Below are 72,089 nucleotides of genomic sequence, written 5' to 3' on the forward strand. Positions count from 1 at the left end.
AAGGAGGTAAATCCTCCCCACGATCCACGAGTTGCGCCTGCTACTGTCGGTGATGGCCCCAGTTATGACTTTGGCCCTGAGAGCGCCGTGAAACTGCTGCTGCTTAGTCGCGTGGTTGGCCACGCCCCCACTAATTCATTATTTAATATGAACGTTAGTCCAACATTCCTGCAAAAGTGCAACGAACCACAAAAAACATCTTTAAACTATTAAAGGGACCTCTGCCATTTGACATGAGCTCGACAGGTTTTAGCTGGAAAATTTTCAGATTCTGGCTTTTAGCAGCTTCGGGGCATAAGAAATCTCGAAAAATTTGTGTTTTTTTCTATCATGAGAAATTCGAGTTTTTAGTGAAACTACAAATTAAATAACCCCCTAAGTCATGCTGCATAACTTCTTTCTTGAACTGCTAAAGTTCATGACCAAAGTGTCAGGGGGCCTATCAGCTCCCAGTGGCAGTAGTCAGGACCAAGGCGGAAGCCTTAGGGGTTAAAGTCCAAGTTTGTGGTACAAATAGGATCAGGCATTATCGTGGTCAATATCCAGGAAGAAGTCCAAAGGAAGGCAGATAGGAAGCAAGGTCAAAAGTCCAGGAATCAATACAGCAAGAATTATCAAGCACACAGGAATGTTGGACACGGCACCACCGGAGATAGGATCACCATCTGTGGCTCCTGACACAAAGTGTCTATACTCAGGGACATGTTTAAGATTTTATGTTATACCATGCAGCAGAGAGTGATCTCAGGATCCTGAGTACACATACCTTGACAAACCATAGGTTCTTTTCCAACATAACAGAAGAAAATATTACCTCTCTGAGTATTCGAGCCAATGAAAATAATGGGCAGTGGAACAATTCAGTTTCCCTTCCTTTTTTTTCTTTCCCTGAGCAAAGGATTAAAATTTTTGCTTCAATATTTTTTATTGCAAATATTTTCAGTTCACATCTTAGAATGTCATTTCTGTTTTTACAATTGCAAATCCGTATACTGTTACATATCTCCAATAAACATAATATATATTACAATTGTCATACTCATTATTTCTTTACATGAGTCTTATAAGATGCAGATGTGTCACAATCAAAATCATATTATGTAGGGAATAGGGGGTGGGGGGGTGCAACTGTGCATAACAATGCAATATTAAAGGCAAGGGGGAAAAAATGGGGTGGGAGGTATAATCCTTCCATTTACTGCATGTAATATTACTTATATATACTCAATATAATATTAATACAACACAATAAGTATTATTTCACGTTATTATTGAAAAAGCCTTCTAATATGATAAAGTAGTCCAGTCAAATCTATTGGGATAGTGATATTGTATCCATGGGTCCCAAACCTTTGTGAACTGGTCCTGTTTATCTAATGCTATGCTAGTCAATTTTTCCATGATAAATACGTTGTCTATTCTATTTTTGACTTCTGGAAAGGCCAAGTGTGGGGTTAACCAGGCTTTTGCGATAGTCTGTTTAGTTGCAGTAAAGAAATGTGTGATTAATTTATGTTGTGCCTTATCTATTTTTTTATTTAGCCAGATCTCGATCGGTGAAGCCCATCGGGGGGCCCCATACACGGCCAATAAGCTGCCGACACGGTCTGTCGGCAGCTTTTATCGGCCCGTTTATGGCCACCTTTAGTCCATTTACTTTTTCTGTTTTTTCCTTTTTCCGTTTAGAGCATATTTTTATGATAATGCCTCTAATGTATGTTTTATGTGCTTCCCAAAGTATCGATTCACAAATATCTGGGGTATTATTGAGTTGAAAATAAGAGATTAGTTCCTCTTCGATTTGGGAGTGAACTTGGAAGTTTGTAAGAATGGCTTCATTTAACCTCCATATTGGAGCCTGCCTGGGGAGATCAAAATCATTTAAAATAATCTTAACAGGATTATGATCTGACCAAGTACACATAGGAATTCATGCAGAGATTATCTTCAGTAATAATGGGAGACTAAGTAGCACATAATCTTTTCTAGAATAAGTCTTATTTGGATTTGAGTAGAAAGTATAATCATTTTTAAAGGGATTGCGCTCCCTCCATGCATCAGCAAGTCCCATATCCATTAATTTAGTTTGTATTACCTTCGATATGGATTCAGTATATTTTTTATGTGGGTTTACAACAGGGTCATAGCTATCTTTGTTTGCATTTAAAGTTGCATTTAAGTCGCCTCCAATTATAATTTGCCCTTTATTATGTTTAGACAGTGATGTAAAAAATCTATTGTAAAATTTATGCTGGTTATCATTTGGACTGTATACCGATGCCAAGGTGTAGAGCCCCTCCCCTATATTACATACAATAATTACAAAGTGACCTTGTGGGTCAGGTACACATTTCAGCAATTTAAAAGGCACATTTTTGTTGAGGAAAATTCCCATTCCTTCTATTTTTTTTCCGCTGTAGCCAAAAGAACATGTAGAAACTGTATATGAAAATAATTTGGGATCAAAGTTCTTGAAAAATGTGTTTCCTGTAAAAAAAAGTATTTGTATTCCAATAGATTTATAGTAACAAAAGACCATAGATCGTTTCTGAGGGCTATTAAAGCCCTTAACTTTGTGTGTCAAAAAAGTTGCCATCTTTAAACTGTGAAAAAAAGATTCTTCAAAAAAATTATACCTTCCATGAATTCATAGTAGACTCAAAGTACATATGGGATCCTCAGCCCATAAGATTTTCATGCAGCAATTTGAAGGAAAAAAAATAAAAACAAAAAAAGAAACAGTAATACTAAACAAAAAAAGAAAAAGAAAAATCATAAGTGCTCAGCTGGGGGTTAAAGGACCAGTAACATCAAATTTTTTTTTTCAAAAATTCGTTAGTACATAACGAAAAAATAACACCAACACAAATTAAAATTTAAAATAGCAAAGCCTTTATTAAGAAATAACTTACAGAATCTCCACTTCCTGTCCTCTTCAGAAACGGCGAAAAGGCGACCATCCTTCCTGCAGCGCTCGATTTGTCCTCCCTGGCTAGCTCCAATATTCTACAGACAGTGTGTGAAGTGAGGTGAAGAGAGTTGAAGCTGCGGATCAAGACCCTGCGGGACCGACACATGAAGACCTTTCTGCTGTACGAGTGCAAGAAAACCAACTGGTGCAGGCAGCCAAAGATGCAGACAGTTTCCTGGGAGCAAGCGGTTCTCCCTCCACAGGCAGCGGAGCGCTGAGGTGTCACCCGGCTGACTGAGAAGAGAACCTGGCAGACCGACTTCAGGAAAAACTCAGGTTCCGGTTGAGAGAAGCAGTCCTGATTCCGGATCTCTGTCCCCATGCCCTCCCGGTTGCACACAGTTGATCCCAGTATGGGACGACGAATGGGACGACAGTAGCTCCACTGCGGCCGAGGAACCAGCTGGTCCGACGTGTGGCAGATACTCGGGCGGTTACCATGACTACGAAGGCTCCGGCAGCAGCAGATTCCGCTTATCCACCCGCTCCGACCTGCCGCCCGGCCCTTACTCCACCTCCGTCTCCATCGCCTCCTCACAAGCCCCGGGCAAAGGCTCCGCCACGGTCAGCCGCAACCTCAACCGCTTCTCGGCCTTCGTGAAGAGCGGCGGGGAGGCTTTCATACTGGGGGAGGAGGCGGGGTTCGTGCGTGACGGGGACAAGCTGTGTCTGGTGCAGGGGCCGGACGGGCCTGAGTGGCAGGAGAATCCCTACCCGTTCCGCTGTAACCGTACCGACTCCTCCCCAGGTTCACCGCCGCTACAAACACTTCGACTGGCTCTACGCGCGTCTCCTCTACAAGTTCCCCGTCGTCAGGTCGGAGCGGGTGGATAAGCGGAATCTGCTGCTGCCGGAGCCTTCATAGTCATGGTAACCGCCCGAGTATCTGCCACACGTCGGACCAGCTGGTTCCTCGGCCGCAGTGGAGCTACTGTCGTCCCATTCGTCGTCCCATACTGGGATCAACTGTGTGCAACCGGGAGGGCATGGGGACAGAGATCCGGAATCAGGACTGCTTCTCTCAACCGGAACCTGAGTTTTTCCTGAAGTCGCTCTGCCAGGTTCTCTTCTCAGTCAGCCGGGTGACACCTCAGCGCTCCGCTGCCTGTGGAGGGAGAACCGCTTGCTCCCAGGAAACTGTCTGCATCTTTGGCTGCCTGCACCAGTTGGTTTTCTTGCACTCGTACAGCAGAAAGGTCTTCATGTGTCGGTCCCGCAGGGTCTTGATCCGCAGCTTCAACTCTCTTCACTTCACACACTGTCAGTAGAATATTGGAGCTAGCCAGGGAGGACAAATCGAGCGCTGCAGGAAGGATGGTCGCCTTTTTCGCCATTTCTGAAGAGGACAGGAAGTGGAGATTCTGTAAGTTATTTCTTAATAAAGGCTTTGCTATTTTAAATTTTAATTTGTGTTGGTGTTATTTTTTCGTTATGTACTAACGAATTTTTGAAAAAAAAAATTTGATGTTACTGGTCCTTTAAACTGTTGTACCCATTTTGGGTATACATAGTCAAAACAGTAATTTCCAGAATATGGCTATATTTTCATTAAAGCCAAATAAATAACAAATGCCACATTTTTAGGATTATTTGCTGATAGCATCAACACCGAAGTCATGGTGTATTTAAGCAAAAAGGGGGGGGGGGCGTCCTCCAGTCTGAGGAATTTTCTCATATTGAACTATGTTCCATTTAGTTTAGTGTAACAAGCTCCCAACAAGTGTATTAACATATGTATATAAAACGATTTTATCATTTGTTGCTGTGTTCTCATGAGGGTCTCAATGGTGATTTTTCCCATAAGGTGTTCACCGGGCTTCTTGGAGATGCATGAGTCGAAGTGGCTGGAGATTGCAAGCTATTAGTTGTACCTTTATCCAAAGCTATCCTCAAAGTGTGAAGTAATGCTTGTTCCTCCTCCACGATTTAATCATATGCTGCTTGTTGTTGTAGCTAAATAAAAGTTTAAATGGAAAGCCCCACCTATACAGAATTTTATGTTGTCTTAGTGACTGCGTGATAGGGCCTGATGCTCTCCTCCTCTGTATTGTGATGCTTGCTAAATTTGAGAAAACTTGAAAAGTGTTTGAATTATAGCTCAAGTCTATAGCTCCCTGTACTGCCCCCATAACTGCTTCTTTTGTGGCGTAGTAATGAAATCTGAGTATAACATCTCGAGCTCTTCCACAGTGCCCTATGAACTCTAGACGGGCTAGAGACCCAGGCCAGAGACAGAACCAGGTTAGCCAACAGTTTAGGTATTTCCGTATGCAAATCCTTAACGTCTTCAGATAGGGACCTATTTTTGGAGTCTTCCAAGCGCTCCATAGTCTCCTCATGTTGTGCTATAAGGCATGTGATTGAAGCATCCTGTTCATTTATACGTATAATATAACAGTCTCGTCTAATTTATTTTCAACATCATCAGTGTGACGCCCCAAATCGCAGATTTTGCATGTTAGTTGCAATGTAATAGTGACTGACATTTCTGTCAGCTCTTTATGCAGTAAAGATTTAAACTTTTGCAGTAGAGATGTGTCACTAATGTACGGTGAGTCATATGTTTTATCCGAATGCATGCTAACCGGACTGTCTGGTGGCCCGCTATCTGACTGCGCAGAAGATATGGGACTTGCCTCCGCCATCTTGGATGCCTCCGTTGCTGAACTTTGAGAATCAAAAAAGTCGGTTAGCGGTTTCTGTAGTGTTTTCTTCTTTGCTTTCACTGTTCTAGTCATGTCTCTTTAGTTCCTGTAATAAGTTGAGCCCAAGACAGGTACATATATGAGAGCTTTTAGTGCTTTTTCCTCGGCGTCTGCTCACGGACGCATCATGTGACGTCCCCCTCAAAGGATGAAAATCAAAGACAGATGCCATATGAACACAAATGTCCCTCTATACCTAATTCATTGGAGGCAACAGTGCAATTGCTACTGGTGCCTGCTACAAGAGTGATTAGAGTGGTATTATACTGCCCTAATGTAAGATTACCTTCTTCACTATTTCTTCTAGAGTAAGAGGTTATGCTAAGTAAGGCATGCTAAAGGCAGAAAATATCCAACAATTAGAAATATAAAGAGCTAACTGCCATAATATGCATAGTAACAAGAGCATTATCATGTGGATTGTCTAATTTAGCATACAACTCTCTTGTGATAACTTTAGCTGGAGAATGGTGCCATGACTTCTGGGTACTTTTGATGGTGCAGCATTAGTTGGTTCCTGAAAGAAATTAGTGAGAAGCGCAACAGGTAAAATAATGAAGTTAATTAAGAAGAAGCAATGCCAGATAATCTTTGGTGCCCATAAGCCTAGCCCAATGATCCTGGTAGACACAATGATCCTGGTAGTTTTTACCCGACAGGGACCTACTGCCTTCGCACTGGAACCTAAGGTCCCTGGGACTTAGGTGGTGCAGGACCTTAGCATGTCCTCATTACCCAACACTTATGAAACAGGTGCTGGAATCCCATCAGGCTACCCCTGAACTTTCACTACAGTCTCCGTGGTTGGCAAGACTTAGGGGCAGATTTATCAAGGGTCAAAGTGAATTCGAGGGAATTTTCGAAGTAAAAAAATTCGAAATTCAAAGTAATTTTTTGGATACTTCGACCATCGAATAGGATACTTTGACTTCGACTTCAAACTCGATTCAAAGTAAAATCATTCGAATATTCGACCATTCGATAATCGAAGTACTGTCTCTTTAAAAAAACTTTGACTTCAATATTTTGTCAAATTAAACCTGCCAAAGTGCTATGTTAGCCTATGGGGATCTTCTATAGCATTTTTCTAAGTTTTTGGAAGTCAAAGTAAAATCGTTCGATCGATCTCTGACTTTACTTCGACCTCAGGATACCCAGATTTGTTGAAAAAAACTTTGACTTCGATATTCGAATTATTTCAATTCGATGGTCGAATTTCGAAGTATTTTTATCTTTGAAATTCGACCCTTGATAAATCTGCCCCTTGATGTGGTCCTTCCCAACACAGCTGGAGGACATTGGCAATGTGCCATTAGATATGGACTCAATTATCTGTAGCAAGAGCATTAGTTTTTGTGGCATCTGGTGAAGCCGGCATGGAAAAGTAAACTCAAGAATGCAATTTGATCAGTTCATTGTGTAATTGAAATGATATATTGAGGGGGGCGTAGCTGGCCACGAGCGGGAACGGATGTGCTTCCAGGAGCTCCGTGTACTGCAGCATACTTAGCTGTCTTGAACGCGCTCGATGCGATCTGGGCTGTCGGTACTGTTTACCGGATATTTCCTGCAGTCAGTGGACTTCGTGTCGGTGCTGTCTGAGGGATGTAAAGGGAGACATGGCTCATTTTGTTGTTGGGGCATCTGGGACTCGCTGCGCACTACGTTGCTGGGTGCCATCTTGTCCATTTGCGCTGAAGGTACTTGCTCTTCATAGTAGCACAGTCGCTGCATATTGTTACTGCGCATCTTGCTGGGTGCCTGTACTTTGTCTGAAACTTGTCTTTGCTGCACTATACACGTAGAGGCATTGCCTAGGCCCTAAGTGCGCACCATAAACGAGCGCTTCCTGCTAGGCCCTGCAGATTACACACTGTTCTCTTTTACCTGTCAGAGACTATACCCCTGGACTGCCATTACATCCCTTGCCTATACGATTGCTTAGTACTATTAATACGGTACACGGAGTTTCCTATTGCTGTCCATCAATGCATATACCTGCTGCCTTTTAAGATCATACTCCGTTACCCCCCCCACATTGTTCCCTGTTATCTATCCCAACTATCCATAAATTGTCTATGGATATTAATGACTGCAACTATATTTTGAATGGATAACAAGCGCACCTCGACTACAATGTGCCTCTTTTAAGGCCACGGGTGTACTCCTTGGAACCATAATAACGCCATACACTGTGGCATTGCTTTATTGATCTGGACTGTTGGTTATAATTCCTCTCCTGGATTATTCTTCTTGATCCACTTTACTGTACGATGGGGAAATTAGGGAAAGCTGCTCCTCCTCACCAGGAAAAACAAAAAGAAAAGAAATCCCATAATCTGTATGTTTATTTGGCTAAAGAATCTGGCTGTGCGGTCAGTTGGTCGGACCATCTACTAAACCGCACTCAAGAGATGTCGCATTAATCGAACAGTTTAAAATAATGTTACGTACAGAGTTGGATGTGACTACTAAAAAGATAACAGCCTCCTTATCAAAGGAAATAAAGGAAATTAGTAAGAGAACGGACACATTGGAGACCAGAATGGATGATACAACCACAGTATTGGAAGGCCATGAGACGGATATTGACACACTCCGATTTCAATTACAAGAGTTACAAGACAAACTTGAGGATATGGAAAATCGGTCCCGCCGGGGAAACATCAGAATCAGGGGATTACCTGAATCTTACAAAAATCTAAAAAATGACATGATGGAATTTTTTAGCAATCTGGTTCCACAACTCCCCACCTCCAAACTGGAAATCGATAGGATTCACAGAGCATTGGGAAGGCCGCCGCAAGAAGGGAACCCCAGGGATGTTATCCTCAAACTTCACTATTACACTACCAAAGAAGCTATTATGCATGCAGCGAGACAATCTCCCCAACTGGAACACCAGGGCCATCCTCTTCAACTTTTTGCGGACATTGCTCCAGCTACGATAGCCAAAAGGAGGTCTTTTAAACCCATCAAAGCGGTCTTACAGCAGCATAATATCAAATATAGATGGGCTTTCCCCTTTGGTCTCTATTTTTTGCATCGTGGAAAACAATACTCAGTTACAGCTCTGGAGGAAGCGACTGAACTGTTACACCAACTTCAACTCAAACTGCAACCTCCTACCAACTCTTCTCCACAAGGAGCAGGTTGATTGTACTTCTGCTGTATGATATTCTTACCAAATGTTCTGGACAGATGTCAATGCTCATATCCAATGCTCGATAACTAACCGATTTTATTTCTTGCATGTATCTTTTTTCCTTCAATGCTATTCCAGTGTTGAAAAGCTTTCAGGCTATGTTTCTGATAGGCTCCAAGGATCAACCTGTTATTCCATTCCTACCAGGGTTACACTTTGAGACGTTGCATGAAGGTGACGTATGGAATTCAAAACATTTTATGTACTTTGAATTTATTTCTCTGTTTGTTTATGTTTTCAGTTAAGAATTTAGTCTACTTGCAGCTGAGCTTTCTCCACCTACAGAACAGTTTTACTCCTAATGCTATTCAATTAGAACCCCAATCATCCAGCACTAGCCGTATACTTAGGTTATTAAAAACTATATGGTGTTATGGCTAACTTAAAAATTATCACTCATAATGTACAGGGTTTCAACTCTCCGCACAAACGGACAAAAGCTTTTAAGTATTATCGTTCTATTCACTCTGATATTGTGTTCTTGCAGGAGACGCATTTTTCCTTAGAATCTAAACCCTCGTTTTTATCTTGTTACTTCCCAACTTACTTCTTAGCCTCGGGTCCTGAGAAAAAGAATGGTGTGGCAATTTGCTTCGCTAAAGGTGTACACTTTAACCTTCAGACCATAAACAGGGATCCGAATGGTCGGTATCTTTTATTAGTTGGAGAAATTCAAGATGTTACACTTACGCTTCTTAATTACTATGCACCAAATACGGGTCAGGACACTTTTTTTGCAATGCTGGGTAAAGTAATACAAGCACATCAAATGGGTCTATTGATACTGGCGGGTGATACCAATATTTGTCTTAATGCAAAGCGTGATAAAACTTGCTCAGCATATTGCATCTGACTCTAGCCAAACCAAGAAAATATTGGATATACTCCAAAGATTATCTGTAATAGATGCCTGGAGGGAAAGATGGCCTTTAACTAAGGATTTTACATACTTCTCTAACCCACATAAAACGTATTCTCGTATAGATCATATTTTTTTGTCCCAAACGTTATTGCCGAATTTGGTTGCTGCAAAAATTTTGCCAATACCATGGTCAGACCACTCCCTGGTCTCGATAGATCTAAGATCATTACTATGTAGGCTTTCCCAGGGTAGGTGGAGATTGAATAACACACTCCTAACGACTCCCCAATTGTACTCGCAAGTTGAAGATGCTATAAAACAATACTTTGATCTCAATCATGGCACAGTTGCCTCACCGATAACATTATGGGAAGCTCACAAATCCGTGATAAGGGGGGAATTAATAGGTTTGGCGGTTGCCCGCAAAAAGCAGAAAAAAGCAAAAATACAAGAATTACAAAACAGATTATTAAATCTGGAAATGCAGAATAAGGCAAATTACTCCCCCAGACTGCAGACTTCTATAATTGATACTAAAAGGGAACTAGACCTACAATATACGCTTGATGTAGATAATGTTTCCCAATGGCAAATTAATAGGCGCTATTGTAAAGGAAATAAGCCAGACACTCCCTTAGCCCGTACTTTGAATTCAATCATGTCCCCGAATATACCCTTACATAAAATACGTAATAAAAATGGAACGATTACAGGTAACCCGGAAAAAAATTTGCAGGAATTTAAGGAGTTTTACTCTACAATATATCGAGCTCCAACCAAATTCAATAAAACCCAAGCGGATAATTTATTTGCGAATTTACAGCTCCCTATCCTAGCTCCAGAGCAGAAACAAATAATGGATAACAATATTACAACTGAGGAAACCCTGTTAGCCATTAACCTGCTTCCTAATTCTAAAACACCTGGACCAGATGGTTATTCTATATTATTTTATAAAAAGTTTGCCTCACTACTCTCTCCCTATCTCACTTCCATGTTTAACAAACTACTGCAAGGAAATAAAATGCATTCAGATTCTATATTAGCCCAGATTGCCCTGATACCGAAACCCAACAAAGACCTTTTAGACTGTGGCAATTATCGTCCCATTTCCATACTGAATAATGATGTAAAAATTTTAGGCAAAATACTGGCCACTCGTTTGAATTCCTTTTTGGCTACTTTAATACACCAAGACCAGGTAGGTTTTGTCCCCAACAGAGACGGTGGGGAAAATATAAGGAGGTTATTACAACTAATATATACTCTTAACTCTGCCAAAACCCCAGCGCTTTTACTCTCATTAGACATACAGAAAGCTTTTGATTCGGTTACCTGAGCTTATCTGTATTATATATTGAATAAGTGGAATTTTGGGGATAAATTTATTCTGTTGATCCAAGCGTTATACAACACTCCACAAGCTTTTTTAAAATGGGGCCCCTTTGTCTCTGACACTATTATGTTGCATAGAGGGATGAGACAAGTTTGTCCCCTCTCGCCGTTACTCTTCATATTAGCAATTGAACCCCTTGCAGCACTAATACGACAACATCCGGACATAACTGGAGTGTTGATAGGTCAGCAGACTCACAAACAAATGCAATTTACAGATGATATGTTATTGGTGATTACGAAGCGACTCACATCATTGCCCCATCTATTTACTATTCTACACGCTTTTGGAGCTATCTCGGGACTGAACATAAATCCAACAAAATCTGAAGCCCTGGCTCTCAGTATTAGTCAGGCACATAAAAAACTAATTCACCTCAATTTTGACCTGCAATGGAAAGATAAATATTTGATTTACCTAGGGATTAAGATAACACCGAACCTTGAAGATCTATATCAGGCCAACTACCCTCTTCTTTGGAAGGAAATAGACAAAATGATATTAACTTGGTCACATTTATATATATCATGGTTGGGGAGTGTAATGGAATCTACCTCGGCTTCTCAAGATGGCGTCCAAGATGGCGACCGCCTACCTCACCACATGGCTCTTGCTGGACACAGGTCTATGACCTCACCTCCCTCCCATTCCGGGATTGGTTGTCGGCGACGGAACGGACGCCGGCGTCAGAATCGGGCGCCGGCGTCAAGGCGTCAGCGTGGGGACGCTGGCGTCTGCGTCTGACGCAAGCGCGTCAAAAATTGGCGCCAACCCTGGGACTACTTAAACTCACTTCCCCTTCCACTCCTTGCCCAACTATAGGTTCCTGTTACTGAGTTCCTGGGTGTTATTTACTATATTGATTACTTGTGTACCGATTCCTGCCTGTCTTACGATTCCGCTTGTCTTCTGCCTGGTCTGACCTTTTTGCCTGTATTCTGACGATTCTTTGGATTAAACCCTCTTGTACCTCGAACCTGGTCTGGTCTCCTCTTTGGTCTACACTATTACTGTGCCTTCGGGCCCGTTACAGTATAGTTGGGCCATGGACCCTTCGGAGGAGACTCCAGCTCCACCTGATGTCGGTGGCGCCATCCGCGGTTTGGCTTCCCGCATGCAGTCATACGAAGCTCAGCAGTCGCACTTCGGTCAGGCTCTAGAAGCTATCCTGGACAAGCTGTCGGCATTATCACCTGTGGCCCCGGTCCCTGTGGCCGTTCCTGCAAGCCCACTCCAACCATCGGAGCCTCGCATTCCTGCGCCTCCCCTCTACAGTGGCGACCCTGATGCATGCAGAGGTTTCGTCAACCAGTGCGAGATCCAGTTCGCCCTGCTGCCAGGTCAGTTTGCATCCGAACAGGCTAAAGTGGGGTACATCATTGCTCGCCTGCAGGGGAAGGCTTTGGAGTGGGCATCACCTTTGTGGGAGAAGAGGGACCCTTTGATTGACGACGCCAGGGCCTTCATCCGTGAACTACGGGTCGTTTTCGATGCCCCTGGTCGAGCTATGTCATCCTCGGCTCGCTTGTTCCAGATCCAGCAAGGCACTCGCTCTGTTCCTGAGTACGCAATCGAGTTCCGCACACTAGTGGCGGAGACCACCTGGAACAATGATGGATACCATGCCGCCTTCTACAACGGCCTAGCCATGCGTATCAAAAACGACCTGGTCTCCCGGGAAATTCCTTCTCGGTGGGAGGATCTGGTGGCGCTGGCCGTAAAGGTTGACACCCGACAGAGGGAATTTCAAGTCGAGCTCAACAGAGAGCGTTCGAAGAAGTATCCCCGGTTCCAATCCACACTGGCTCCCCGCTTCCAGAGACCCCTACTCTTCAACCCAGCTACTGCTTCTCCCTCTCCTACTCCTGCGGCTTCTGCTTCCTCTGCTCCATCTTCTGAGGAACCCATGCAGATAGGACGGGCTCGTCTCTCTGAACAGGAGAAGCTACGGAGAAGGGCTGCTGGTCTATGCCTGTATTGTGGGGGTAAATCGCACTTCGCCCATGAGTGTCCGGTGAAGCCGGGAAACGCCAGCACCTAGGTAGGTTTGGGGAGACCTATCTGGGTGGTGTTTGTTATCCTCCCCAACCTTCTATTCAACGCTTTCTTCTTCCGGCACAGATCCAATTCGGTTCCCAGAAGATCCCAGTGCAAGCGTTCCTGGACTCTGGTGCTGCTGGAAATTTTATGGACAGAGGATTTGCTGTTCGTCATGCGGTCCCCCTACAACCCTTGGCTTCTCCTCTGCGAGTATTGGCTATTGATGACCGCCCTCTGTCTTCGGCCATTATCTCTCAAACCACCGCTGAACTTTCTCTAAGAGTGGGCACCATGCATCTGGAGAGATTGGCCTTTCTACTCATTGACTGCCCTTCAACTCCACTCGTTCTCGGGCTTCCCTGGCTGTGCACTCATAACCCAGTCATTGACTGGTCATCCATGCAAATCTCCCGCTGGAGTTCCTATTGCCTTCAGAACTGTTTGCCTGCCGTACCTCTTATCAAAGTGTCTTCTGTGTCTTCCAATTTTTCCCTTCCATCTGCCTATCAAGATTTTACCGATGTCTTCAATAAGGGCTCTGCAGAGACTCTTCCTCCTCACCGACCCTATGACTGTCCGATCGAACTTCTTCCTGGTTCCATGCCTCCCCGGGGTCGCACCTATCCTCTCTCCCCCTCTGAGACGGCCGCCATGAAGACCTACATTCAGGAGAATCTCCAAAGAGGCTTCATTCGCCCTTCTTCTTCTCCTGCTGGTGCCGGATTTTTCTTTGTTGAAAAAAAGACGGAGGTCTGAGACCATGCATCGATTATAGGGGGTTAAACAAGATCACCATTAAAAACCGCTACCCTCTCCCCCTAATCTCCGAACTCTTCGATCAGCTAAGAGGGGCCAAGATCTTCACCAAGCTGGATCTTCGGGGTGCCTATAACCTCATTAGAATTCGTAAAGGGGATGAATGGAAGACCGCCTTCAATACCCGAGACGGGCATTACGAATACCTAGTCATGCCCTTTGGACTCTGTAACGCCCCAGCGGTCTTCCAGGAGTTCGTTAATGATATATTCAGAGACTTGTTGGGACAAAGCGTTGTCGTCTATCTGGATGACATTCTTATCTTTTCCAAAGATCTCCACGAGCATCGCTCCCAAGTGAAGGAAGTTCTTCTTCGCCTAAGAAAAAATAGTCTCTTCGCCAAATTTGAAAAGTGCTCCTTTGAAGTATCCTCCATCCCTTTTCTCGGGTACATCATCTCCCAGCAGGGTTTCAAGATGGATCCAGCCAAGGTCTCGGCAATTCTTGATTGGCCCCTCCCCACAAGTGTTAAGGCTATCCAGAGGTTTATTGGCTTTGCCAATTACTACAGACAATTTATTAAAGGTTTTTCTTCCAAGATCTCCCCCATCCTGGCCCTTATCCGCAAGGGGGGTAAACCACAGCACTGGCCTCCTCCAGCCTTGGACGCCTTTGAATCCTTGAAATCTGCCTTTTCTTCTGCACCTATTCTCAGACACCCCGAGCTTCTTCTTCCTTTTTTCCTCGAAGTCGACGCCTCAGATGTGGGAGCTGGAGCTGTCTTATCACAGAGATCATCCTCGGATGGGAAGTTACACCCCTGTGCATTCTTCTCTAAGAAATTTTCTTCCCCCGAGCAGAACTACGATGTGGGGAATCGTGAGTTATTGGCAGTGAAGCTCGCCCTGGAGGAGTGGAGACATTTATTGGAAGGATCCTCCATCCCCGTGACCATCTTTACAGACCATAAAAACCTTGAATTTATCCAATCCCTCAAACGCCTGAATCCCCGACAAGCCAGATGGTCATTGTTCTTTTCCCGTTTTAACTTCATTATCACTTTTCGTCCTGGCTCTAGAAATAGAAAAGCTGATGCCTTGTCAAGAAGTTTTGTTCCTGAAGTTCCCTGTTCCGAAGATCCTGAACCCATTGTACCTCCCTCCAAGATCGTCGCTGCTCTATTTCCCTCCTTGGCTTCACAGATCCTTTCTGCTCAAATTTCGGCTCCTGACAATATTCCTCCTGGGGTTGCATTTGTTCCTCCTGATTGTCGTCAGTCTCTTCTTTCTCAGGCTCACAGTTCTAAACAGGCCGGCCATCCCGGAGTGGAAAAAACTACCGAACTCCTTTCTCGACTGGTGTGGTGGCCATCCATGAGAAAGGACGTCAAAAACTTCATTTCTTCTTGTACCATCTGTGCCACTTCCAAATCTGGACATTCTCCCCCCAAAGGACTTCTTCTTCCTTTACCCATTCCATCTCGTCCCTGGACTCATCTTGCCATGGATTTTATTGTGGATCTGCCCGTTTCCTCCGGTCACACTGTCATATGGGTTGTCGTTGACAGGTTCAGCAAGATGGCTCATTTCATTCCCCTCCATAAACTCCCCTCTGCTCCTGAACTTTCCAAGCTGTTCATCCAACACATTTTTCGTCTCCATGGCTTTCCTGCCGAGATCGTCTCTGACCGAGGTTCACAATTCGTCTCTAGATTCTGGAGATCCCTGTGCAAAGCTCTCAACATTTCCTTGCAATTTTCTTCTGCTTATCACCCACAGTCGAATGGAGCCGTTGAAAGAGTGAACCAGGCATTAGAACAGTTTCTTCGCTGCCATGTCTCCCTGTGCCAGGACGATTGGTCGGATCTCCTTCCCTGGGCTGAGTTTGCCCATAACAACGCCTTCCATTCTTCCTCACATCAATCCCCTTTTTTCTGTGTATACGGTCAGAATCCATTGGCATTCCCTCAGGATCTTCTCCTCACCAATGTCCCTGCCGCCAACGATCAGGCTGCCCACATGATGGCTATTTGGGCTGCTGTTTCTTCCAATCTGCTGAAGAGCTCCCAGGTCCAGAAGAGGTCTGCTGACAAGAAGAGGATTTCCGCTCCACCCTATGCTCCTGGGGACAAAGTTTGGCTTTCCACCCGTAACATCCGCCTGAAGATTCCGACCCCCAAGCTTGGTCCCAGATTCATCGGTCCCTTTCCTGTCCTTGAAGTCATCAATCCGGTGGCGGTTCGTCTTCAACTCCCTCCTGAGATGCGGATCCCAAATGCTTTCCATGTTTCTCTTCTCAAACCTGCTGTATCTTCTTCCTCTTCTTCCTCTCCCCCAGCTCCAGTCCTGCTTGATGGTCACCAGGAATTCGAGGTGAAGAAGATTTTGGACTCTCGTCTTTCCAGGGGCACTCTTCAATATCTCATCGAATGGAAGGGGTTCGGTCCCGAGGAGTGCTCCTGGGTCAGGAGCTCAGATGTCCATGCGCCCATCTTGGTTCGTAGATTCCATAAATTATTCCCTCTCTCCCCTAGTCTTGGTGGTCCTGAGGCCCCCCCTAAGGAGGGGGGTACTGTAATGGAATCTACCTCGGCTTCTCAAGATGGCGTCCAAGATGGCGACCGCCTACCTCACCACATGGCTCTTGCTGGACACAGGTCTATGACCTCACCTCCCTCCCATTCCGGGATTGGTTGTCGGCGACGGAACGGACGCCGGCGTCAGAATCGGGCGCCGGCGTCAAGGCGTCAGCGTGGGGACGCTGGCGTCTGCGTCTGACGCAAGCGCGTCAAAAATTGGCGCCAACCCTGGGACTACTTAAACTCACTTCCCCTTCCACTCCTTGCCCAACTATAGGTTCCTGTTACTGAGTTCCTGGGTGTTATTTACTATATTGATTACTTGTGTACCGATTCCTGCCTGTCTTACGATTCCGCTTGTCTTCTGCCTGGTCTGACCTTTTTGCCTGTATTCTGACGATTCTTTGGATTAAACCCTCTTGTACCTCGAACCTGGTCTGGTCTCCTCTTTGGTCTACACTATTACTGTGCCTTCGGGCCCGTTACAGGGAGGATAAATACGATAAAAATGATGATTCTACCTAAAATTTTATACTACTTTCGCATGTTACCAATTGAAATCCCAAAATATATTATAAACAGAATGCAATCCAAGCTCACAAAATTTATCTGGAGTGGGAAAAAATCAAGGTTATCGCAACAAACACTTATAACACCTAAAAATAAGGGCGGTCTGGGTCTACCCAATTTACTTTACTATTATCAAGCAGCGCAGATTTCGCCATTAATTCACTTTTATAAACCCACCCCTCCATTGTGGACTCAAATAGAAACCGAACAGTTAAAACCAATCTCTCCCATGGTACTACCATGGATCCCCAAACAGGAAAGACCCACTGGTTCCACTCCTATTCTCAAAATGGCCCTGGCTGTATGGGATTCTGTTACTCAAAAAAACCCCTTAGCTTCCCCTCATTGTCCAGCTATGCCGATATTTGGGAATCCTGTTTTTGTCCAAGGTATAAGGAAATCCGATTTCCACTGGTGGCAAACACATAATATGTCTTATGTGAAACATTTTCTGGGTTTACAAGGTGTTGTGAAATGGGCTACTATACTTGTGCAACGTGATCCGCCTAAAAGTGAATATTTTAGATATTTGCAAATCCACCACTTCCTTACTAAAGTGCTTGAAGGGCATAGTAATGTTTTAATTTCAACTGCTTGGGAACAAGTGTGTATTAATTTTCCATGTAGTAGAGGAATAATAACCTTATTATATAAAGAAATCTTAAATTCCTCCACGCTCTCTCCCCCGAATTACACCAAACAATGGGAGATAGAGTTGAATAGTAGTGATGGGCGAATTTGCGCCGTTTCGCTTCGCCGAAAAATCTGTGAAATTCGCGAAACGGCGAAAAATTTGCGAAACGGCGCCGGCGCCCGGCGCCCGTTTTTCAAAAAAAAAAATTGATGCCGGCGAATTTTTCAGCGAATTTTCGCGGGCGTTTCGCGAATTTATTCGCTGGACGCAAATCGCGCAAATTCGCCGCGAATTCGCGCCTGCCGAATAAATTCGCCCATCACTATTGAATAGGTCGATAGAACCTGTTCTATGGCACCAATCTTGGGAGAATACACACAAAAGTTCGGTAAATCTATTGGCACAAGAAACACAATATAAAGTGTTATCTGGTTGGTATATGGTGCCTACTAAATTACATAAATATTACCCTAGTTCCAGCCCCTTATGTTTTAGAAATTGCGGACTAGACGGTTCAATGTTGCATACGTGGTGGCAATGTAGAGAGGCGTCTAGATTTTGGTCTAGAATTTTAACATTGATAAATTCAATCACTGGAGTTAATCTTCGAAAGGACCCATTATTTGTGCTGCTGAACACAAACATTCCAGTGTCCAATAAATATATGCGAAAACTGATACAGTTTATCTTTATAGCAGCTAAACAAACTATTGCTGCCACGTGGAAAAAACGTACCATCCCTATCACTATGTTCCGCCATAGAATGAGCTGGATAATGATCAATGAAAGAATGTTAAGTATGACGGCTGATAGCTATACTATCTATACCAAGATCTGGACGCCTTGGATAGCATATACCACTATGTAAAACTGATGTCCTCCTGAGACATTTTCCCACTACAGTGTACTTTACTCTTCTATATGCTTAAAGATAATCAGCTGTGTTGAAATCTATGACAGTACTTTACTGCCTTGAGGCACTACATTAGGAGAACACGATACATACAATTAGAGAAATGCTCGGCTGTAGACGGTTATGTTTGTTTGTTTGACAGTATTTTATTGGTATGCAATGAAAAACTGGATAATCATCATTTATTGTAACTAATAGTAAGGCTGGTGCTTCCCTCTGAGTAGGTGAACACCTGCTATCTGATATGCAAAAAAAAACAAAAAAACTGGTTACTTCATAATGTACGTGACTGTAATACTGTACACCAATAAAAAAGTTTTGAAAAGAAATGATATATTGAAACATACTTCCATAGACACACCATAGTCCATAGTTCATGTATAGCAGATCAGCAGGTTAAAAAGTACTGGGCCGAGGAGCTTCCGGGGGCGGACCCAAAGATGGCCGCATTTTAGAAGAGCTCCGAATCAGAGCTTACATCTTGAGCCATCGCAGCTTACAAACCTGTAGAAAAGGCTGGAAATAAGCCTCCTGATTCACGGATAGTGAGGGAAAAGATTATATCCATCATCTGGCTTCCCTCACCTGCAACCCCGGAAGACACACGGACCCAGACCTGATCAAACGAAATACCGGCGAGACACAGCGAAAAGGTCGGTAAATGGGCCCCAATCAACCACACAGCCCAGGATGGAAAAAGATATATTCCGGTTACAGGAGGGTAAGAAAACCTGAGCCGCTGACGTGACAGGAAGTGCAGGCAGACTCAGGCCACGCGGCGCTATAGACACTAGCAATCTAAACCGGATATACCGGAAAGCTGTAGCGACAGCTCCTTACCCGTCTCTTTCCGCAGTGCTGTGGATTCACAGTGTGGATTGGATCTGTCTGGCGGAGGCGCACCAGATCACTTGTGTTGCGCCATTGCAGACGCTCGGCTGTGAGTCCTCGTGCAGCCGACCTAGGGGACTGGAACTGCAGGCCGCAAACAAGGCCCCTACCAACGTCAGCCCCAAACGCATTCCCTGACTGCTAACGTACAAATAGTACGCTCGCCTAACATACCTGACCCGGATCACCATATCCCTCTGACATACAGTACCTTAGTCCTTACTGGATCAACCGGAAGTGCACACTGTGATGCTTTATGATCTGGTGCGGTACACGGCTACCTTTCAGGTCTATAGCGACAGACCCAGCAGTTACCACTTAAATAAAGTGCTGGTTCCGGCCATTTGACGGCATATGTGACGCATCAAACAAAGGCCTGAGCCGAACTCCCTGACCAGGCACACTAATTGGGCCTTTGAGACACACTTTCTCTGTGTACATTCACACAGGACATTGTCAAGCATACGTAGCCAAGTTTCTTAAGCTGCTCTCACAACTCCAATTTTCAGTAGCCCATACTTATTGCATACTCAGTGGAACCCACTAATTTGATACGCTATCTGAATTGCCTCATATACGGCTTGGAAATATTGCAATCTCTACAATTGGCTGACCTGCTCTGCCACGGCCAGGATTGGACCTTCAGCAAGTGGTCGCAATACGCAATTCCTGGCTTACCGTGCATCACATAGATTACAAATCTAGGTATATATCATCCTATCTACTTGCAGCTCTATACTGCTACGTGCGATTGCGCAAAGCACCACCGCCATACGCGTCTGAGACGATAAACTACAAAAGATACATACCACTCTACCCATTATATGTAATGGGATAGTAATGGACTGACTTTTCCCAACTTGCCCACAAGGAGGAGACGAACATACTACCCTTTGTACACAAAGAGAATTCTTTTCTATATCACGCTGCTCGATAACAAACCCAACGAAATTCCATTATATCTACTCATTCAATGGTTTTCCGTTACCAAATATGGATAAGTATCTAGGTCACTCGACTACAAAAACACAGAAACAAACCAAATCTAAAGTCAAAAAGTCGACTCAAGAAGCTGACCCAACAGACTCAGAAACTGAATCTACCATGGACAAGTTTCTCGGTCACTCGACCACAAAATCACAGAAGCAGACGAAGTCAAAAGCCAAGAAGGCGGTTCAAGATGCTGACCCAACGGACTCAGATACGGAATCGAATCAAGCTGAAGACTTAATGAAAATACTGGGCCCATGGTTGGATCAAAGATTGAACACAATAAAAGAGTCAGTGACTGAAGTGCTTCAACAAATCACTACCCAAAATCAGAGAATAACAGATGCTGAACAGAGAATTGGTACCTTGGAGGATGAATTGGAGAAAACGCAACTATTAGTTGACACACAACAGAGAAATTACAATTCTTGCCGATAAAGTAGATGACTTAGAAAACAGGAGCAGGAGAAATAATCTCCGTATAATCGGCATCCCGGAATCGATCAAAGGGACTGACCTAGAACTATTCCTTCACTCCACCCTTCCATCTCTTCTCAACATGGAAGGCGACCAATCACGATTCCTGATCGTAAGATTCCACAGAATCGGCCCTCCAATGACCGCAGAATCCAAAAAACCAAGACAAGTAATTTTCAAGCTCCTCAATTACACAGATAAATTAACATTCTCTCAGTTTACAGGAAAACAAAGAATATTCTATATGAAACTAACCGCATATTAATATTCCAGGACTTTTCGGCCTCAGTTACTACGAAACGGAAAGAATTCTCACCGATTTGCACAACCCTCTTCAATTCTGGATATAAATTTTCCCTGCTGTTCCCAGCTAAGCTCAAAATCATTGACAAAGACAATGGGAAACCTCTGTTCTTTGAGAATCCGAAACTTGCACAGGAATATTATGACGGGAGAACGAGACTCACGGAGCATACCTGATCTAACAATCGGGGAAAATATATTCTTGTACCTTAGAGTGAGGACTTTTCCACATTCCAAACTGGAACATAGCTGGTGTACATGACACCGTTTTACTGGAAGATGTTTCTACTCTCTTTGACACCATACTCCTCCACATCAGTGACATGTCAATATTGGACTTTATTATAAAGGGCAAGATGTGAAATGTTTGATTTTCTATGTTTTTTTTATTCTCCTTTGCATACTCTGTTTCTCTATAGGTTATATAGTTACTGTTTCTATCAGCTCATTTCGATCCCAGAGGTGCTACAATGGTATGTTTTAGGGTTTCCACCTTCCTTCTATAAGGCTTCTAACATAGGGACTGGGTCTGCTCGCTGGGACAGACCACTCCCACATAACACCCACATCTTACCAATTGATCAGTTGAAAATGGGAATAGGTTAAAACATGCTCCCTACACAGAGGACAGGCTCCATGTTCCCTTCGGGAAAACCTGTTGACCTCTTTAAAGTAGTCTCTTGGAATGTAGGGGGCTTGAACACCCCAATTAAAAGACGAAAGGTACTAGACAAATTACGACGAGAAAAACCCCACAGTGCTTTTACAGGAAACCCATTGGAAACGTACAGACACCCGTAACCTGCACGATAACTGGATACAAGTTACTTTGGATGCTTCTTATAAATCCAACTCACGAGGGGTAGCGATATTGATTAGCAAAAACTTACAATGCACCGTCTCACGAACCTACAAAGATAAAAGTGGCAGATATCTGATAGTAGATTTGGATATTGCTGGTACTAAATTCACAATAATGAATGTTTATGCACCTAATGATGATAACAAATCTTTTTTTACAGATGTGCTACAGAAACTGACTTCCTGGGAGGCTTCAAATCTCATATTGGGAGGTGACTTCAACACTGTTTGGGATGATTTCATGGACAAATCAGGCAAGCCTAATGCACATTCACGCAATAGAGCAAAACCCCTACACATAACATGTGATACCTTACAACTTTATGACACATATAGGTACGCACACCCCACATCCAAGGACTACACTTTCTATTCTGGAGTTCATGGCACTCATTCTAGAATTGACTATTTCTTCCTATCACAAACGCTATTGCCCTAGTTGAAATCGACTAACATCAGTACTATAGACATCTCAGACCATGCACTAATCTCACTCACTATGAAATTACCTTCACCCCAACCTAATTAATTTAATTGGAGATTTCCAACATATCTGTGCACTAGTGAAGACTTCCAAACCTTCTTAAAAATGAGTTGGGCTAACTACATAGATGATAATATTGAACATTGGGACAACCCACAACTGCTATGGGCAGCGGCTAAGCCAGTATTGAGAGGACAAGTTACCTCATACTTAATCAAGCAGAGGAGGGCTTATAATGAAAAATATAACTTCCTACAGAAACAATTGACCATCCACTACACAACCTTTAAAAGAACTAACACTCAGGAGGACAAAAATAAATACAAAGAAACAAAGGAACTTTTTGACATTTTATTAACGGAAAAGGCACACAAATCAATCAGTCATATCGCTAACAAATTCTACAGGTATGGTAACAAATCAGGAAAACTACTGGCACGTATAGCTAAAAGTAAGGCCCGCAACCCCTATATCCAGAAAATTAAGACACCTGATGGTTGGACCCATGACACCAACTTAATTAAAAATATAATGGCTGACCACTTCAGGAAGTTTTATGAATCGTCCCGCGATGATCCACATGATGGGGTAAAGTTTTTACAGGAAGCCGGACTCGATAAATTGACAGTCCAAGACCGAGAGATATTGGATGCACCTGTAACAGAAAGTGAAATATCACATACTATCAAACAATCAAAAAATGGGAAAACACCAGGACCTGATGGCCTTTCAGCGGAATTTTATAAACACCTGTCACCAGACCTGATACCCCTTCTATCTAAACTATATAATGACACTTTACAAGGCACACCCCTCTGGCATGAAGCCAACGTAGCTAGAATAATACTGATTCCCAAAGAAGGAAGGGATTTAACAGACCCGACTTCATATCGTCCAATATCATTACTTAATCAAGACCTCAAAATACTGACTAAAATAATCACAGATAGATTGCAACAAATACTACCCTCAATACTTACCGAACACCAAGTAGGATTTATCAAACACCGTCACCCAGTCCAGGCACTCAGGAAGATAATAACGGCAGTCTATCACAGTAACCTGGAAAAAAGACAACACGGCATGTTAATAAACCTAGATGCAGACAAAGCTTTTGATAGGATATCTCACGCACATCTCCGCCGCCTACTTAAATTCCAACATTTTGGCATTCAAACCTTCAATCTATATAAAACATTATACTCTTCACCTACTACATTTCTGACAGTAAACAATGCTAACTCAGACAGATTTGCAATCAGCAGAGGTACTCGTCAAGGCTGCCCCTTGTCACCTCTTTTTTTTTACATAGCGATTGATCCTTTATTAAGACACATACTGAAATGCCAACAATTTCAAGGGATACAAATAGGCCAAACAAATCTCAAAGTGACAGCTTTTGCTGATGATATCCTGCTTTTTATCTATCAACCCAAAACAGAAATACCCGTTCTCTTGCGCATTATACAGAGATTTGGCAAAATAGCAGGATTTCAAATCAATTTAGATAAATCAGAAGCCCTTCAGCTACACCACACAGATAAGACAGATTGGCTCTCACATTTCCCTTTTAAGAAGACAACACAAAATATTAAATATCTAGGAATTCAAATTCCCTCACATCACAAGGATTTCTACCCCTTAAATATAAGAAAAATCATTGACGCTATACAACAGGAGACACAGCAATGGAAACATATTAACCTGACCTTCCTGGGCAGAATACATTTCATTAAAATGATTTTATTCCCCAAACTCTTATATCCATTACAGATGTTACCATTCTGCATTAAGCCTGATCAAAAAACGATTAAATCAAATATTCAGATCCTTCATATGGGACAAAAAACGTCCCCGAATCAGTCTCTTTATTAAGCTACAACAACCTAAAAATCGTGGTGGCCTCAATTTCCCAGACATTAAAGCTTATAACGAGGCAGCCCTTCTTCGATATGCGGGTGACTGGATTCTTAACAGAAATGTTTACACGACGCTCTCCTTGGACCAATATCAAACTGACAACTTATCATTAAATTATCTATTGCACACACCTATACAGAATATTCAAACGCACATCAAAAATAACCCATTATTCCTAGACACATACAAAGCATGGCACTCAGCCAGGAAAAGACAAAACATCTCACAATACGTTTCCCCTTATTTGTCATGGGTTGGCAACAAAAGCTTCCCACAGGGTATACGAAATCCTATCCTTCCTAACTGGAGTATGAACGGTTTACATAACATACTGGACAACGAATATACAGTATTCTCTTTAGATAAACTAACAGAAAAATTTCCGTTTGCAGCCACCCATATGTACTTAACTCTACAAATTATTCACTTTGCGAAAACCACGTTAAAATCCCTAACAAATAGCGACAAACACAACATATTGAACCAACTCTGGAAAAACAAAAACGAAAAACTCACAACTTCGCACATATACCAGGCCATCAAACTGTTAATAGACATAGATAACGAAGATAAACCCAATTTTAATTGGATTGCAGAGATTCCTAATGTCACAGAATCAGATATTCTGAAACAACATACTAAAATTACGACACTACTCCCGGCTAGTAGATACCAAGAAATGTCTCTTCAGATTCTACATAATTCATACCTCACTCCACTTAGGAGATTTAAGATGGGTAACCTCTCCTCAACTGAATGCTTGAAATGCCGCACTCCCGAAGCAAACCTAATACACACATTATGGTCTTGTCCTTTAATGCAATCTTTTTGGAAAGAAGTTACTTCTTATGGTGCACAGATGATTGGGAATCCCCTCCAACCACACGTGGAATGGGCTTTATTCAGCAACACTAACTCGTTTACACAAGTTACGAAAACAGACAAACACCTAATGGGACGGCTGGCAGCAGCAGCCAGGAAGACTATACTGCAACAATGGCTACACACCGAACCTCCCCCACTGATACTGGTAAAACAAAAACTACACCATATTTTCCACATGGACTGGCTAGAAACCATAACCAGAAAAGAACACGATACAATGAAATTCTTTAATACTTGGACGACCTACATAACACACCTTCCCCAACAAATCAAACACCTCACAATTTATACTTTTAGACATACCTAGTGGTATGATATGGAAACTTTGAAAGATAACCCTTTGGTCGTGGAATCATCCCAATATCTAATAGCGTTACAACAAGAACAATTGCAACCTGATACTGCACCTCCCAGGAGTCATCGGATTAACAGATTGTTAACCTCTTATTTAGACTGATCCCCATAGGTCCTACCCCCATGCTATACACCATACTTGAGCTGATTGTTTGAAAAAAATTGTTTAACTGTTTTCTACTTGATATTATAATCACTACAATTTTTGCTTTATGGAAACGTATATTATTGTATCATGTGATTTCGATTTATTCTTGCAATAAAAACAAGTTATAAAAAAAAAAAAAAAAGTACTGGGCCATAAGTACTGGTCTCTCAAAGAGAGTCTTATGAAGTTAGAGCATAGTTTGTCTTTGCAGTGTGTATCATAGACCTAAGCAACCAGCCAAGAGCATCAGAGCATCAGAGTTGAGTCTCTGCACCCACTTTACTGAGTCTATATTTAATGACACCATTTAACCCCTAACTTCCATCTTGCTTGGGGATGGTATGGCATACAGATAAAGTCACTTGGCTTTGTGTGTTAAATGCATGATGATTCATTTGAATTACTGAGTTGGGTGTGTTCTATGGCAAAAGAGCCATCTTGGTTATATTTTCACAATAGCACCTTCAACATTTATATAACTATTTACCTCATGTTGCTTCTCTATCATCCTTGTTTAACATGCTTACCCTTTATAACTTGCAACATCTTATAACTGTTAAACACAACAACTTTATGTAAACTTTTATTTCTTCACGTACGATAATTCTTAATCCATTCATTAATTGGCCTCTAATCAACTTAAATATGGGGGGGTTGTGGATGCACACCTGAGGCCAATTTCAAAAAGTATAAAGCCCTGTCTAAGTAATTCAAGTAAATATGCCAGTGCATGTAATTTTGAAACAGGGTTTTTTTGTTACAAAGTTATGATCATAATATTGATAAGCCACCATACCACGTCAAGGTAAAACCCCACATGGTGGTCCCTAACTTATTTATCTTTAGTCATAGTAAAAAAGGTACATTACCTCTCTGTAGTAACAATTCTTTATGTAAACATCTCCTGTGCTTTGGTTTCAAACTCTGTGCTAGATCCTCCCCCGCCAACTGCTGAGCGGCTTTTAAGGGAGAGACTGCCTTAACCAACGCCCATTTTAGAAAAGTAGAAGTCAGGTGTTGTAATTAAAAACAAAGTAGAGTGATATGTGCAGTTGCACAATAGTGTGTATACATGTGTAAGTGAAATGTGAAGGTGTGTATGGTAGTGGTAAGGGAAAGTGTATGTGTATTTGGGAGTATGTATGTAAGAAAGCATAGAATGAAAGAGTGTAAAGAAGAACTAAATAAAAGACACAATAAGTGTGTGTGTACATAGAGAAGTGTCTAATGGGACGTTGATTTTTTCACGGCTAGATCCTCCCATGCCGCTAGCATTTATGGCTTTTAACCCTTTAAATGCCACAGATCGTAGAATCTACGTTCTGTGGCAAAGGTACTTGAAATGCCACAGAACGTAGATTCTACGTTCTGCAGCACTTCCGGGTTCAGGAGCGGAGGAGCGGCTGTTAGAGCCGCTCGCTCCATTCCTGCTCGATCCCCTGCCCCTAGGCAACGAGCAGAGCAGGGGATCGAGTGGCCCCTGGGGCGCGATCGCCCAGGGGCCCAAAAACAGCAGCAGGCACGTGTTACTTACGTGTCCTGCTGCTGCAGCCTGCACCGGATCATCGATCTCCGCCCCCACAGCACACAGACAGGAACCACGAGGCAGATGTCTTCCAGGGGCTCTTCCTGATCGCCTGCAACAGTCTCCAGCGATTTTTTCAGGTTAGTGCAACAATTACACACACAAACACACCAACACACAATTATTACAGTAATACACACACATTTTTGGGGATTGGGGGGGTCACTTACACTCACTGCACTTACACACACGTGCACACGCACACACGTGCACATAACATGTAATTTACCATTTGTACACACGCACACGCACATACATGGCATTGTGGCTTTTTTTTTTTTTTTCTTATCGCATCGTCTCTTTTTTTGGCTGAAAAAAATGTTTTATTGAAATTACGAATAGCGTATTCGCTAACCGTACTGTGCAATACCTTTTGTATGTTATTTCGGTGATTATATTGCAATTTTGGGTATTTTGGTGCATTTTTAGCCATTTTATTGAATTTTTAGCCATTTTATTGCATTTTCAGCTCTGCATATGTTGTGTTCACTTGTTTCTAGCCGTAGAACCTGTTTGGCCCAGCTAAAATATTCAAACTGTGATTCTGACAGCCGATAACACTAGTCTGGAAAAAAAAATATTGATTTTTGTGGTTTTATTGGATTTTTTTGCATTTCACTCTTTACTGCCTTATTTTGTTTTGCCTTGTAAATTTTATATACTATATATCCATTTGGGGGTCTCTGTGCACCACATAGTTTGGTATATCTATGCATATTGGGCATCAAAGTGTTCAGTAGACACCAGGTGTTCATATTTAGGATGTTTTATGCTGATACGTTACGAAATGTGGGGCATATAATGGGGTAAAAGTCAAGCTTTGTGACGATTTTCAGAAATTTGATAAAAACCGTTACGTTCAGCATTGATTTGCAGTTTGGCAGTTTGCAGTAGAAACACTTATTTACCCATATTGGATTCGTCAGAATGTGTACTTTCTGAAAATATATGGTTTTCTGGGGTCTCTGTACTGTTAGGGGGGTCTAATGTCGCATAATACATACACCAGGTGCTCATATTGCAGCAGCCAGCGCGTCAGCCTTGAAAATGTATATACACTATTGTCATTTGGGGGTCTCTGTGCGCCACATAGTTTGGTATATCTATGCATATTGGGCATCAAAGTGTTCAGTAGACCCCTGGCATTCATATTTAGGATGTTTTATGCTGATACGTTACGAAATGTGGGGCATATAATGGGGTAAAATTCAAGCTTTCTGCCAATTTTCAGAAATTTGATAAAAACCGTTATGTTCAGCATTGCTTTGCAGTTTGGCAGTTTGCAGTAGAAAAACATATTTACCCATATTGGATTCGTCAGAATGTGTACTTTCTGAAAATATATGGTTTTCTGGGGTCTCTGTACTGTTAGGGGGGTCTAATGTCGCATAATACACACACCAGGTGCTTATATTGCAGCAGCCAGCACGTCAGCCGTGAAAATGTATATACACTATTGTCATTTGGTGGTCTCTGTGCGCCACATAGTTTGGTATATCTATGCATATTGGGCATCAAAGTGTTCAGTAGACCCTTGGCGTTCATATTTAGGATGTTTTATGCTGATACGTTACGAAATGTGGGGCATATAATGGGGTAAAATTCAATCTTTCTGACGATTTTCAGAAATTTGATAAAAACCGTTATGTTCAGCATTACTTTGCAGTTTGGCAGTTTGCAGTAGAAACACATATTTACCCATATTGGATTCGTCAGAATGTGTACTTTCTGAAAATATATGGTTTTCTGGGGTCTCTGTACTGTTAGGGGGGTCTAATGTCGCATAATACACACACCAGGTGCTTATATTGCAGCAGCCAGCGCGTCAGCCGTGAAAATGTATATACACTATTGTCATTTGGTGGTCTCTGTGCGCCACATAGTTTGGTATATCTATGCATATTGGGCATCAAAGTGTTCAGTAGACCCTTGGCGTTCATATTTAGGATGTTTTATGCTGATACGTTACGAAATGTGGGGCATATAATGGGGTAAAATTCAATCTTTCTGACGATTTTCTGAAATTTGATAAAAACCGTTATGTTCAGCATTGCTTTGCAGTTTGGCAGTTTGCAGTAGAAACACATATTTACCCATATTGGATTCGTCAGAATGTGTACTTTCTGAAAATATATGGTTTTCTGGGGTCTCTGTACTGTTAGGGGGGTCTAATGTCGCATAATACACACACCAGGTGCTCATATTGCAGCAGCCAGCGCATCAGCCTTGAAAATGTATATACACTATTGTCATTTGGGGGTCTCTGTGCGCCACATAGTTTGGTATATCTATGCATATTGGGCATCAAAGTGTTCAGTAGACCCCTGGCATTCATATTTAGGATGTTTTATGCTGATACGTTACAAAATGTGTGGCATATAATGGGGTAAAATTCAAGCTTTGTGACGATTTTCAGAAATTTGATAAAAACCGTTATGTTCAGCATTGCTTTGCAGTTTGGCAGTTTGCAGTATAAACACTTATTTACCCATATTGGATTCGTCATAATGTGTACTTTCTGAAAATATAGGGTTTTCTGGGGTCTCTGTACTGTTAGGGGGGTCTAATGTCGCATAATACACACACCAGGTGCTTATATTGCAGCAGCCAGCGCGTCAGCTGTGAAAATTTATATACACTATTGTCATTTGGGGGTCTCTGTGCGCCACATAGTTTGGTATATCTATGCATATTGGGCATCAAAGTGTTCAGTAGACCCCATGCGTTCATATTTAGGATGTTTTATGCTGATAAGTTATGAAATGTGGGGCATATAATGGGGTAAAATTCAAGCTTTGTGACGATTTTCAGAAATTTGATAAAAACCGTTACGTTCAGCATTGCTTTGCAGTTTGGCAGTTTGCAGTAGGAACACATATTTACCCATATTGGATTCGTCAGAATGTGTACTTTCTGAAAATATATGGTTTTCTGGGGTCTCTGTACTGTTAGGGGGGTCTATGTCGCATATTACACACACCAGGTGCTGATATTGCAGCAGCCAGCGCGCGTCAGCCGTGAAAATGTATATACACTATTGTCATTTGGGGGTCTCTGTGCGCCACATAGTTTGGTATATCTATGCATATTGGGCATCAAAGTGTTCAGTAGACCCCTGGCGTTCATATTTAGGATGTTTTATGCTGATAAGTTACGAAATGTGGGGCATATAATGGGGTAAAATTCAAGCTTTGTGACAATTTTCAGAAATTTGATAAAAACCGTTATGTTCAGCATTGCTTTGCAGTTTGGCAGTTTGCAGTAGAAACACTTATTTACCCATATTGGATTCGTCAGAATGTGTACTTTCTGAAAATATATGGTTTTCTGGGGTCTCTGTACTGTTAGGTGGTCTAATGTCGCATAATACACACACCTGGTGGTTATATTGCAGCAGCCAGTGCGTCAGCGGTGAAAATGTCTATACATGTTGTCATTTGGGGGTCTCTGTGCGCCACATAGTTTGGTATATCTATGCACATTGGGCATCAAACTGTTTAGTAGACCCCTATGTTTATTTTTAGGATGCTTTATGCTGGTAATGATACATGGACAATACGATGCTGGAAAGTTGAAGCTTTGAGGCAATTTCCAGATATTTCACCCAAACCGCCAAATTTGGCAAAGCCTTGCGACTCAGTAGTTTGGAGCAGAAAGGCATGGGTACCCATTTTAGATTCGGTAGAATGTGTACTTTCCAAAAATATATGGGGTTGGGGGGTAAACATATATTTCTGTGTTTTTACCCCACAAAAATGCAGTCAATGTGTTGATTTTTCATTAGCTGAAGTTACCCACGGGACTGTTTGTATGCGCTAACTTCATTTTGGGGCCTCTAAATGCCAGATACTTTGGTAAACTTATGAACAATGGCCACCAAAATGTTCAGAGGAACCCTGGCAATCATATTTAGGGTGCTTTTTCTTAGTACGTAATGACACATGGGTGATATGGTGCTGGGAAGTTGAAGCTTTGAGGCAATTTTCAGATATTTCACCAAAACCGACAATTGTGGGAAAGCCTTGCGACTCAGTAGTTTGGAGCAGAAAGGCATGGGTACCCATTTTAGATTCGGTAGAATGTGTACTTTCCAAAAATATATGGGTTTTGGGGGGTAAACATATATTTCTGTGTTTTTACCCCACAAAAATGCAGTCAATGTGTTGATTTTTCATTAGCTGATATATTATTCAAATTGCAGATGAGTGATTGCTCACCAAAGTTAATCACATCTCAAAGGAGATAATTAACTGATTAAAATACAACTGTCACTTAAATTAAAGTGCACTTAAATATGGAGTGTGAGAATTGTCTGAACAGAAACCAGGTCTGGGGATACTGAGCAAAGTACCCCATCTATTGCCCACTGGTCAGCAAATTCTTTCAACCGACCAGTAAACACTGCTTGGGTGTACTCTGCTCGGATGCGGGAACGCACCAGCACTCGGAACAAGACCTCTGCTGGCAGAGGATTCCCACCTTCCAAACAATGCTTTCTAGATTTATGGATGACTAATTTAGCTAAAGCCAGGAGCAAGTTGGAGAGAAGGTCTTTCTCTTTATTGTCCCGGGATACTGGGCGTCCAAAAATATAAACATGAGGGGAAAAGTGTAACCAGAACTGCAGGTAAAGCTTCCTCAAAAGAGCCAATAGAGGTTGCAGTCTGGCACACGTAAAATAAGCATGAAACACAGACTCTCCTTTGCCACAGAATGGACAAGCAGCTGGGGAGTCTGTAAAACGAGCTAAATACTCTCCCGTGCTCAATGCACCATGCAGCACTTTCCAACTCAAGTCTCCAGTTGGTCTAGGCACCAAACTGGAATAAAAAGCTTGCCACTGAGGTCTTTCACCCTCATTAAGCACACGTCTCCAGATGGTATCATATCGGGAGATGAGGGCAAGGAAGTGTACAGTGTGAAGCATTAGAGAGTACAACAGCTTTCTTGTTATATCATGAAAGCGTGTCAATGGAAAATTCTCCAACTGGCTCAAGTTGGGGGAAGGAGGTGCTTGGGGGGATTGACGGGTTTTAGGTGCTATTATTATGTCTGGAGGTGAGGAGTTCCAAGGTGGACGTGGCTCTCCAGCATGTAAAACCCCATCAATGAAGGTGTGAGAATCAGGAGAGATTGTGTCCTTGATTTCCTTGAGCAGACGGTGTGGAACCCTAGTGGTGAGGAATCCCATGCGTTGCATAACTGCTTGAGAGTCCATCCAATCTGATTTCTCAAAATCCAGGAGATCTCCAACTCTGGTTAACCGAGCCTGGCAAAGGCGACATCGGATGCTGATGGATTCTAACATCCTAGTCTTAAAAGATGGATTGTAAAGTAGGGGCTCATTTAGAATGTCTTCCCCTTCAATGGCTCCTTGCCTTAACACAGATACCATGCTCCAGGTCTTTAGCGTGTCTTGGTAGTAAGCCGGCAGGGTTGAAAGGTTTCTTAGGAAACCCTCAGGTTCAGTTATAAACAATTGCCGGTCATATGCCATATTTCGTACCTGGCGATAAAAACTCGATGCTAGAGTACACCACTGTGGAGAAGGATCTGCATACAAGTATCTCTGTATTTGCTGGAGACGGAAGGTGTGCACTTGAGAACGTATACACACGACTCCCTGCCCTCTTTCAACGGGAGGCTTGAGACACCTGCAGAAACCCAATGCTTTCCTATCCAGAGAAAGTCCAGTAACCTTCTCTGGATCTTAGCAATGAATTCTTGGGTTGGGCTAAGACATATCAGCCGGTACCAGATCTGAGAGGCCACCAGCTGATTAATCACCAAAGCTCTCCCCCTCATAGAAAGTACTTTAGCAAAACCCTTCCACTTTCCAAGGCGCGTTAGAACACACTCCTCAAGTTCAATGAAATTCTGTGAGACAGGATACTCCTCAGCTGGTAGACGCCTAAATATTTAATGATTTTACTCTCCCACGAGATGTCACGAAAAGCAGGAGGCAGGCAATCTACCTTTAGAGAACCCTCCAGAAGGCCTGAGCTCTTGGACCAGTTGATCCGGGCAGATGAGGCAGCAGCGTAGACTTCTTGACACTCTTGTGCCCGTTCAAGATCAACTAGGTCCTGGGCCACAAGAATTACATCATCAGCGTAGGCTGAGAGAACCACCCTCATGTCAGGTTCTTTGAGCACCAGTCCCGTGAGCCTTTTCCTTAAGAGACACAGGAAGGGCTCAATGGCCAGCGAGTACAGTTGTCCCGACAAGGGGCATCCTTGCCGAACTCCTCGTCCAAAGGCCAGAGGTGCAGTCAGAGACCAGTTGATTTTAACTAAACACTCTGCAGAGGCATACATTGTTTTCAGGTAGCCCACAAACTGTGGGCCAAAGCTATAGGCTTGCAGAGTGCCTATAAGATATTGGTGATCCACCCTGTCAAATGCCTTCTCTTGATCCAGAGAGAGAAAAGCAAGAGATAGACCAGTCCTTCTCGCAAAATGTAGTAAGTCTCGGATTAAAAAGACATTATCAAAAATTGTCCGACCGGGGACTGTATAGGACTGGTCAGGATGAATCACCTCTGCCAGCACAGATTTGAGCCTAAGTGAGATAGCTTTGGCCACGATCTTATAGTCTGTGCTAAGCAGTGAGACTGGTCTCCAGTTCTTAATAAGACGGAGATCCCCCTTCTTAGGAAGTAGTGATAACACTGCTCGACGACACGAAAGTGGCAACTCACCTTTCTTGAAGGCCTCAGTTAGGACCCTATGGAAATCAGAGCCCAGAGTATCCCAAAAGAACTGGAAGAACTCTATGGTCAGTCCGTCAAGCCCAGGAGATTTATTGTGGGGCATTAAACGAAGTGCTTGAGAGAGTTCATCTAGAGTGATTGGTGTTTCCAACCTCTCTTTTCTCCTCTCACTGACCACTGGAAGCCCATCCCATAGCTCCTCACAGGCATCTGGAGAGATGGATCTGGAGAAAAAAGGTTTTGATAGAAGGACCGGGCTCTGTCCCGGATAGCCTCCGGATCCTCAAGGGGGGTTCCATCCTCCGCAAAAAGGCATGTGATTTGTTTTCGGTTCCCCTTCTTCTCCAGAGCATAGAAGAATCGCGAACCACGATCCATATCACAAAGTAACTGCATCCGGCTTCGCACAAAGGCACCACGAGCCTGTCGTTGTTCCATGTTACGCAGCGCTTCTTTCCTTTCTAGATATTCACACTGAAGGGCTTGGTCTTCAGAGCCTGATAGCCTTTGCTCAAGATCAAGCACCTCCCCATTCAGTGCCTCAATCTCTGCATTGCGCTGCCCGCTCACACTTTTGGTATACTCTTGACACAAGAGCTTTAGGTGAACCTTGCCTACATCCCACCACTGGTTCAATGTGGCAAATTCATCCTGAAAGGCCCTCCAGCCTCTCCATGTATCCCGGACTGACTTTGCAAAACCCTCATCTTCTAATAAACTGTTGTTAAAGTGCCAGTAAGCAGCTTTTGGCAGAGATGGTGCGATTGACATTCTCAGGGATACACAATTGTGGTCTGAGAATGGTGCCAATCTAATGGTGCTCGACTGGGCTCGTGACATGAGATGGCTCGATATATATATCCTATCAATCCGGGATTGAGAAACATGACCATCTTTCACCCTGACATAGGTAAAGGCAACCGTCTCTGGATTCTGTTCTCTCCAGACATCAACCAAGGAGAAATGAGCAATTAGTTCTCGCAAAACGGACTCAGACGAGTCTCTTTTCTTGGGTACATTGCGATCTCGAGCATCAAGGGTGTAATTAAAATCACCCCCTATAATCAAGGCTTCATCAGAGTCAATTGTCTCCATGTAGGCTGACAAACTTTCAAAGAACCGTGCCCTCTCTGGTCCGGTAGTAGGAGCATACACATTCATTAGATTATATGTTCTACCTGACTCCCGGACCCGAAGATGCAATAGACGGCCAGGGATGACAGAGGTAGCACTCAGGACCTCTGGCTGGAAGGAATCTGAGAAAAGGGTCACCACCCCGCATGATGTCCAAGTGAGGTGATTAAAAAAGACCCTTCCCTTCCACTCCAGATTCCAGCTTGCTTCAAGCTCTGGAGTGGTGTGGGTCTCTTGGAGGAAACTCACAGAGTACCCTCCTTGAAGAAGAAAGGAGAGTACCTGAAACATTCGGAAAGGATTCCGACAGCCATTAGTATTAAGTGTGCTTATACTCAAGGCCATTACTGAGTCTTAGGAAGTGCTTTAACCTTCATCAAGGTCTGATGAGACAAACATTTTTTGTGAAACTTCATTATACGGAGATATTCCGCTGTTCCATAGTTCTTGGCCTCTTTTATGACCTTAATGTATTGTCTCACAGAATTGATTACTAAAGTCAAATCATGCCACTTCTCCAGAGCCATGTGCATCTTCTTCTCTAATTTAACACCAAGGGTGCTCTCAAGAAACTTTTTGAGTTCCTCAGCAGGGATGATTGGGGTAGAAGGATTTGCCACTCCTATGTCAACCTCCTCTTCAATGTTCCCCTCATCCATGAGCTCTTCCTGGCTAAGGGATTGATAATCTCCCCTCTCCACTAGAGCTTTGAGAATCTCTCCACAAGTTGTTACAGGAAAAGTATCAGAATCACTTTTCTGGAGACCCTGCAATGGCTCAGGTGTTCCCTCAACTTCACTTGAAACACATTTGGAAGTGTTTGACACAGGAGCAACAGAACTAATTAGCTCCCCAGCAACAGGTAGAGCTTTGGAGGCTCGGTGGTTAGCCTCTGCCCTCTCCACTACCTCCTGTGCTTTCTGGATGGCAATAATATTTGGGTCAGTTGAAGACAAGGGAGGAGAGATTTTAGCATGAACAGTAGAGGTTGTCTGGCTACCCTCCTCCGTATTTACAACTCCACCCTCACCATCCTTCCCAGCAGTTTTATCTGCAGGGTCCTGTATGGGGGTTAGCCCAATATTCTCCCCCACCTGGAGTGAAATACCCTGAGGCACTAAAAACTGAGGCTGGTTGCAGTTCCCAAATCTCAGCACTTCAGGAACACAGACTGCCCACTCTGCAGGAGTCTCATTAGGTGTCTCTTTACACTCCAAGGGAAGATCTTCCAAATGATTTTGAGGCAGATACTGCACCCCTGACTCATGCAGACCATTAACCTCATTATTCCCCACCTGGTCTGGAGGCAAGAGTGCATGGTCTGACACCAGTTGATCGTGACCAACAGTTGGGCCAGACAATGTCACCACATGAGGAGCAGAAGTTTTGCTGCCCTTTTTACCCTTGGATGGGGGTGCCCCATCATTAACCACTGATGCCCATTCCTCAGGTACCAGCCAGTTTGATTTAAATTTCCTCTTTTTCCTGGCATCTGAAGAGGAAAGGCCACTATCTGCCCCAACCCCAACAGGTGTTGCAATCATGGGCACCCCCACACCTTCAGGGGTGCCCATAACAGGGGTACACCCTTTTGTGGTAGGAACAACTGTGACCCTGGGGGAAGCTTTGACATGTTTTCCCCCCCTTCTCTTTTGCCTCAATTGTAAGACATGCTGCAGCCTTAGATGTCTTCAGTGAAGAAGGAGGAGGTTTGGATGTTGTAGAGGTGGGTTGTGTAACAGCCACCTTGAGGTTCTTTAGTGAAGGAGATATCCCCTTTGAGGACCCTGCTGAAATAGTCCCAGCAGGATAAGATGTTTTATTTGAGGCACTGGGAGCAGGAACAGGGGCTGTGGTCTTAATTTTCCCTTTGGGGCAACTCTGGCGAGTGTGCCCCAGGTTCTTGCAAAGGAAGCACCTCACTTCCTCTGTGCTGTAAAAATTTTTATACAGCACCCCTTCAAATGGAACCCCCAAAGACCCCTCAATAGTGTCTTGCCCCCGAGGTAAAAGTAGTTGCACCTGCCTTTTAAAGGAAAGGATGTGCCTCAGTCTGCTCTCCTTACATCCCAGGGGAATTCTAGACATATTTGATTTTAACTCCCCAAGGGCTTGCAGGTGGGGGTACAATAAGTGGTCTTGCAGGAAGGGGGGCACATTAGATAAAACCACCCTTGTGCCCAATCCTTCCAGGGGTTCAACAGGGACATAACTCCCTCCCACTGTGATACCCCTCTGTGCCAGGGCATGCACTGCAGTTAGCGTACGGGCAAAGATTATGGCTTTCCCATACATTTTACTTGCTGCCACTACTGCAGAGTGGCCCACCACTTCAGCTGCAGCCTTTATATAAGCCTCTATGCCATGAGTGCTGGACATTAGGCATCTGACCCCATGCTTCCTTGTAAGCTTCTCTACCCCAGCAGTGACTTGGCTTGGGTTGCTGCCAGTAGCTACCGCGTGTGCAAATGTTTTAGCAGGGGTCACATTGGCTGCAGCAGCAGAAATAGAGGCAATGGGGCTTTTTGACATGGGCTCTGACTGGTGTTTCCTTGCAGAGCTACAGCTGGGTTTTTCAGGTCCTTTTGCTTTAGAACCAAGAGATGTTTTTTTATAACTTTCCTTTTTATTCCCTCCCATTATTTTACACAACACCACACAAAAAGAAAGCTTTATACTATTGATTAACAAAAAAGTAAGTTTTAAGTTGAGAAGCTGTGGCAGGGAGAGGGTTAATGTGAGCAGGTGCCTGGGAGCTGCACTGCTGCTGCTGGAAAAGATTTTATATTTATACTTATATTAAATCCTTCTCCCTTTAGCTTTCTCTCCTCACAGAACTGAGTGCAAAATCAAAATACCCACTCAATCTGTACAAAAATTAAACAATTTGTGTTGAAACAACAGAAAAATGCAAATGAAACTGACACCCAGGTGCGGGGGAGGGGTAGGGGATCTAACAGTGAGTTTGTAGCCCAGAGCAAGTGAAGGGAACTGGGCTAGGAATCACTCACCTTCAGGGTCAAAAGAAAAATCGATTTTTAGTAAAGAAAATCAACTCAAAACTTCCCAAATTTCACCCACCAAGTGGACAACACATTCACACACCAAGTGATAACAAAAAAATCCTGTCTCAAACATGAATTTCAATGCTTAATTCAGCACTAAACAGAGAGCTTTCTCCTGTGTGTTGATCTCTCATTAGCTGAAGTTACCCACGGGACTGTTTGTATGCGCTAACTTCATTTTGGGGCCTCTAAATGCCAGCTACTTTGGTAAACTTATGAACAATGGCCACCAAAATGTTCAGAGGAACCCTGGCAATCATATTTAGGGTGCTTTTTCTTAGTACGTAATGACACATGGGTGATATGGTGCTGGGAAGTTGAAGCTTTGAGGCAATTTTCAGATAATTCACCAAAACCGACAATTGTGGGAAAGCCTTGCGACTCAGTAGTTTGGAGCAGAAAGGCATGGGTACCCATTTTAGATTCAGTAGAATGTGTACTTTCCAAAAATATATGGGTTTGGGGGGTAAACATATATTTCTGTGTTTTTACCCCACAAAAATGCAGTCAATGTGTTGATTTTTCATTAGCTGAAGTTACCCACAGGACTATTTGTATGCACTAACTTCATTTTGGGGCCTCTAAATGCCAGATACTTTGGTAAACCTATGAACAATGGCCACCAAAATGTTTGGAGGAACCCTGGCAATCATATTTAGGGTGCTTTTTCTTGGTGCGTAACGATACATGGGTGATATGGTGCTGAGAAGTTGAAGCTTTGAGGCAATTTTCAGATATTTCACCAAAACCGACAATTGTGGGAAAGCCTTGCGACTCAGTAGTTTGGAGCAGAAAGGCATGGGTACCCATTTTAGATTCGGTAGAATGTGTACTTTCCAAAAATATATGGGTTTTGGGGGGTAAACATATATTTCTGTGTTTTTACCCCACAAAAATGCAGTCAATGTGTTGATCTTTCATTTGCTGAAGTTACCCATGGGACTGTTTGTATGCGCTAACTTCATTTTGGGGCCTCTAAATGCCAGATACTTTGGTAAACTTATGAACAATGACTACCAAAATGTTCAGAGGAACCCTGGCAATCATATTTAGGGTGCTTTTTCTTAGTACGTAATGATACATGGGCGATATGGTGCTGGGAAGCTGAAGGTTTGAGGCAATTTTCAGATATTTCACCAAAACCGACAATTTTGGGAAAGACTTGCGACTCAGTAGTTTGGAGCAGAAAGGCATGGGTACCCATTCTAGCTTCAGTAGAATGTGTACTTTCCAAAAATATATGGGTTTTGGGGGGTAAACATATATTTCTGTGTTTTTACCCCACAAAAAATGCAGTCAATGTGTTGATTTCTCAGTAGCTGAAGTAAAGTCCTGAACAATTTGGATGTGCTAACTTCATATTGGTGTCTCTAAATGCCAGATACTTTGGTAAACCTATGCATAATGGGTATCAAACTGTTCAGTGGACCCCTGGCAATCATATTTCAGGTGCTTTTTCTTGGTACCTAATATAGTTTGGGATATGCGGAGCAGCAAAATAAAACCTTTGAAATGATTTTTCAGAATTTTGAATTTTTTTATGAAAAACCGCTATGTTCAGACAAGCTTTTATGTTTGGTAGTTGGGAGTAGAGAGACATAGTTACCCATTTTGTAATCGGCAGAATGTGTACTTTTCAAAAATGTATGGTTTTCTGGGGTAAACCTACGGTTTCAGGATTTTTTGCCTTGGAATCTAAAGCATGCCGTTTTCTGCCTTAGTGCTTTCAAAATTCGGTAATATACTGCCGGGAGTTTTTGAGGTACAGAAGTCCTAAATCTCCCTAAAACTATACATATCTGGTATTGGCACGTTCGAGAGACATAAGGCTTTCCAAATCAGTTGGATTTTCCTCCGTAAAATGAAATATTTTTCTGGTATAAATTGATATACGATGAAAAATGGTAATTTTTCATTTTTTTTTGGTATTTAGCACTATAAATTTTTTTTGCACAGGTGGAAATACATGAAAACTCAGGCAGATTTAGAAAGCTCAGTTTCTACCGAAAAAAACAATGTATAGTTTTCCTAGGTAAACTATAGGTTTCCCCTCAGAATATGCCCCTAAAGTGAGAGAGCACAAAATGTTTCAAAAACGGCTGGCATTTCGCGTAACCAAAATGTGAAATTCTGCTGGCACTTAAAGGGTTAAGAGAGAGCGATTGCACAAACCAAGGCACAACAAGTGAGGGGGACCACCAAAAATATAAAGGGGTGGGTATGAGGGTGCAATAACCACATGAGCTTAGCCAAAGCTTCCGGCAAATACATAAATATGGGGGGGTTGTGGATGCACACCTGAGGCCAATTTCAAAAAGTATAAAGCCCTGTCTAAGTAATTCAAGTAAATATGCCAGTGCATGTAATTTTGAAACAGGGTTTTTTGTTACAAAGTTATGATCATAATATTGATAAGCCACCATACCACGTCAAGGTAAAACCCCACATGGTGGTCCCTAACTTATTTATCTTTAGTCATAGTAAAAAAGGTACATTACCTCTCTGTAGTAACAATTCTTTATGTAAACATCTCCTGTGCTTTGGTTTCAAATTCTGTGCTAGATCCTCCCCCGCCAACTGCTGAGCGGCTTTTAAGAGGGAGAGACTGCCTTAACCAACGCCCATTTTAGAAAAGTAGAAGTCAGGTGTTGTAATTAAAAACAAAGTAGAGTGATATGTGCAGTTGCACAATAGTGTGTATACATGTGTAAGTGAAATGTGAAGGTGTGTATGGTAGTGGTAAGGGAAAGTGTATGTGTATTTGGGAGTATGTATGTAAGAAAGCATAGAATGAAAGAGTGTAAAGAAGAACTAAATAAAAGACACAATAAGTGTGTGTGTACATAGAGAAGTGTCTAATGGGACGTTGGTTTTTTCACGGCTATATCCTCCCATGCCGCTAGCATTTATGGCTTTTAAGAGAGAGCGATTGCACAAACCAAGGCACAACAAGTGAGGGGGACCACCAAAAATATAAAGGGGTGGGTATGAGGGTGCAATAACCACATGAGCTTAGCCAAAGCTTCCGGCAAATACATAAATATGGGGGGGTTGTGGATGCACACCTGAGGCCAATTTCAAAAAGTATAAAGCCCTGTCTAAGTAATTCAAGTAAATATGCCAGTGCATGTAATTTTGAAACAGGGTTTTTTTGTTACAAAGTTATGATCATAATATGGTGGGGTTTTACCTTGACGTGGTATGGTGGCTTATCAATATTATGATCATAACTTTGTAACAAAAAACCCTGTTTCAAAATTACATGCACTGGCATATTTACTTGAATTACTTAGACAGGGCTTTATACTTTTTGAAATTGGCCTCAGGTGTGCATCCACAACCCCCCCATATTTATGTATTTGCCGGAAGCTTTGGCTAAGCTCATGTGGTTATTGCACCCTCATACCCACCCCTTTATATTTTTGGTGGTCCCCCTCACTTGTTGTGCCTTGGTTTGTGCAATCGCTCTCTCTTAAAAGCCATAAATGCTAGCGGCATGGGAGGATCTAGCCGTGAAAAAACCAACGTCCCATTAGACACTTCTCTATGTACACACACACTTATTGTGTCTTTCATTTAGTTCTTCTTTACACTCTTTCATTCTATGCTTTCTTACATACATACTCCCAAATACACATACACTTTCCCTTACCACTACCATACACACCTTCACATTTCACTTACACATGTATACACACTATTGTGCAACTGCACATATCACTCTACTTTGTTTTTAATTACAACACCTTTTCTAAAATGGGCGTTGGTTAAGGCAGTCTCTCCCTCTTAAAAGCCGCTCAGCAGTTGGCGGGGGAGGATCTAGCACAGAGTTTGAAACCAAAGCACAGGAGATGTTTACATAAAGAATTGTTACTACAGAGAGGTAATGTACCTTTTTTACTATGACTAAAGATAAATAAGTTAGGGACCACCATGTGGGGTTTTACCTTGATGTGGTATGGTGGCTTATCAATATTATGATCATAACTTTGTAACAAAAAAACCCTGTTTCAAAATTACATGCACTGGCATATTTACTTGAATTACTTAGACAGGGCTTTATACTTTTTGAAATTGGCCTCAGGTGTGCATCCACAACCCCCCCTCTAATCAACTTCACATACAAATGCCATCTTTTTTCAACAAACAATACATATTCCATATTTTATGCATCAAAGAGGAGCAAACTTGCAATGGTGTAGTAATACGAAGCCGAAATAATTTTTGCCAACTTTCTGCAAACCTTTGAATTATTATTCACAATAGTTTCACTTATCAGTTTCTGCTTTGGCAAATACACATTTAACCATGTCTGTTAATTTTAAGTCTCATGTACAAATTTTTCTTAAAGCACATCTATGGTGTTCATTAACATGTTGCTTTTAACCCTTTCCCATTTTTCACCTCTGTTGGTGAACAGGCAAAGGCTCTGGACCTTTGACAAACAGATTTCTTCCTCTTGGGCTGGAGGCTCTAGTTCCGACAAGCGTTTTATTCCACAAATGGGCTACCTGCCTTAGTGCCTGCCATAGTGCCCCTTACCTCAATGGCCAGCCACTTGCCTTAACAATCTGCCGATCCTGTGCACTTCTCCCTCTAGTCAGGCACGGATTTCCCCTGAGGGCCCAGAGGCCAGCGTCCTCTGGCGCCACCCTCCCACCAGGTTGCACGCATGTGCATACTTTCTTACTGGAGCACTAAGCATCTAGCACTTAGTGCTCCAGAATCGAGCTAATTATCCCTGTGGCTGGGATGCATGCCACCCCTTAAGTTATGCCATCCTAGGTCTAGGCCTTTGTGGCCTCGCTGAAAATCAGGACCTGCCTTTAGTTTCCACACCCGGTCACCTATGGGGTGCCATTTGTCCCAAATACATTCTGTATACAAAACTATCCCTAATACACAGAATGAATGTCTCTCATGTTATATAAGAATTTGTGACCATACACAGAGAAAAAAAATATACAAAAGACTTATTTCTATTAAAGAATGAAAACAAAATCTGGTTAGTGCACAAAAGGATGTCATTATATCACAAACTCCATTCTGTACAGTTTAACAATCAATCTGTCTCACAAATGTATAACCTCCATGTAACGGGCACACTTATGTGCAAAGTTACTTACAGAATGAATTATGTAAAAACAAAGTTGGACATAATATATAATAGTGTAACTAACTAGTGCATGTCAAGCTAGATTTGAATGACAAAATAGATATCTGCGACAGAAAGCAAGATTTTATAGTACAGGATTCATTCTTTCCACAAAATGACAGTTTTGTTTCACAAAATAGATAAAATAACCATTCTGTGAAGCAACACTGTCAGTCACATTCCTGAACCAATAAGAACAAAGCTTATTGCCATATACAAACAAGATGAGAAGTGGCCAGCTCTGCTCCACATGGCTAAGGCAAAGTATCTGACATGCTGTAGAGGGCGCCCTCTAATGTCCCCTGTGCTGCATAGTAATAAACATGAACAAACCTTTTCTAAAAGAGCTGCTGTTAAACACTACAGGTTCATAAATGGAAGTTTTTACAAATGGCTGAGAAATACAGTATAATGCTGCACTTATAATGATTGTAGAGAAAGAAAAGTATGCAAAACATAAATATGATCATTTTAGGTGATATGGCTTTTCTTATTGAAGTAACCTGCTTGTGTGGCCATTTTGGTTAAGGGCATTCCTGCTGTTTTACCATTATCTTGCTTTCTGTCACAGATATCTATTTTGTCAGTCAAATCAGGCTTGACATGCACTAGTTGTTTTTACATAATACATTCTGTAAGTAACTTTGCACATAAGTGAGTCCGGTACATGAGACAGATTGCTTGTTAAACTGTACAGAATGGAGTTTGTGATATAATGACATCCTTTTGTGCACTAACCAGATTTTGTTTTCATTCTTTAATAGAAATAAGTCTTTTGTATATTTTTTTTTCTCTGTGTATGGTCACAAATACTTATATAACATGAGAGACATTCATTCTGTGTATTAGGGATAGTTTTGTATACAGAATGTATTTGGGACAAACGGCACCCCATAGTCACCCGGTCCGTGGAGGGAGGAGTACAGTTAAGGGATTCTTACCTTGAGCAGTGATGCATCTGCCTCGTTCGTCCCCAGCTCCTCACTGTGCCATCTGCGACTTGAGCCTGCCTGAATTTCTCCACCATTTTTCCAATTGAGGGAAAAAGATAAGGTTTATTGCACATGAGCTCCATGGATTCTGAACTCACAAAGAGTTAGAACCCCGAACAAAGAAATCACAGAGTTTTTATCAAAAGGGCGTTACATAACTACCATAGTTACAATTTTTTCCATAGTTACTATTGCTATCATAGTTAATATTGTTTCCATTGCTACCATAGTTACTTTTGTTTCCATAGTTACCAATGCTACCATAGTTACTGTTGTTTCCATAGTCACCAGTGCTACCATAGTTACTATTGTTTCCATAGTTCACATTGCTACCATAGTTACTATTTTTACATAGTTACCATTTCTACCAAAGTTACTATTTTTTCCATAGTTACCATTGCTACCATAGTTGCTATTGTTCCACAGTTGACAGTACTATTGGTTACTATTGCTACCATAGTTTCTATTGCTTTCTACTTCACCTTTAGTAAATTTGTCCCTGTTCCTTGCTGTTATTTGATTAAACTGGAAAACTGCACAGCAAACTGTATATTAAATATTTAGTTTAAATGAGTGTATAGATAGGATGGCATGAGTTTATGTATATATGTATGTGTGTGAACTGGGGATCATTTGAAAGGATAGAACTTAAAGGGGTGGATCACCTATCAGTTAACTTTTATCATGATGTAATGTTCTGAGACAATTTGCAATTCATTTAATTTTTTATTATTTGTGTTTTTTGAGTTATTGAGTTGTTTATTCATTGGCTCTCCAGTTGGCAATTTCAGCAGGTTGCTAAGGTCCAAATAGCAACCCTACACTGATTTGAATAAGAGCCTTTAAAATGAATAGGAGACAGTCTGAATAGAAAGATGAGTAATGAAAATAGCAAAGTAGCAATAGAAAGGAAGACCAATTGCTTAGAATTAGCCATTCTATAACATACTAGAAGTCAACATAAAGAGAACCACCCATTTAACTTAATACAAACCCGAGCTATATTATTAAAGAGAAAAGTAAAAATACACAGGGGTGACACATTTCGGAACATTACAATTGTTTCAGGTGTTAATGGCATAAAGCAACGATGCTTCAAAAGTAAAACATCTTACCTGTGGGCCCTTAAACAAGTCCTTTTAATGTTCCAGTAAGGATAACAGTATGGACATCTTCTTGGCAGCACCAGCTTAATAAAGACGACAGATGGCCTTATGATTATGCAAATAAAGCCAGCTGCTTCTGCAGTAGGAAGGAGAAAATAGCTTAAAAGAAAGACTAAGGATGGCACAATACATTTTTGTGTAGCAATGTGACCTCTTAAAAGAATTCTAGGTAAATAATATCATACTATGCCTTGTTTAGTTGTTTAGAAACTGCTTTCCTTCTTAATATTCAACATGGTAACAGCAAACTGTTAAATCATTATCGCTGTTGAAGTGTATCTTATAATGTGCCTCATTTCACATTCTAGTGGAGACACTGCTAACTACTATTTCAGTATTACTTAATATTGTATTATTTTTCACATGATACAATGACTTATGTAGAAATGTGATTTATATGTGCCAGGACTATCTGAGAGACAGCATAATCATGAAATATATTTTTAAATCTGTTGCTCACATCACAGAACCAACAGAATGTAAGAAGATTAATTTTACTCTATATGTAAAGCTTTAATGTATTATAATTGAAAAGATAGCTCAGTTCTATATACTATAGGGGCATATTTACAAAAGAGCGAATTGTGTTTTTCTGATGAATTTTTGCTAAAAAGACAATTTGCAACCTATTTACTAAAAGACAAGTAACACACTTTGCAAGTGAATTAGTCTGGAAAACGTACTCTGCGTTTTGCCAGGTGAATTTTCGCTCAGGGGACAATCGTAAATTCGCTAATTTATCAAAGTGTGAAAATGTCAATTCATTACGGTTTTTATCAAAATCTATTTCACCAGGTTCTGACTTGCGGCCTGCTGCGACACTATTAGTCCGCTAAAGTCCTGCTGAGTGCTGACTCAATTCAATAGCATTTTTGTCAAAATTGATACTTGCGCATCAAAAATGGGTGTCACCAGTATAAATACCTAACCCCCTGCCCTTACTCCTGTAGGGGTGGAAAAATTTTTCAGTGTGAGCATGGCAGAAGCTGGCCCACTGAATCCGCAGCAGCTGCGCTTCTCTATAAAGTTCCTACACCGGGAGGAGTAGATAAATCCCTCTAGGGACCCCTGGTATACAGAAACTTAAAAAGGGCATAATTGAGCAGATGTGGTGCATACTGAGGCCTCGCTACAATATAGGTCTGAGGCTCTCTGTAATTCAGCACATCTGGAGTGACCTGAAGAGATGGTACTTGGATTTGGTTAATGAACTACTAGAAGAAGCAGAAGGTTGATATTTTAAACAAAATGGATACATTTTTCTTCTTAATTACAATAAAGTCACTTGTTTCCTATTAAATTTGCTATTTTCAGCAAAAGTGTTTTTAGGTGAAAACTTTAACATCAGAAGAAAACAGATGACAGTAATATAATTGCAGAGAAGTAAATTAGCAGATTATATACTACAAAAAACTCTTAATGGCATTGCCCGCCTTTTACTTGCCATCCTTATAGATTATGGTTTTCCTGTAGTTACTTGACACACCTCAACCTGTATAATTTGTACTGTACAAATGCAAATGCTGCATTACTCAAACTGAGATTCTTTCATTGCCAGCTGAATGGCTCCAAGTGGATCCGGCTGCAGATGGAGAAGCAGAACCACCTGCACAAGCCTTCCAGCTAGCAGAACCAATGGTAGCAGAACCAGTGGCAGCAGCAGCACCTCAGGATGTCAGCACACAGACTGGAGAGCATCACTACCAAGACCACACTGTCCTGCTAATGTGGTCAATGCAATGAGGCAGGAGCTACAGGAGATGAAAGACATTCTCCAAACTTTGAGGGGCAACCCTCCTCCTGTTTTATAAATTTGTGATCAATGATGATCACTTCAGTATTAGCATCGTTGCACTGTTTTTTTTATTTTTATATAAAAACAGTTCTATCTTCTATATTTAGAGTTTTTTTCATTTAACTACATGTACGGGATCCGATATCCAGAAACCCATTATCCATAAAGCTCTGAATTATGGAAAGGCAATCTCCCATAAAGACTCCATTTTATCCAAATAATCCAAATTTTTAAAAATGATTTCCTTTTTCTCTGTAATAATAAAACAGTACCTTGTCATTGATCCAGACTAAGATATAATGAATCCTTATTGGAAGCAAAACCAGTCTGTTGTGGTTATTTAATGTTTACATGATTTTCAAGTTGTCTTGAGGTAGGAAAATCCAAATGACAAAAAGATCCATTATCAGGAATACCCCTGGTCCCGAGCATTCTGGATAACAGGTCCCATACTTGTACTCAGATGGTACTTGAAGTTGTTTGGATTATATAACACACTATGACTATTTTCAATCTCAGTCATACAACATTGCATTTCATAGTATTTCAGATTCATTACAATTACACATAGATACAGTATATGGTTCATTCACATAAATATGGTATATGGTTTATTCTTTTTAATGTGGGATAAAAAGCACCCAGATATTATCTGATTTATTATTAGTAGTTGTGCCTGTGTTTGTAAGCTAGTATCAATATAAACTATAGAGGGTACTTTTTGGTTAAACAGCAGCATAGTGTAGTAGTAGGTACCATTACCAGTCAACCAGAGGTAATGAGACCCCTATAGCAGCAAAGTCGGAGGAGGGGCGGCATGGCCCAGCTCAGCATTGCAAGGGGGGGAGGTCTGGGGTTTGAGGAAGGGCGGGAGGGGGCCTAGCAACTGTAGGATTAGTGGGGGGCATAAAGGAGACAGGAGGAGGTTGGGCTAGCCACCATTTTAGGTGGACAGCACAGAATAAGGTTGCAGCAGAGTAAGGTCCTTACCAGCGCAGCAAATGGCCTCCAATCTGGAAGCACTTTTGGCTCGCATCAGGACTGAGGCAGAGCGCAGGGGAGATGATTCACTATGGCAGCTGCCCGCAGCAACCGCTCAACCCTGCTATGATGACCCGCAGGTCCAGACCTCCAACCCGTCTCAGCCCTTCACCCTCCAACCCGGTGAAGGAGGGCCACATCACAGAGCCCCCAGGTACTGGCAGCTCCCAGCATGAGAACAGGACGGTGCAGAGCAACGGGCAGAGGGGGTCACCAGAGAACCACCTTGACACATCCACCACAAGAACTACCTCTCAGTGAGGCAGGAGGAGCAACTGTCATCTGAGCAGAGGGGGGCGCAACAGCCTTCGGGCACAGCACAACATCTGGCCGGCAGTCAGCCCAATTTACCAAGGACGGCCCAGGGACATCCATGTAGCTCAGAGGTCCGGCAAATATGGAGGGCCAGGAGAGGCATGGCGGCACGAGGGCAAGGAGGGAGGAGACACCCAGGCCACAGCGGGAAGGAGGGGGGAAGGTGATGAGCAGGGAAACGCTAACTAGCGGGACAAGGAGGCGAGGTACTGGGAGCGGTATGAGCCTATTTGATCATGGCTGGGCCAGGACAAGGCAGAGCAGGAGTCACAGGGGGCAGTGGGGTCAGACAGTGACCCCAGGAGGCCTCATGGCACGTGGGTTTGTCTGGCTATGGGCCTCCACTACTGCAACCGCCACAAGCTGGGCCCATGAGAGGGGAGATGGTGGGGCACCAAGTGTGGGCCCCAGGGACCACAGTGGGGGACATCCAGTCAGCTCCCATGTGGTGGGGAGGGAGGGAGCAGCGGTGGCCCAAGGTGTGGCAGGCCAAGGTGTACCAACCCACACTTGTTTTCTAACAGGTCAGCAGGAGGGAAGATGGAGGAGCACACTACCAATGGCACAAACAGCACAGCAGGGACTTATACCAACAGTGTCATGGGACAAGGTATGGACACAGGACAAGGGCAGGTGACAGCCAGCGACACTCATACCGCAGGCAATAGCCAGATGGGGGGGGATTAATTTGCAGGTTTCATGACATACTGGCACCAGCTGTTGGGGCAGTGGGAGGGAAAATGCCAAGCAGCAAATCTGAATAATTCTCGAGCCCCGACAAGGGCAGCAAGAGCTGAGGGGAGCAAAATTGCTTAACGCCAGTACCATTTTCCAGTACCATGCGTCCAAAGGGCATGCATACATCTGCTTTGAGGGCCCACTTGGGGCGCTCCTAAAACCGGAGGTGCGGGACAAAATATGGAAGCGCGACTACGTGGACTTTTTGACTTTACTCCCCCTTGAGAGGGTCAACATAGACAAGTTTGAAAAGCATAAGGAGCATAGGAAGGAGGAGGATGAGGACAGGAGATGTTTTAGGCTCATATCCAGGACATTTGGGAACTGGCTGCAGGCATTCTCGATATTGGCCAGCATAGTGGGAGAGAAGCGCCCCGAACATTGCTCAGCCCTGTTTTGCTACCTGGATAACATCTGGGAGGCACACTGGGTGTACGGGGGCCACGATTGGCTCCTCCAAAGAATGCAGATAAGGCAGAATTTGAACTGGAATTACAGGGACATTGGACTGTGGATGAGGCTAAGGAATAACAAGGAATATCAGGGCTACAGTGCCCAGGGGACTGCAGGGCAGCAGTCCTTTCCAGGCAGCTCCAGCGGGCAGCCTTCCAGCCCAGCCAGAGCACACAAAAGAGGAGCGTGTTGGTTGTTCAAAGACAGCCAATGCAAATTGGCGGCATCCTGACGTTTCTGGCACAAATGTTCACTTTGTGCAGGGAACCGCCCGCTTAGTAGATACTTCAAGAAAGGAAAAGGGGCAGAGAGCGATTTCAGAAGAGGGCCTGGAAAAGTGAGTAAATATCCAGCTCGGGAAAAAGCAGATTTGCTTATTAGGGGGTTTTCTATGGGCGAGAAGGTGTGGGGGGGTAACAAGAATCTGAAATCGGCTCAGGAAAACCCAGTTTTGGTATTGGAGAAATTGAAAAGAAGGGAAGTTGGGCTGCATGGTGGACCCTTTTAAAGACCCCTCTTTGCCAGACATTAGGCCTGTTTGCTGGCCTAAGGTCTGGCAGGTATATTACACCTCCTTTGATGAGGCCATGCAGCTGGCAAGGAAGGCAGGAAAAGTGGTTTTGATGGCTATGATGGATGTGGAATCTGCTTTCCGGCTATTGCCAGTGCATCCTGAGTTGTTACATCAGTTGAGCTGCCACATCGATGGTCATTATTATGTTGACAGGAGTCTAACCATGGGCTGCTCAATCTCCTACTACGAGGCCTTCAGCACATTCCTGGAGTGGGTTGTCCGTAGTAAGGCAGGTGTGGTGTCAGCCATCCACTATCTTGATGATTTTCTGTGCGTAGGCCCACCTCAGTCCAACCTATGCGCAGTGCTCCTCCAGATACTGCAGTACGTCACAGTGCAGTTTGGGGTCCCCCTAGCACAGTAAAAAACTGAAGGCCCAAAGACGTGCATGAAATTCTTGGGTATTGAAATTGACACCATCTGGCAGGAATGTGGATAAAGTGTCATTATTGGTGGAGGAAATAGGCTATGCTAGGAGGGCCCAAAAGGTGACCCTAAAACAGCTTCAATCCCTATTGGGAAAACTGAACTTTGCTTGGCGAATAATTCCCATGGGGAGGGTTTTTTCTCACCACTTCATTAGACTGAACTTGGAACACATAGTGGACCTATCGGTCTGGAGCTCTTTTCGCCAGGACTTTAATGGGAAGGTCTATTGGCTGCGGGGACACAGTTGAGAACTCGGAGACACTATTCACAGATGCTGCAGGATCGGTAGGCTTTGGTGCGTACTTTCAGGGGAAGTGGTGCACAGCACAATGGCCACAGAGTGGGTGGCCCAGACCCTCATTAACAATTTGGCTTTTCTGGAACTGTTGCCAATTGTGGTGGCCGTGGAGCTCTGGGGACAGTTTTTGACAAACAAGTTGGCGTTGTTCCGCTCTAACACTATGGCAGCCGTGGCAGCGGTCAGTAATTTGACTTCCTCCTCCCACCCAGTGCTTGCTCTTTTGCAACATCTAGTTCTGTGCTGCTTGCAACGCAATATCAATTTTAGGGCTAAGCACATACCAGGTGAGGTTAATGAAATTGCTGATGCTTTGTCCAGCTTCCAGTGGACCAGTTTTCAGGGGCTGGCGCCAGCGGCGGACCGGGAGGGTGAGCAATGCCCAGAACGTATATAGAAGCTGGTGCATCTGGTATGATGGAATGGGTACAGCAGTCCATAGCCCCGAGCACCTGGAACAGCTACAATAAAGTATGGTGAAATTGGGGCCAGTTAGAGCCTAACCAGTAAAATGTTTTGACGATTATTATAGTCAGGTGAGAGCAATGGGGTACTTTCCTGATTCATCAGGATGGTACAGCCTTATCGAGATTTCAGTTTGTAGTGGTATTACAGAAGACACTAGAGGGGTTAAACCCTGCAGTGGTGGAATGCGGGAGTAACTTATTTTGGATAAGGGCCCCCACAGATGCAGCGAGATGGGGATTGGGGGAGAAGTTCATTAGGAGGATCGTTAGATGGGAATCTAACAGGTTCCGGTCCTATGTTAGGCCCATAAGAGTTGAACAATGAAAAAAAAAAGGAAAGGGGGGGTGTTTAGGAAGAATTGCTAGTAACTTGCATTTTCTTTCAAGTGTCTGTCCTTGCAAGGTGTGGCTGCTGTGACATTCTTTCATACACTGGGCTGAGCGTCAGGCTACGGTTTGTCGTGCGGACGGCCAGTTCAACAACCTCAGGTGCATATGCAGTGGGTCAGCAGAAGGGGGCTCAAGTTGGAGGAAATGTTACCCCTAGTAGTACAGAAAGGAAAAGAGTTTGGTCCACCCAAAATTATTCTGCGACACGCGGGTGTCAATGATCTAGGGCAGTTTCCCATAAAGTTTCTCATCAAAGATATCAGGAGGGATTGTCTCAGGTTGTGGTCCCTTTTCCCAGGGGTCAGCCTTATATGGTCAAAAATCATACCTAGAGCTCACTGGAGGGGGCCCATTCCCATAAAGCAGTAAACAGGGCCAGAGTTAAGACCAACATGGCAGTCTCCAAATTCATGCAGGCTAACGATGGGCTAGTAGTGAGGCACATGGAGCTTGAGTATAATACTGCCTTTTTTCTACCAGACGGGGTGCATTTTAATGAGATAGGGCTGGACCTACATTTTTTTACTTAAATTTACAGGAGGCCATTACATTGGCATGGAGGGCGTGGCGGTGTATGCAGAGCTGAAGGAGTCCAGTTCGGCATACCTTGGCAGGTCCTTGTCAGTCTGCTGGGGAGGTGATCTGTTACGGAATTCCAGATCAGGTCTAGTCGATGGTTTAACACCTAAGATGGGTGACCATGGGGGGCAGATGGAGTACTAAAGTGGGTGCAAAAGGAGGCCCTGGGATCGGTGGCAAGGATCCTCTGAGCTAGGGATTTGGCGACTGGAGGATATTCTGGCTTGGTATGGTTTTGGAAGGGGTAGACTGACAATGGGCTCAGGCAGACACAAGGATGTTTGTATGGAATTTAGAATTTTCTATAAATGGATGTTATGGATGAATTATTCACATTACATTTTTGTATTGATGTAATGCACTGTTACAACTTTAATAAAAGCTGGGCCATTATCATTCCATCAATGATAGTGTCACTCTGTTATTTTTGAGTCAGGGAAGGGAGTGTAGGCGGATGCATGGGTCATGTCAAATATCCCAGATATGTTTTTAAAAAACTATCAACATGGAAGTCTAGTCATGGGAGTGGAGCCTAGGTGATAGGAGGTTCTCTAACAATGTAGGTCATGTGTGTAACAGTATACTGAGCAAAACATGCATGTGAATTTGCCTTCCTATTGACTCCAATGCAATTCAGTGAATTTGCTTAAAGGGGTTGTTCACCTTTAAATTAACTTTTAGTATAATGACATTCTGAGGCAATTTGCAATTGGTTTACATTTTTAATTATTTGTGGTTTTTGTGGTTATTTAGCTTTTTATTCAGCTGCCCTCCAGTTACTTACCTTAGCATCAATTCATTGATTTGAATAAGAGAATGGAATATGAATAGCAGAGACCTTAATAGAAAGATGAGTAATAAAAAGAAGCAATAACAATACATTTGTAGCCTTGCAGAGCCTTTGTTTTTTAAGTTGAAAGCTGCCAAGGTTGTAGAACCTGCCAAGGTTATGGGATCTACTTTAAAGTTTTAGAATTTTTAGAAGTTTTTTCATTTGTAAATGCACTAAAAATTTAGTATTCTTATTTGAATTCATTCTGCATTTTTAATTATGTGTGCTTTTTATATTAGATATTTTAATAAATAAGTAGACATTTGTGCTTTTTTAAATGTGAGTTAAGTTGTGGTTGAAAAAAACTTCTAAAACTACACAACTTCGAATTTTGATAAATATGCCTCTGTGTGTTAATATGAAGCCCAATTCAGACTGGGACATAATAATGCAAGAGATACCATGCTGTGCTATGACTGGTCCAACCTATGGATCAGAGAAGCTGTATGTGATTATATTGATATATGATATTGATATATGACTGGAATTTCAGCTACGTTTTACCCATCAGAGATTTAGGGGCAAATTCACTAAAGTGCGAAGCGCCAAACGCTAGCGTTTTTTCGCTAGCGTTGGCCATTTTCGCTACTGCGCAAATTCACTAACGAACGCTGGAGTAGTTTCGCTAGTGTTACTTCGCAACCTTACGCCAGGCGAATTTTCGCTAGCGACGAAACTACGCAAATTCACTAACTTGCGCAGTCTAGTGAACGCTACCTTTTACGCTAGACTTCCTTCGCCACCTCAGACCTGGCGAAGCGCAATAGATTAGATAGGGATTGTTTCAAAAAAAGTCAAAATTTTTTCTAAGTCCCAAAAAACGCTGGCGTGTTTTCTACATGATGGCTGATAGGCTGAAAAAGATCGAAAAATTTTTGGGGCTCCCCTTCCTCCCCCCTACTTTTCCTGACTCATGGCAACTTACCTATAGTGGGCACATGTGTAGGGCAAAATAAAATTTATATTTGCAGATTTGAAGGTTTTGTAGGCATTTGTTGTGCAGATACGTGTTCCTCCATTGAAATTTGAATTTCGCGCCATATGCAAATTAGCCTTCGCTAGCGCAACTTCGCTTTATATAGCGAAACAACGCTAGCGCAACTTCACAAACTTACGCTACCCCTGTGCGCAACTTCGCATTTTAGTGAATTTGCGGAGCGCTGGCGAAAATTCGCCTGGCGAAGTGCGGCGAAGTTGCGCCTGGCGCAACTTCGATTCTTAGTGAATTTGTCCCCATGTCTATATGGCAAGTCATGTCATTATTTCCTTCTTCCTGTCTTCCCTTTTCTTGTGCGCTTCTTAACACCCGCTCTTTAACTAACAAATCAACATTAATCCATGATCATTTTGCTCTAATTCACGTAGTCTTCTTGCACAGAAACCTGGCTCTCACAGAATGATACCGCCATTGAGGCTGCACTCTCTCATGGCGGTCTATCTTTCTCTTACACCCCCTGAACCATTGGACGTGGTGGGGGAGCCGGAATTCTCCTCTCGCTGTCGGTTCAAACCTATTCCTATTCCTCCAGCCTTCTCATTTAACTCTTTTGAGGTGCATGCCATTCACATCTTCCACCCTCTCTCTGTGCGTGTAGCTATCATTTACAGACCCCCATCAGCATCCTCCTCTGCTGCCTTCCTTTCTGACTTTGACACCTGGTTTTCTTTCTTCCTCTGCACTGACAGCCCTGCAATCATTCTTGGGGATTTCAACTTCCACATTGATGATGCTTCACAACCCTGGCCCTCTTGTTTTCTCCGCCTAACCTCCTCATTTGAGCTCCAGCAGTGGACAAACACCCCTACTCATAAGGATGGCCACTTTCTGGATTTAGTGTTTACTAAAAAAACTCTCTCTCTCTGGTTGTAACAGTGAACCCAGTGATCACAATTTGGTCACATTTTCCATCTCTCACTCTCCATGCCCACCTGCTTCTTCCACCACTGTCTTAGTCCGGGATACACGTGACATTGACCTTCCAGCTTTAGCTCAGTCTTTCAGGTCCAGTCTCATTTCCCTTTAGGAAACATCTGATCCTGATATCCTGGTAAGTGAGTATAATCACATACTATCCTCAACCATTACAGGCTAAGCATACACGTGCTCTGAACCCACTACCCTGGCTGAATTCACAAACCAGATTCTTACGCTCCTGTACGAGATCTGCTGAACATGTGTGGAAGAAATCCCGTACGCAAGCAGACTTTATTCACTATAAATTTATATTGTCCTGCCTCAATTCTGCCTTGTCAAATGCCAAGCAAGAGTACTACAGTACCCTTTTAAACAATCACAAATCCAACCCACGACGCCTGTTTTCTCTATTCAATACTCTTCTCCATCCCTCATCAACAGTATCAGTCAACCAGACACACTCTCCTCAGGACTTTGCTGATTTCTTTAAAGACAAAGTTGAGTCCATCCCCAATCAGATCCCTACCTCTACTAATGTAAACCAGCTCCTCCTTTCTAAGCCCCCTTCTGCATGTCTTAATTCCTTCCCTCCGGTAATAATGTCTGAAGTCTCCAAGCTTCTTTTGTCCTCCCCACTCACAACTTGCCCCCTTGACCCTATGCCCTCTTCTTTGCTCAAACACTGTGTTGCAGAGCTTACACCACTACATACTCACATCTTCAATTCTTCTCTAGCTTCTGGAACCTTCCCATCTCCTTTCAAAGAGGCCTGTGTAAAGCCTATTCTTAAAAAGGCCACGCTTGACCCAGCCTGTCTATCAAATTACCGTCCTGTCTCCCTTCTACCACTTGCCTCTAAACTCCTAGAGCGTATTGTGTTCTCCCGTATTACTAACTTTCTACACACCCATGATCTGTTGGACCCTCTGCAATCTGGTTTCCGGCCTGGTCACTCTACTGAGACTGCGTTGTGCAGAGTTACAAATGATCTTCAGGTTGCCAAAGCCAAAGGTCACTTCTCCATCCTTCTCCTCCTTGACCTATCATCTGCATTTGATACAGTTGATCACTCTCTTCTGATGCAGATTCTCTATTTGCTTGGCATCCGTAACCAGGCTGCGTCTTCGCTCTCTTCTTACCTTTCTAACAGATCATTCACTATCTCCTATGATAACAAAACCTCATCTCCAGTTCCACTTAATGTGGCGGTGCCGCAAGGCTCTGTACTTGGTCCGCTGTTGTTCTTCCTGTACACTCTGTCTTGGGGGGATCTCATCCATTCATTTGGCTTTAATTTTCATCTGTATGCTGATGATACCCAAATATATTTATCCACCCCTTCCACAGCTGAAACAGAGGCTCAGATCTCTAACTGCCTCCTGGCTATCTCAAATTGGATGAACCAGCGCCACCTCAAACTCAACCTAACAAAAACTGAATTTATCATCTTTCCACCTAAGCCTGGTCCTACTCCCCTATTTACTATCTCTATTGATGGCATGCTCATTAATCCTGTCAACTCAACTCATCTTTGACTCCTCTCCCTCCTTCTCATATTAACACCACTGTCAAAACCTGACACTTTTTCAGACGCAATATTGCCAAAATCTGTCGCTTCCTTTCACCTGATACCTCCAAGACGCTCATGCATGCTCGCATCCTATCCAGACTAGTTTACTGTAACCTTCTACTAACTGGCCTCCCTAACTCCCATCACTCTCCTCTACAGTCTGTATTAAACACTGTTGCCAGAATTATCCTCCTCTCATCCAAAAGGGTACAGGCCCCTCAGCTGCTGAAGTCCTTATCATGGCTTCCTATAAAACAAAGAATAACTTATAAACTCCTCCTCATAACCTTCAAAGCCCTTCATTCCTCTGCACCTAACTACATCTCATCTCTTGTTTCTCTCTATGTTCCTGCCTGAAACCTCTGCTCCTCTCAGAGCAACCGCTTGGTTGTACCCCCCACTACTACTAGTGTTTCCCGTATCAAACCATTCTCTCTTGCAACTCCTTATATTTGGAATGCCATTCCTGAATCTCTCAGGAGAGAATCCTCCTTCAATGTTTTTAAAACAAAACTCAAAGACTACCTCTGGGAGCATCTGGATAACACCTGAACTGGCACTTATATAACAGTGTAACAAACTGTAACCCACAGAACCTTAATACCCCTCTGAATTGTGTCTGTATGTTACCCTCCCATTTACACTGTAAGCCCTACAGGGTAGGGTCCTCTAGCCTTTTGTTTCCTTGACACTGAGCACTTAATCTGTATTGTAATTATATTTTTTATATTTATGTGAATTGTATTTCTAATAATGCACTTATTGTTACTTTTTATTCCAATGACCCCTTGTTTGTTACTACTAATTTATTGTTTTGCTGTACAGTGCTTTGCCCTCAAGGAGCGCTTTACAAATAAAAATATACATACATACATTATTTTATGATACATTGTATTGGTCTCCTATATACCAAATCTAATTTCAGTGTTTGATTAATCTCTTTAACCTACAGTCTATAAAAAGCAAATCTGTGAATCGTGTCTTGGGAGCCATAATGCTACAGTCTGTGATGAATGATGTCTGGGAAGAGATATACTGTGATATGCTTATGAAAGATTCAAAGACACCTACATCTGCAGTGAGCAAAGTACAATTTCAAACACAAATGCCATATTTTGTTTCACAAGGCAGCCCCCCCAAGAACTCTGGGACTATTCCTGTCAAAAGAGGGTAATGCATTTAACATAATTGAGATGTGCCTAGTACAGAAGTTCTTTTGGCGTTATTTCCTATGTCTTAAGGTGCAAGTTTGCTACACATATTGATGCTGGGTGCAAAGGGAACCACCAGGTCAGTAGCTGGCAGGGCTGATTGACTGCAAGTGTAACTTTACAGAAGTGCAAGTAGAATATCTTGAACCAAGTTGTTTTATATGCAACTGACTGGGGAAAATAATATGAACTCCCAATGCACATGTGAACATCAATGAGCCCTATATCGTTGTATTAAGAGACTTAGGAGACTAGGATAACTCAAATCTTGACTGCACATAAACATGCACTAAGTAACCTTAAAGTATGTTATAGAATGTCCTATTCCTATCATCTTGTCTTCAATTGGCCTTCAATATTTATTTTTTATATATATTTTTAATTATTTGCCTTCTTCTTCCAAAGAGCTCTGTGTGGCTATAATTTTATTGTTATATTTTATTACTTATCTTTCTATTAAGTCCCTCTTTGTTCATCTTCTAGCATCTTATTTCCTACCACTGCTTGGTTGACCCAACAACCATAGACCCTAGCAACCACATAACTGCAGAAATTCTAAACTGGAGAGCTGATGAACAAAAATATAAATAACTGAAAACCAACCACAAAAAATAAAAAATGAACAACCCCAGACAGACTGAACTGCCTGAGGGTAGAAGGGGGTCAGTAATCTACAGATCATTCAGTACAGATCGTATTTCATTGCCAATATTAGGACTGAATGTTTCTGTATACTTTTTAGTTAAGAACAACTTATGGAAGAAAACAACAGTGACTGCATAATGTTAGCAGTAAACAAAAGGATGGCTGAAATATAGCTAAGTATTGCTAAGTTATAATCCTATCATGTAGGCCTCTATAAGCTTCTATTTAGGCCTAACAAAATGATCTACCAATTAACATAGTTCAAATGTATCCTCATATTAGTCCAGCTCACCTTTTATAGTCAGTTTATATTGTAATTATTTATTTATATAATTTATATATTTATAATGATTTTATATTATATGACCCAATTTATCAGTCAGCATATTCAACTGACAATTGCCTGACAAGCAATCATAGTTTATTTTGCGCAATTAATATAATAGGCAATAGGGGTGATTTGGGCTGTACCACTCCCCGCAATCTATTAAAGATTACTGCTGAAAGCTTCTGAAATCAGTCAGTGGGGGTCATTTATAAACACTGGGTACATTTTCACCTGGGCAGTTACCCATGGTAACTAATCAATGTTTGCTTTCACTGTTCTACTTGCATCTGTCTGAAAAAAACAAATTACTGATGTGTTTGCTAATGCTATGTGTTACTGCCTAGATGAAAGTTTGCCTATTATTTATAAGTGAGCCCCCGTGTATTTTTGCCTGAGTACAGAGAATGAAAGGGGTAGCAGTGGTGTTCAAGGTCACTTGGATATATGGAATGCTTATACTGTATGTCTTAAATGCAGATGTGTACGCACAATTTTGCATAGGTGGTGAAAATTGTGGCAACCATGTATGGTTCAGATTTGGTTTGTATGTGCATGCTGGATTCATGCACTGGTTCGTTCATGAGATACCAGAAAGTGATTCAGACCATGATTACAGCTGAATCCTGTCCGAAGGATTTAGGAATTGGCCAAATCCTGAAAACAACCATCACTAGTTGTAATGGTCCAATAGATCAGCCTAGCTTCAAGAGCTTTGTTTCATTATACTATAGAAGAATGACAGCCTACGTGGAACAAAGTAGTAGTTGTGGGATGGGGTGGGGTAATACTGTTGTAGTATGCCCATTAACAAAATTTATTAAGCACTTTTACTTAAGCTATTTTGCACTTGATGCCAGTGTACCGTATGTCCCCATTAATGTGACTATGTGCAAGTCATAGTTAGCAGAGGTGCTAAGGAAGCCCCATCCCAAATTTATGATATTTAATGAAGTGTCAAGACCAAATGGTACAGTATATTGAGTATTCACCACTGTTGCAATTTAAATAATGAATATGTCATATGGTTATGACATTGGGGAGAGTTGTGGTGCTAACAGATAGATCATAAGGCACAGTTAAGTTAAAGTAGATTGGAGATAAAAATACTGTGGTGGCTGAATAAAATATAATAGACATTTCTTTGATGTCTGTGAAGGTTTTCATTCATCCAGGTCCTCTAGTAGAAGTAAATATAGAGCAATTAGACTTGCGGAGTAATCATTGGAGACGTTTCACTACTCTTCAGTTCAACTGACAGGGAGTCCTCTCCATATAAACTCTTCCAATAATTCAAACTCAATGGTCCAATGTAACTCCTTCCATCTCTGAGTTGCATGATAATTCTATCACAGTAACCTCACAGTATTCACAACCTCTGTGAGTTTAAACTGTCATCTCTATGAAGGAGTTACAGTTGTCAGTTTAACTGAATAAGCTGCTCGTTTGAGTAGTGAAACATCTTCAATGATTACTCAGCAAGTCCAGTTGCTCTGGATTTACTTCTAATACATATAATTTATTTAAAGGAAAACTATACCCCCCAAGCAATGTAGGTCTCTATAAAAATAAATTGAATAAAACAGCTCATATGTAAAACGCTGCTTCATGCAAACAAACAATTTTCATAATAATATACTTTTTTAGTAGTATGTTTCATTGGGTACTCATAAATAGAAAACTGCCATTTTAAAAAATAAAGCCGTCCCCTGGGATCATATGATTCACAGTGCACACAAACAAACCAAACAAACTATACTTCATAGGTCACATGAACCAATACAGGCAGAGTTGTGTCTTTTACTTCAACACTTCTTCCGGTTACAATTAGTGTTGTAGTATTTCTGGTCAGGTGTTCTCTGAGGCAGCCCACAGACCATCACAAAGGTTCAAGGCAAGAGATGTAAAAGGGCAATATTTACTTAAATATATATTCCAGTTTGGTGACATTCTTTAATATGCCCCTTAATATGATATAAACTATCTGTTGCTTAAATATTCATTTTGGGGGTATAGTTTTCCTTTAATTGTGGACTGGGCTGGGGCTGTGATATGCTAAGTGCTAAATGAATTTGGAAGAAGGCTGTAATAATAGAAGGTATTCTGCAAGGGGAATAAATATGACCAGACACATTTGAATTGGTTGTACCTGTACTGGATTTTCAATGTATGTAGAAAATAAATATATATTTAGAGAGACTGATATTGTGTGTTAAAGAAAAACTATTGAAAAGGTAAACTAAAAAAAGAAAGATATTGTGGCCTTTTAAACATTATATTGAATCGGAAATGCCTAGAATTTTGTACCATAGAAATTTTTATTATTTCTTATTTTACTTGGTTTTACAGTATGTACTATAATTCATGTTATAGACATTTGATAGCCTTATCACTACAACCATCGAGAAGTGAGTATTCATAAGTAAGAACATATAATGCAATAACCTGACCAAACCAAATGTGAAATTGTTTGTGCTCTTGAGATTCAAGGAGTGTTAATTTTTGATTTATTATTGTTTGAAAATAACTTTCTCATATGTGGTTGGTAAATTTGCCATTTGTTTGATGATTATCAAATGAACACATCAGATATTTTTGTAGATAATATACTTTTTTATACACTAATATACACACCATTTAAATAACCATTTCAAATATTTACCAAGACATGACTGAATTAAAGAGGGTGCAGAGAGGGGCAACTAAGCTGGTAAAAGGTATGGAAAATCTTAGATACAGGAAAGGACTGGCCAAGCTGGGGTTGTTAAAGCTGAATAAAAGGTGATTCAGGGGTGATATAATAACTGTGCATAAATATATAAGGGGATCATATAATAATCTCTCTCTATGCTTTATTTACCAGTAGGTCTTTCCAACTGACAAAAGGTCAACCATTCCGATTGGAAGAAAGGAGGTTCCGTCTAAATATTCTGACGTTTTTTTTACATTAAGAGCTGTGAAATTCTCTCCCTGAATCAGTCGTACTGGCTGATACATTAGATAGGAAGGAGATGGATGGCTTTTTAGCAAGGGAAGGAATACAGGGTATAATAGACAGCTCGTAGTATAGGTTGATCCAAGGATTAGTCCGCCATCTTGGAGTCAGGAAGGATTTTTTCCCCCTCTGAGGCAAATTGGAGAGGTTTCAAAAGTTTTTTTTCTCTGGATCAACTAGTTAGGCAGTGCTAACCCTTATCCAAAAAGACCTCCCATTTAAACATTTAGATACAGTTACAGATAAGGAAGGGCGCTTTGTTAACTTAAAAGAGAAACTAGTGGAGCAACCTTGTACAATAGCAAATGTGTATATTCCCAATTCGGGACAAGTAACATATCTAAAACACTTCTTGAAAGTACTAGAAAATTGCAGAGAAAGTCTTCTCATATTAGGAGGAGATTTTAACATAACACTTTACCCCTTCATCTTCTGGGAAAACAAACATAACTTACAAGCGTTTAAAAGAAGTAAAAAAAGGCATTGTCAGAGATGCAGTTGATTGATGTATGGAAAGCATTCAACCCAGCAAAAAAAAGACTACACACACTTTTCAAAAGTCATTCTGTTTATTCAAGAATAGACTATATATTTGCATCACAATATTGGTTGAAATGGTTTACGGGATCTGACATTGGGAACGCCACCCTATCTGATCATTCCCTGGTAACATCTACCTTTACAGTCCCCCAAACACAGAAAGTGGACTTTACATGGCATTTGAATGAAATGTTGTTTCATACAGAAAGTAGGAAAAAACAGATCCAAACATGGATAGATTCAATAATACAAACTCACAGTGCTGCTGATACTTCACCGGTGACACTCTGGGAAACTGTTAAATTTGTCTTGAGAGACTGATTGCCATGGGGAGTACCTAAAAAGAGAAAAAGATAAAGAGATTAATGCCCCACTAAATGAAATAACGATCCTAGAGCAATCTCATAAAAAGACTATAGCCCAAGGGACATTAGCTACACTTGAAAGCAAGAGGTTACAATTGAGGGCTAGGGATGTCGCGGACTGTTCGTCGGCGAACTTGTTCGCGCGAACATCGACTGTTCGCGCTCGCCGAATGTTCGCGAACGTCGCGCGACGTTCGCCATTTTGGGTTCGCCTTAGCTGGCGCTTTTTTTTGACCTCTCACCCCAGACCAGCAGATACATGGCAGCCAATCAGGAAGCACTCCCTCCTGGACCACCCCCACACCCCCTGGACCACTCCCCTTCCATATATAAACTGAAGCCCTGCAGCGTTTTTTCATTCTGCCTGTGTGTGCTTGGAAGAGCTAGTGTAGGGAGAGAGCTGTTAGTGATTTGAGGGACAGTTGATAGTAAGTTTGCTGGCTAGTAATCTACTTGATACTGCTCTGTATTGGAGGGACAGAACTCTGCAGGGATTTGAGGGACATTTTAGGTTAGGTAGCTTTGCTGGCTAGTAATCTACCTTCTACTGCAGTGCTCTGTATGTAGCTGCTGTGGCTGGGCACTGATCTCTTCTGATCTCATCTGCTGACTGCTGTAATAACCCAATAGACTGCTTTTATTTTCTTTTTTGTTTTTTTACTTTGCTACTATAAGAGCCCAGTGCTATTAGTCTAGCTGTGTTGGGGAGTGGGACTGGTGTGCTACTGTGCTGCTCCTAGTAGTTCAGCAGCACCAACCCGAGTAATTTTTTTTTTTTAATATACATATATTTTTTTTTATTTTACTTATCTTACTGTTCTTTAACGTGTCCAGTGCTGTTTGCTGTTCTTCATAGTAGTGCACCAATAGTAGTGCACTTGCAGGCATTATTTGCCCAGTGTGTTCTTCAAACAACTGCCATCTAGCTGTGTGAGCTTTTTCACATTCTGTCTAAATATCAATAATAATACCGTCTCCAGAAACACCACCCGAGTGACGTTTTTCAAGCAGCAATAATATATTCCGTATCCACTGCTGTAGTAGTGTATACGTTGACCTTGTAGGCATTGTTTGCCCAGTGTGTTCTTCAAACCACTGCCATCTAGCTGTGTGAGCTTTTTCACATTCTGTCTAAATATCAATAATAATACCGTCTCCAGAAACACCACCTGAGTGACGTTTTTCAAGCAGCAATAATATATTCCGTATCCACTGCTGTAGTGTATACGTTGATCTTGCAGGCATTGTTTCAGTTTGTTTGCCCAGTGTGTTCTTCATTTTCAAACAACTGCCATCTAGCTGTGTGAGCTTTTTCACATTCTGTCTAAATATCAATAATAATACCGTCTCCAGAACCACCACCCGAGTGACGTTTTTCAAGCAGCAATAATATATTCCGTATCCACTGCTGTAGTAGTGTATACGTTGACCTTGTAGGCATTGTTTGCCCAGTGTGTTCTTCAAACCACTGCCATCTAGCTGTGTGAGCTTTTTCACATTCTGTCTAAATATCAATAATAATACCGTCTCCAGAACCACCACCCGAGTGACGTTTTTCAAGCAGCAATAATATATTCCGTATCCACTGCTGTAGTAGTGTATACGTTGACCTTGTAGGCATTGTTTGCCCAGTGTGTTCTTCAAACCACTGCCATCTAGCTGTGTGAGCTTTTTCACATTCTGTCTAAATATCAATAATAATACCGTCTCCAGAAACACCACCTGAGTGACGTTTTTCAAGCAGCAATAATATATTCCGTATCCACTGCTGTAGTGTATACGTTGATCTTGCAGGCATTGTTTCAGTTTGTTTGCCCAGTGTGTTCTTCATTTTCAAACAACTGCCATCTAGCTGTGTGAGCTTTTTCACATTCTGTCTAAATATCAATAATAATACCGTCTCCAGAACCACCACCCGAGTGACGTTTTTCAAGCAGCAATAATATATTCCGTATCCACTGCTGTAGTAGTGTATACGTTGACCTTGTAGGCATTGTTTGCCCAGTGTGTTCTTCAAACCACTGCCATCTAGCTGTGTGAGCTTTTTCACATTCTGTCTAAATATCAATAATAATACCGTCTCCAGAACCACCACCCGAGTGACGTTTTTCAAGCAGCAATAATATATTCCGTATCCACTGCTGTAGTAGTGTATACGTTGACCTTGTAGGCATTGTTTGCCCAGTGTGTTCTTCAAACCACTGCCATCTAGCTGTGTGAGCTTTTTCACATTCTGTCTAAATATCAATAATAATACCGTCTCCAGAAACACCACCCGAGTGACGTTTTTCAAGCAGCAATAATATATTCCGTATCCACTGCTATAGTGTATACGTTGACCTTGCAGGCATTGTTTCAATTTGTTTGCCCAGTGTGTTCTTCATTTTCAAACAACTGCCACCGAGCTGTGTGAGCTTTTTCACATTCTGTCTAAATATCAATAATAATACCGTCTCCAGAAACACCACCCGAGTGACGTTTTTCAAGCAGCAATAATATATTCCGTATCCACTGCTGTAGTGTATACGTTGACCTTGCAGGCATTGTTTCAATTTGTTTGCCCAGTGTGTTCTTCATTTTCAAACAACTGCCATCTAGCTGTGTGAGCTTTTTCACAATCTGTCTAAATATCAATAATAATAACGTCTCCAGAAACACCACCTGAGTTGTTGTTGTTGTTTTTAAAAATAATGCCAGGCAAAGGCAGGCCGCCACGCAGAGGCACTAGGGGCCGTGCTGCTATGCTATCCTGTGGCCCTAGGAAATTGCCCAGTTTTAAAAAGGCAATGACCCTGAACTCCCAAAATGCTGAAGAGGTAGTTGACTGGCTTACACAGCACACCCCATCCTCTACCGTTTCTAACTTTACCACAACATCCTCATCCTCCACTGCTATGGGCACCCCACGTAACACTTCCTCCACCACCGGCGCCCCTTCTTCACTGGAGTCAGAGGAGTTATTTTCACATGAGTTTCTTGAACTGAGTGATGCGCAACCATTATTGGCAGAAGAAGATGAAGGAGATGAGGACGTTACACCAGATTTAATTCTGGCAGAGAACACAACAGAGATGGACATAATGAGTGATGAGGAGGTCCCCGCTGCTGCTTCCTTCTGTGAGCTGTTAGAAGAAATTGATGCATCTGAGGAGAATGATGATGAGGAGATTGATGTTTTGTGGGTGCCCAGTAGAAGAGAGCAAGAGGAGGATAGTTCAGATGGAGAGATGGAGAGTCAGAGAGGCAGGAGGAGAATAAGACTTAGAAGAAGCAGGGAGGACAGCTCGCAGGAAACAGTAGGGCAACAACATGTATCGGCACCTGTGGTCAGCCGGCCAACGCACCCGCCATTGCCGCCAACGCCGCCAACTTCTACTGTTACCGCCAGATTGCCAGCTTCAAAAAGGTCAGCAGTGTGGGATTTTTTTAATGTGTGTGCCTCTGACAAAAGCGTTGTAATTTGCAATGAGTGCAGTCAGAAACTGAGTCTTGGGAAGCCCAACAGCCACATAGGTACAACTTCTATGCGAAGGCACATGAACGGCAAGCACAAAGCACTTTGGGAGCAACACCTCAAAGGCAACAGACAAACTAAAAGCCACCCTCCTTCTGGTCCAGCATCTTACTGCTCTACCTCTGCTGTCCTTGACCCGTCTGAACCACCCTCCACTCCGCCTTCCACCTTGACCACCAGTTCCCATTCCCAGTCATCTGCCCCCAGCCAAGTTTCTGTGAGGGCCATGTTTGAGCGTAAGAAGCCAATGTCTGCGAGTCACCCCCTTGCCCGGCGTCTGACAGCTGGCTTGTCTGCACTCTTAGCCCGCCAGCTTTTACCATACCAGCTGGTGGACTCTGAGGCCTTCCGATTGGGACACCGCAGTGGAAGGTACCCAGCCGCAATTTTTTTTCAAAAAAGGGAATACCACACCTGTACCACCATGTGCAGAGCCAAGTCACCACATCTCTGTCACTTAGTGTTGGGCCAAAGGTCCATATGACTACTGACGCATGGTCCTCCAAGCATGGTCAGGGCAGGTATGTCACCTACACTGCCCACTGGGTGAACTTGGTAATGGCTGGGAAGCAGGGAATGTGTGGCTCAACAACAACAGTGGAGTTGGTGTCACCGCCACGGATTGCACGCGGTTCTGCCACCACCTCTACTCCTCCTTCGCTCTCTACCTCGTCTTCTTCCTCTTCTTCCTCCTCTGCTGCTGGGTCCTGCTCCTCCACACCTGTGCACCCCCAGCTCCCCCTAGGCTATTCGACGTGCCAGGTACGCCGTTGTCATGCTGTCTTGGGGATGACGTGCCTGGAAAGCAGAAACCATACCGGATCTGTACTCCTGTCATCTCTGCAGTCACAGGCCGATCGGTGGCTGACCCCACACCAACTGAAGATCGGAAAAGTGGTGTGTGACAACGGAAGCAATCTGTTGGCAGCACTGAGACTGGGCAATTTAACACATGTGCCCTGCATGGCACATGTTCTGAATTTAATAGTCCAACGTTTTGTCTCGAAGTACCCAGGATTCCAGGACGTTCTCAGGCAGTCCAGGAAGGTGTCGGCCCATTTCAGACGTTCCTACACAGCCATGGCACGCCTTGCTGACATTCAGCAGCGGTACAACATGCCAGTCAGGCGTTTAATTTGCGACAGCCAGACTCGCTGGAATTCAACGCTCCTCATGTTGGAACGTCTGCTGCAACAACAAAGAGCCGTCAATGAATACCTGTTTGAACTGGGTGGTAGGACTGGATCTGCAGAGCTGGGGATTTTTTTCCCACGTTACTGGGTGCTTATGCACGATGCCTGCAGGCTCATGCGCCCTTTTGAAGAGGTTACAAACATGGTCAGTCGCACCGAAGGCACCATCAGCGACCTAATACCCTTTGCTTTCTTCCTGGAGCGTGCCGTGCGACGAGTGACAGATGAGGCTGTAGACCAGCGTGACGAGGAGCAGGAAGCGCACGATTTCTGGTCGGAATCACCAGAACGAGCCCAGGCACCTGCTGCAACGCAGGGAGAGGTGTCAGAAGTGGAGTCAGAGGAGGAAGGTGGCTTTGTGGAGGAGGAGGACCAACAGGAGCAGGCTTCCCAGGGGGCTTGTGGTGACCTTTTGGGGACCCCTGGTCTTGTACGTGGCTGGGGGGAGGAGACCGTGGATGATGTAGTCCTTGATAACGAGGAAGCGGAGATGGATACCTCTGCATCCAACCTTGTGAGAATGGGGTCTTTCATGCTGTCATGCCTGTTGAAGGACCCCCGTATCAAGAGGCTTAAGGAGAAGGACCTGTACTGGGTCGCAACGCTACTAGACCCTCGGTACAAGCATAAAGTGGCAGAAATGTTACCAACGTACAGTACCACAAGTCCGAAAGGATGCTGCATTTACAAACCAGCCTGCAAAACATGTTGTACAATGCTTTTAAGGGTGATGTCACTTCAGGAACTCATCAACATTCCAGGGGCAGAGGTGCCAGTAATCCTACCACGAGCGCACCTGCAAGGACAAAGCACTTTGGCCACTCTGTAACGTCAGACATGCAAATGTTTTTCAGTCCAAGGCAGCGCCAGAACCCTTCGGGATCCACCCTCAAAGAACGCCTCGACCGGCAGGTAGCGGACTACCTGGCATTAACTGCAGATATCGACACTCTGAGGAGCGATGAACCCCTGGACTACTGGGTGCGCAGGCTTGATCTGTGGCCAGAGCTGTCACAATTTGCCATGAACCTCTTGTCTTGCCCCGCCTCAAGTGTCCTCTCAGAAAGAACCTTCAGTGCAGCAGGAGGGATTGTAACTGAGAAGAGAACTCGCCTAGGTCACAAAAGTGTGGATTACCTGACCTTTATTAAAATGAACGAGGCGTGGATCTCGGAGGGTTACTGCACGCCGGAAGACTTGTTCTGACTCCCCATGCAGCTGTCCTTCTCTGCACGCCTCATGACTCCACACACAGCTGTCCTTTAGCGTCCTCCTCCCTCCGCCACCGTTACAAACTAGGGTGCAAACCCTACTGGTTTCATTTGAATCCAGGTAAATCCTGAGTTTTTCTGGCCTCTGTACTTCAGTAGCTGCAACCAAAAAAATTCATATTTTCAGCATTTATATGGCATATTTTTTCTGGCCTCTGTGCTTCAGTGGCTGCGACAAAAAAAATGAATATTTTCAGCATTTATATGGCATATTCTTTCTGGCCTCTGTGCTTCAGTGGCTGCGACAAAATTTTTTTATATTTTCAGCATTTATATGGCATATTTTTTCTGGCCTCTGTGCTGCAGTGGCTGCGACAAAAAAAATGAATATTTTCAGCATTTATATGGCATATTTTTTCTGGCCTCTGTGCTTCAGTGGCTGCGACAAAAAAAATGACTATTTTTAGCATTTATATGGCATATTTTTTCTGGCCTCTGTGCTTCAGTGGCTGCGACAAAAAAAATGACTATTTTCAGCATTTATATGGCATATTTTTTCTGGCCTCTGTGCTTCAGTGGCTGCGACCAAAAAAATGACTATTTTCAGCATTTATATGGCATATTTTTTCTGGCCTCTGTGCTTCAGTGGCTGCGACCAAAAAAATTATATTTTCAGCATTTATATGGCATATTTTTTCTGGCCTCTGTGCTTCAATGGCTGCGACCAAAAAAATGACTATTTTCAGCATTTATATGGCATATTTTTTCTGGCCTCTGTGCTTCAGTGGCTGCGACCAAAAAAATGACTATTTTTAGCATTTATATGGCATATTTTTTCTGGCCTCTGTGCTTCAGTGGCTGCGACCAAAAAAAATTCATATTTTCAGAATTTATATGGCATATTTTTTCTGGCCTCTGTGCTTCAGTGGCTGCGACAAAAAAAAATTATATTTTTAGCATTCATATGGCATATTTTTTCAGGCCTCTGTGCTTCAGTGGCTGCGACAAAACAAATTACTATTTTCAGCATTTATATGGCATATTTTTTCTGGCCTCTGTGCTTCAGTGGCTGCGACCAAAAAAATGACTATTTTCAGCATTTATATGGCATATTTTTTCTGGCCTCTGTGCTTCAGTGGCTGCGACCAAAAAAATGACTATTTTCAGCATTTATATGGCATATCTTTTCTGGCCTCTGTGCTTCAGTGGCTGCGACAAAAAAAATGACTATTTTTAGCATTTATATGGCATATTTTTTCTGGCCTCTGTGCTTCAGTGGCTGCGACCAAAAAAAATTCATATTTTCAGCATTTATATGGCATATTTTTTCTGGCCTCTGTGCTTCAGTGGCTGCGACAAAAAAAAATTATATATTTAGCATTCATATGGCATATTTTTTCTGGCCTCTGTGCTTCAGTGGCTGCGACCAAAAAAAATTCATATTTTCAGCATTTATATGGCATATTTTTTCTGGCCTCTGTGCTTCAGTGGCTGCGACAAAAAAAAATTATATTTTTAGCATTCATATGGCATATTTTTTCTGGCCTCTGTGCTTCAGTGGCTGCGACAAAAAAAATTATATTTTTAGCATTCATATGGCATATTTTTTCTGGCCTCTGTGCTTCAGTGGCTGCGACAAAATTTTTTTATATTTTTAGCATTCATATGGCATATTTTTTCTGGCCTCTGTGCTTCAGTGGCTGCGACAAAAAAAACATAATTTTTCAGGAAAGTACACATGCCTAATTTTTCAGGGTTCTGCAACAGTGGCAAAATCGCATCTTTTATGGTCACCGCAGGTGATCAATAAAGTAGACCAAAACTGGGCCCACACTGCAGAATCAGTGTTTTTTGGTTCACTTCACTGTACATTGAATTACCTCTGCCTGACCGTGCACGTGCGCACAAGCACGGTGACTGCTAAACACACCACTACAGAAATATTGCCACCAACAGGACGAACATCCTGGAGGTGACAAGCTCAACTAGTAATTAACAACTATTATTTGCTCACTTGACGGTATCATTCATTAAAGCTCTTTGCGTTTTTTTGCGTTGCAGTAAGCGCCGCGTTTCGTCTTTGCGTGTGAACAGGCTGTAACCTTTACACGACTTGATTGGCATGTAGACGCCGGACGTTTTAAAGCAGTTTATTACACAGGTTTAGAAATGTAGTGTGATTTCTGCCCTTTACAGCACAAAACGCAGCGCTGTGTCAACAATGTATTTTTCAGATACATTTTTGCCCTTGATCCCCCTCTGGCATGCCACTGTCCAGGTCGTTGCACCCTTTAAACAACTGTCAGGATCGTAAGGGTTCTGGCTCCGCCCCTCGAGTCATTCCAGGCGCAGTCACGCAGCGCGTCGGAAGCGACGCAGCGCGTCGGAAGCGACGCAGGCGCGGTGACGTTGACGCAGGCGCGGTGACGCCGGCGCAAGTGCGACGGCACTGACGCAAGCGCGACGGTACTGACGCCGGCGCGGTGACGCTGACGCCGACGCTGACGCCATTTGGACGCTGGGCCTATTTAAACCATCTTTTTAGAGCAGGACCTTGCTCAGACATCGTCTTTGCTACTCTGAAGATTCCTGTGAATTATCCAAGCTTGATTCTTTTCGACCTGATCCACTTGACTACGCCTCTTGCCTACTCCTCCTGTTTTGACGTTCCGGTTGCTGTTTTTCTGGTTTGACCCTGCCTGACCTTGACTTCGCTGACCTCTCCGTTCCTGACCCGGCCTGCCTGACCAATCTTCTTGTTCTCCGCTGGGAGCTGTGCTTCAACATCCTACTGCTATCGGCTCTCATACCTTCCCCTACCAGTCTCTCCTCTGTTCATATCGAGGGTATACCGTGTGGGGTACTGTAGGAGCGGCCTTCTATCAGCATATTGGTTCCAGATTCCTGGTAAGCCTGACAGTATGTCTGAGCCAAGCAGAATG

At 42.8% G+C, this 72,089-nt stretch overlaps 2 long non-coding RNA genes across 2 annotated transcripts; one reads left to right on the top strand and one right to left on the bottom strand.

Annotated features, from left to right (window-relative positions):
• Positions 1 to 22,974: 22,974 nt before the first annotated feature.
• Positions 22,975 to 26,863, bottom strand: LOC108696988. Its single transcript, XR_001932367.2, has 3 exons — positions 26,813 to 26,863; positions 23,617 to 23,698; positions 22,975 to 23,291 (listed from the first exon to the last, which is right to left on the bottom strand). It is a non-coding gene; the product is annotated as an uncharacterized LOC108696988 (long non-coding RNA).
• Positions 26,864 to 42,264: 15,401 nt separating this feature from the next.
• LOC121395422 lies at positions 42,265 to 47,645 on the top strand. The gene is made up of 2 exons (XR_005962469.1): positions 42,265 to 42,322; positions 47,311 to 47,645. It is a non-coding gene; the product is annotated as an uncharacterized LOC121395422 (long non-coding RNA).
• The last annotated feature ends 24,444 nt before the right edge of the window (positions 47,646 to 72,089 follow it).

The sequence above is a fragment of the Xenopus laevis genome, chromosome 7L (genome assembly GCF_017654675.1).
Source record: "Xenopus laevis strain J_2021 chromosome 7L, Xenopus_laevis_v10.1, whole genome shotgun sequence".
In the NCBI taxonomy this organism is placed as follows: domain Eukaryota; kingdom Metazoa; phylum Chordata; class Amphibia; order Anura; family Pipidae; genus Xenopus; species Xenopus laevis.